Raw genomic sequence first — 72089 nt, 5'->3', positions numbered from 1 at the left:
TATCAGATTACCGGGATGTATTTGAAGAGCCCAAATCTGGTGCCCTACCTCCTCATAGGGATTGCGACTGTGCTATTAATTTGATTCCTGGTAGTAAGTTTCCTAAGGGCCGTCTGTTTAATTTATCTGTGCCAGAGCACGCCGCTATGCGGAGTTGTATGAAGGAATCCTTGGAGAAGGGTCATATTCGTCCATCGTCGTCACCATTGGGAGCAGGGTTCTTTTTTGTGGCCAAGAAGGATGGTTCTTTGAGACCTTGTATTGATTACCGCCTTCTTAATAAGATCACAGTCAAATTTCAGTATCCTTTGCCACTGCTGTCTGATTTATTTGCTCGGATTAAGGGGGCTAGTTGGTTCACCAAGATAGATCTTCGAGGGGCGTATAATCTTGTGCGAATTAAACAGGGTGATGAATGGAAAACAGCATTTAATACGCCCGAGGGCCATTTTGAGTACCTGGTTATGCCATTCGGGCTTTCTAATGCTCCATCTGTGTTTCAGTCCTTTATGCATGACATCTTCCGAGAGTACCTGGATAGATTTATGATTGTATATTTGGATGACATTTTGGTCCTTTCGGATGATTGGGAGTCTCATGTGAAGCAGGTCAGAATGGTGTTCCAGGTCCTTCGTGCGAATTCCTTGTTTGTGAAGGGGTCAAAGTGTCTCTTTGGAGTTCAGAAGGTTTCATTTTTGGGTTTCATTTTTTCCCCTTCTATTATCGAGATGGACCCTGTTAAAGTTCAGGCCATTTGCGATTGGACTCAGCGGACATCTGTGAAGAGCTTGCAGAAGTTCCTGGGCTTTGCTAATTTTTATCGTCGCTTCTTCGCTAACTTTTCCAGTATTGCTAAACCGTTGACTGATTTGACCAAGAAAGGTGCTGATGTGGTCAATTGGTCCTCTGCGGCTGTAGCGGCTTTTCAGGAGTTGAAGCGTCGTTTTGCTTCTGCCCCTGTGTTGTGCCAGCCAGATGTTTCGCTCCCTTTTCAGGTGGAGGTTGATGCTTCTGAAATTGGAGCAGGGGCTGTTTTGTCACAAAGAAGTTCTGATGGCTCGGTGATGAAACCCTGTGCCTTCTTTTCTAGAAAATTTTTGCCTGCTGAGCGCAATTATGATGTGGGCAATCGGGAGTTGTTGGCCATGAAGTGGGCATTCGAGGAGTGGCGACATTGGCTTGAAGGAGCTAAACATCGCGTGGTGGTCTTGACGGATCACAAGAATTTGACTTATCTTGAGTCTGCCAAACGGTTGAATAGTAGACAGGCTCGATGGTCGCTCTTTTTCTCCCGTTTTGATTTTGTGGTTTCATACCTTCCGGGATCTAAGAATGTGAAGGCTGATGCCCTGTCAAGGAGTTTTGTGCCTGACTCTCCGGGTGTTCCGGAGCCGGCGGGTATTCTTAAAGAAGGGGTAATTTTGTCTGCCATTTCCCCTGATTTGTGGCGTGTGCTGCAAAAGTTTCAGGCTGATAGACCTGACCGTTGTCCTACGGAGAAACTGTTTGTCCCTGATAGATGGACTGGTAGAGTTATCTTGGAGATTCATTGTTCAGTATTGGCTGGTCATCCTGGAATCTTTGGTACCAGAGATTTGGTGGCTAGATCTTTTTGGTGGCCTTCTTTGTCACGGGATGTGCTTTCTTTTGTGCAGTCCTGTGGGATTTGTGCTCGGGCTAAGCCCTGCTGTTCTCGTGCCAGTGGGCTGCTTTTGCCCTTGCCGATTCCAAAGAGGCCCTGGACGCATATTTCCATGGATTTTATTTCTGATCTCCCTGTTTCTCAAAAGATGTCGGTCATTTGGGTGGTTTGTGATCGCTTCTCTAAGATGGTCCATTTGGTACCATGATCTAAACTGCCTTCCTCCTCTGATTTGGTGCCATTGTTTTTCCAGCATGTGGTTCGTCTGCATGGCATTCCGGAGAACATCGTCTCGGACAGAGGTTCCCAGTTTGTTTCGAGGTTTTGGCGGTCCTTTTGCGCTAAGATGGGCATTGATTTGTCTTTTTCTTCGGCTTTCCATCCTCAGACTAATGGCCAAACCGAACGAACTAATCAGACTTTGGAGACATATCTGAGATGCTTTGTTTCTGCTGATCAGGATGATTGGGTGTCCTTCTTGCCTTTGGCTGAGTTCGCCCTTAATAATCGGGCCAGCTCGGCTACTTTAGTTTCTCCTTTTTTCTGCAATTCTGGTTTCCATCCTCGTTTCTCTTCAGGGCAGGTTGAGCCTTCGGACTGTCCTGGTGTGGATGCGGTGGTGGACAGGTTGCAGCAGATTTGGACTCATGTGGTGGACAATTTGACATTGTCCCAGGAGAAGCTCAACGTTTCGCTAACCGCCGGCGTTGTGTTGGTCCCTGACTTCGTGTTGGGGATTTGGTTTGGTTGTCATCTCGTCACGTTCCTATGAAGGTTTCCTCTCCTAAGTTTAAGCCTCGTTTCATTGGACCATATAAGATTTCTGAGGTTCTTAATCCTGTGTCATTTCGTTTGGACCTTCCAGCTTTTTTTGCCATCCATAATGTGTTCCATAGGTCGTTGTTGCGGAGATACGTGGCGCCTATGGTTCCCTCCGTTGATCGTCCTGCCCCGGTGTTGGTCGAGGGGGAGTTGGAGTATGTGGTGGAGAAGATTTTGGATTCTCGTGTTTCGAGACGGAAACTCCAGTACCTGGTCAAGTGGAAGGGTTATGGTCAAGAAGATAATTCCTGGGTTTTTGCCTCTGATGTTCATGCTGCCGATCTTGTTCGTGCCTTTCATTTGGCTCATCCTGATCTGCCTGGGGGCTCTGGTGAGGGTTCGATGACCCATCCTCAAGGGGGGGTACTGTTGTGAATTCTGTTGTCGAACTCCCTCCTGTGGTCGTGAATGGTACTTCGGCGAGTTCTGTCTATGGGCTCCCTCTGGTGGCTATGAGTGAAGCTGCTGCTTCTGAGGTTCCTTACACAGGTGACATGATTTATCCTTTGGTTGGCTTCTCTATTTAACTCCACTCAGATCGTTACTCCATGCCAGCTGTCAATGTTTTAGTATTGGTTCAGTTCGCTCCTGGATCTGCCTGGTGACCTGTCTTCTCCTGCAGAAGCTAAGTTCCTTATTGTTATTTTTGCTCATTGTTTCTTTGTCCAGCTGGTTATCCTGATTTTGTCTTGCTAGCTGGAAGCTCTGGAATGCAGAGTGCCCCCCCCGCACCGTGAGTCGGTGCCGAGGTCTTTTTTGCACACTCTGCGTGGTCTTTTGTAGGTTTTTGTGCTGACCGCAAAGTTTCCTTTCCTATAATCTGTCTATTTAGATAGTCTGGCCTCTCTTTGCTGAAACCTATTTCATTTCTGCGTTTGTGACTTTCATCTTTTCTCACAGTCATTATATGTGGGGGGCTGCGTATTCCTTTGGGGAATTTCTCTGAGGCAAGGTAGGCTTTAATTTCTATCTCTAGGGCTAGCTAGCTCTGAGGGTGTGACAATGCGCCTAGGGAGCGTCAGGAGCGCTCCACGGCTATTTTTAGTGTGTGATAGGATTAGGGCTTGCGGTCAGCAGAGCTCCCACATCCCAGAGCTCGTCCTGTATGAGTTTCACTATCAGGTCGGGTGCTCCTAACCACCAGGTCATAACAGGTGGGTGCACTCTTGGGCGACGACACTAGCACGGGGTCCCTCATAGTACAATCAAGTGTCTCTGACAGTGGTGGTGCACAACCAACGTCAGACACAACTTCGTATTATGAGGGGCCCTGTGCCAGTACCGCCGCCCACAAGAGAGTGTTCCCCCCAGCTCTACCACTTGCAATACTTACCTCTCCCTGCTCCACCACTGTGTAGTCTGTGCTGCTAAATCCTTCAATGGCACTGCCAATACAAAATTGTTGAAATGATAGATGATAGTAAAAATATACAGGGTCCCTGGCCTCCATTTAGACCAGTTAATACTTTACGCCTACTACCACTGTCTGCTACTCAGCAGAGGAGCCGACCTCTGTACCTAGCTATGCCACATGTTTATTTATGATCAATTTTTTGGCAGACATTTAGCCCACTTTATTATTTGGGCCTACTAGCTGTGTCTGCCACTCATTACAGTTTTCCTCCACTGAACAAAGCAATGCCGCCTGTTTAGTCATGTTACCAATTTTGAACTGCATTTAGCCTACTTTATTATTTGGGCCTACTAACTGTGTCTGCCACTCATTACAGTTTTCCTCTACTAAACAAAGCAATGCCGCCTGTTTAGACGTGTTACCAATTTTGAACTGCATTTAGCCTACTTTACTATTTGGGCCTACTAACTGTGCCTGCCACTCATTACAGTTTTCCTCCACTGAACAAAGCAATGCTGCCTGTTTAGTCCTGTTACCAATTTTGAACTGCATATAGCCTACTTTATTATTTGGGCCTACTAACTGTGTCTGCCACTCATTACAGTTTTCCTCCACTTAACAAAGCAATGCCGCCTGTTTAGTCCTGTTACCAATTTTGAATAATAACAATAATTTACATCATGCAGTAATTGATAGTAGCTGTAAATAAATACAGGTCTGTACTATAAAGCTTGTTGTAACTCTTTGTTGAACAAAATGTGTTTTCAAACTTACATACATTTTGTAAAACTAATTTACTGCATTGTAAAATAACAAGCAAAAAAATTATCATTACTGGCTGAGTTATCCGATGCTCATCCATCTTTAATGCTTATGGTGTTTATGTACAGGCAAAAGGCATGTAACAGTCAGTGGCTACACCTTTCATATGGCATTTTACAGGCTTCATGGCTTCCATTAATGGTTCAAAATGTTCTCAAGTAGAGTTTAGAGACTTTTACTTTTTTCGGATCGAGTCAGGTTTCGCGAAAAGTCGGGTCGGGTGAAATCGGCCGATTATTTTGAAAAGTCGGGGGCCGACCGAAACACGAAACCCAATGCAAGTCAATGGGGAATCAAAGTCGGCAGTGAGTGGAGGACAGGAAAACACCTACAGTGCCCATTTTAATGCCAAAAACATCAATTCGTATTACTGAAGCTTGTCAATCTTAATTTACTTTAAGTATGTCATTTGGCTAAAGTTGTCGGGGGGTAGGGCTGGCTCAAGATTTTCGTGGGCCCAGGAAACACGGAATACGTCATGGCGGTGGAGCAGGGAGAGGTAAGTATTTCAACTTTGCAAGTGCTGTGATCCTGAGCAAGCAGGGGGGGCCCACTCTTTGGCACTTGGCACTGGCACAGGGCCCCTCATAGTACGGTGGTGTGTTTGATGCGGGTGGCGCCTCCCACTGCCAGAGACACTTTTGTGTACTATGAGGGGCCCTGTGCCAGTGACGTTGCCAACGAGTATGCCCCCCACCTGATGAAGGAACCTGCACTTTCATTTGCACCTTCCTCTTTGTCTCCATGTAAGGTGGTGTAGTATGCGGGAAGGGGAACCTGACTTTCAGCCGGGTCAGATTCTGGCTGTGTAGAGTGCAAGGGGAATGTAGTGGTCTGGGTCAATGTACCAGCAGACTCATCTATCACTGGCTGGGCAATGGGCAGGATGAGGAGGAAACACAGACATAGGCCAAAATAATAAAGTAGGCTAAATGCAGTTCAAAATTGGTAACAGGACTAAACAGGCGGCATAGCTTTGTTCAGTGGAGGACAACTGTAATGAGTGGCACAGACACAGTTAGTAGGCCGAAAATAAAAAAGTAGGCTAAAAGCAGTTCAAAATTGGTAACAGGACTAAACAGGCGGCATTGCTTTGTTCAGTGGAGGACAACTGTAACGAGTGGCGCTGACACAGTTAGTAGGCCCAAAATAAAAAAGTAGGCTAAATGCAGTTCAAAATTGGAAACAGGACTAAACAGGCGGCCTAGCTTTGTTCAGTGGAGGACAACAGTAATGAATGGCGCAGACACAGTTAGTAGGCCATAAATAAAAAAGTAGGCTAAATGCAGTTCAAAATTGGTAACAGGACTAAACAGGCGGCCTAGCTTTGTTCAGTGGAGGACAACTGTAATGAGTGGCGCAGACACAGTTAATAAGCCCAAATAGAACAGTAGGCTAAATGCAGTTCAAAATTGGTAAGAGGAGAACACAGGCGGCATAGCTTTGATCAGCGGAGGAGAACAACTGTTATGAGAGGCTCACACAGTTACTAGGCCCAAGTAAGTAAGTAGGCTAAATGCAGTTCAAAATTGGTAATAGTACACAGGCGGCATAGCTTTGTTCAGTGGAGGAGGACAACTGTTATGAGAAGCTCACACAGTTAATAGACCCAAGTAAGTAAGTAGGCTAAATGCAGTTCAAAATTGGTAAGAGGAGTACACAGGCGGCATAGCTTTGTTCAGCGGAGGAGGACAACTGTTATGAGAGGCTCACACAGACTTAGTAGGCCTAAAATAAAAAAGTAGGCTGAATGCAGTTGAAAATTGGTAACAGGAATACACAGGCGGCATAGCTTTGTTCAGCGGAGGAGGACAACTGTTATGAGAGGCTCACACAGACTTAGTAGGCCAAAAATAGAAAAGTAGGCTAAATGCAGTTCAAAATTGGTAACAGGAGTACACAGGTGGCATAGCTTTGTTCAGCAGAGGAGGACAACTGTTATGAGAGGCTCACACAGTTACTAGGCCCAAGTAAGTAAGTAGGCTGAATGCAGTTCAAAATTGGTAAGAGGAGTACACAGGCGGCATAGCTTTGTTCAGCGGAGGAGGACAACTGTTATGAGAGGCTCACATAGACTTAGTAGACCTAAAATAAAAAAGTAGGCTAAATGAGGTTCAAAATTGGTAAGAGGAGTACACAGGTGGCATAGCTTTGTTCAGCGGAGGAGGACAACTGTTATGAGAGGCTCACACAGACTTAGTAGGCCTAAAATAAAAAAGTAGGCTAAATGCAGTTCAAAATTGTTAAGAGGAGTACACAGGCAGCATTGCTTTGTTCAGTGGAGGAAAACTGTAATGAGTGGCAGGCACAGTTAGTTGGCCCAAATAATAAAGTAGGCTAAATGCAGTTCAAAATTGGTAACAGGACTAAACAGGTGGCATTGCTTTGTTCAGTGGAGGAACACTGTAAAGAGTGGCAGACACAGTTAGTAGGCCCAAGTAGTAAAGTGGGCTAAATGTCTGCCAAAAAATTGTTCATAAATAAACAGGTGGCATAGCTAGGTACAGGGGTGGGCTCCTCTGCTGAGTAGCAGACAGTGGTAGTAGGCGTAAAGTATTAACTGGTCTAAATGGAGGCCAGGGCTCCTATATATTTTTACTATCATCTATCATTTCAACAAATTTGGATTGGCAGTGCCATTGAAGGATTTAACAGCACAGACTACACAGTGGTGGAGCAAGGAGAGGTAAGTTTTGCAAGTGGTAGAGCACTGTTCGAGCTGGGGGGATCTCTCTCTCATGGGCGGCGGTACTGGCACAGGGCCCCTCATATTACGATGGTGTGTCTGACGTTGGTTGTGCACCACCACCATCAGAAACACTTCATTGTACTATGAGGGACCCTGTGCCAGTGCCGTCAACCAAGAGTGGGCACACCAACCTGTCCAGGCAGGCCTATGGTGGACATTCAGCAGCTGCAAATGGATGAATTGGAGCAGTCAGTAAGAGGAGGCCAAAAGCAAGACATTTTTAAGGCAAGCTACGTGTCAGCAGGGGAAGGTGGGGCAAAATAATTTGAAATCCATGATTGGTTCATTTTAATGAAGGTTTGATTGTCAACATTTTGGGTAGCCAGATATGTCCTTTTTTCGGTCAGTATTGAACCAGCAGCACTGAAGACTCTTTCTGATAGCACACTAGCAGCTGGGCAAGCAAGCTCCTGTAATGCATATTTTGCCAATTCAGGTCAGGGAGAACATCGATAAGGGTGGAAAAATAGTTGGTAACCATACTGGACAAATACTGTCTCCTGTCACTTTGAATTGATGCAGCAGTACCTGTCGTGTCTGCGGTCATTGCGAAATCACTCCACAACCTGGTCATAAAACCCCTCTGTCCAACACCACTTCGGAGTTGTGCACCTCTAACACATTTGCCATGTTGCCCCCTACAGCTTGTGTGAGAACCATCACCGCCTCTGTGTGCTGGGAATGCCTGAACCAAATGGTCTGCAAGAGTTGTTTGTTTGGTAGCCAATATTTGCTCAAGGTTCTCATGTGGCATGATATTTTGTAATTTTCCTTTGTATCGTGGATCCAGGAGGCAGGCCAACCAGTAATAATCATCGGTCATCATTTGGATAATGCGGGGAAACCTTTTTAGGATACGCAAGGCATACTCTGCCATGTGGGCCAATGTTCCAGGTGTCAATTCACTGCTTACGCTGGGTTGAGGAGCACTTTCTTGCAAATCAACATCACTTGTGGCCCACAAAAACACTGTACCTGACCTTGCAACGCCACCAGTTTCTATTGGCCCCTGAGAAGCATCCTCCTATATTCATCCCCATCATCCTCCTCCTCCTCCTCCTCTTCATCCGCCACCTTGTCCAGGAGAGTTCCCTGACCAGACAATGGCTGATTGTCATCAAGGCTTCCCTCCTCCTCGGCTGCAGATGCCTGCTCCTTGATGTGCGTCAAACTTTGAATCAGCAGACGCATTTGTGGGATGCCCATGCTTATGATGGCATCATCTGCACTTACCAGCCATGTGCATTCCTCAAAACACTGAAGGACTTGACAGAGGTCTTGGAGCTTCAACCACTGCACACCAGACAACTCCATTTTTGCCATCCAAGTGCCTGCCCGTGTATGTGTATCCTCCCACAAACAAATGACAGCACGCCTCTGTTCGCACAGCCTCTGAACCATGTGCAGTGTGGAGTTCCACCTTGTTGCAACGTTGATAATTAGGCGGTGCTGGGGAAGATTCAGCAATTGCTGATGGTTCTGCATATGGCTTGAGTGTACGGGCGACCGGTCTATGTGCAAGCAAAGTCTTCGCACCTTCAGGAGCAGGGCTGGTAACTCCGGATAACTTTTCAGGAAGCACTGCACCACCAGGTTCAAGGTGTGAGCCAGGCAAGGAATGTGTTTCAATTCTGAAAGGGCTATGGCAGCCATAAAATTCCTTCCATTATCACTGACTACCTTGCCTGCCTCAAGATGTACACTGCCCAGCCATGACTGAGTTTCTTGCTGCAAGTACTTGGCCAGTACTTCTGCGGTGTGTCTGTTGTCGCCCAAACACTTCATTTGTAGCACAGCCTGCTGATGCTTACCATTAGCTGTTCCATAATGGGACATATTGTGTGCAACACTGGCAGCTGCAGATGGAGTGGTCGTGCGACTGCGCTCTGTGGAGAGCTTTCACTTCTGGAGGAGGAGGGGGAGGAGGGGGAGGAGGGGTGGCGAACGCCTACAGCAAACTGTTTCCTAGTCCGTGGGCTAGGCAGAACTGTCCCACTAAGCCCGTCCCATGTGGACCCTGCATCCACCACATTAACCCAGTGCGCCATGATGGACATGTAACGTCCCTAGCCATGCCTACTGGTCCATGCATCTGTTGTGAGGTGCACCTTTCCACTGACTGATTGCCTCAGTGCATGGACATTGCGGTCTTTGACATGCTGGTGGAGGGCTGGGATGGCTTTTCTCGCAAAGAAGTGTTGACTGGGTAGGTCATAGCGTGGTACTGTATAGGCCATCAGGGCTTTGAAAGCTTCGCTTTCAACCAACTGGTAGGGCATCATCTCTAACAAGATTAGTCAAGCAATGTGGGCGTTCAAACCCTGTGTACGCAGGTGACAGGATGAGTACTTTCTTTTCCTAACGAGAGTCTCTTGTAGTTTGAGCTGGACTGGAGAGCTGCATATGGTGGAACTAGTGGGGGTGGTGGTGGACATGGCAGAGTGAGAGAGGGTTGGTGATGGTATTCTTGATGTTGGCCTACCTACAAGGTTTCCTACCAATAACCTTGTGATTCCCTGACTGCTTTGGCCTTGCGACGATACCTCCACATTTGCTGCTGGTGGTGTCCTAAGTGGTGGGCTTCCTTTTGAGGGAAGCAATGTAGCGTTGCTGACTACCTTCATTCTGAGCAGGTGCAACAACGGTACTGGACATTTGGTAGTTAGTCCAGGCTTGCAAGTGCATGCTGGTGAAATGTCTATGCATGCACATTGTATTTAAATTTAGGAGATTCTTCCCTCTGCTAAAGGTCTTTGAGCACTTCTTACAGATATCTTTGCACTGATTAGTCGGATCTTGGTTAAAAAATTCCCTCACTGCACTCTTCCTACTATGGATTGCCTTTTCAGGCATAGCACGCTGTGCTACTTTCACCGGATGGCCACGCTGTCCTAAAACTGTTTTTGGTTTCGACAAACATTTTTGGCCAGATACGGGCCTGCCATATGACAGCTGTTGCGATGTAGATGGCTGCTGCGGATCACCCTCCTCCTCTTCTGAGCTACTGGCAGCGGCACCCTCTTCCCCCAATGGCTGCCAATCTGGGTCAACAACTGGGTCATCTATCTCCTCTTCAATGTCATGTGCACCGTCCTCTGTGTCTCCGTGTAAGGTGCTATAGCGTTCATGACGGGGCACCATAGTTTCATCAGGGTCAGATTCTGGCTCAGTACACTGCGAGGGCAGTGTAGTGATCTGAGTCAATGGAACAGCATAACAATCTAGCTGTGGCTGTGCATTTGTGCAATCCATGTCCGATTCATCTTGTAATGGGCTTTTAACAATTTCCCTCTCTAACCCAGGCACGGTATGCGTAGGAAAGCTCTATGGAGTAAACTGTAGTTTCGCCTGCCGCATCCTTCACTTTTGGTTTGGGTGAAGGACACAAGGAAGCGACTTGTTCCTGACCGGGAGCATCCACTGACGACTCGCTGCTTTTAGATTTCGAACCTTCTGAAGAGCAGGCGAAAGAGCTAGAGGCTGAGTCAGCAAGGAAAACTTTTTCCTTCTGCTTCGGCTTTAAAACGTGTTTTCCTACTCCAAGATAAGGGAGCCTTCGAGGCCTTGTGTAGCCAGATGATGACGCTGGTTCAACACCTCGAGCCTTAGGTGCTATTTTGCTTTTACAACTACCACCAGATGCTCCACCACCACCACCATCAGTACCAGCTGGCAATGACCGCCCACAGCCTCTTCCATCAGACTTCCTCATTTTTGGAAAAATCTAAACAAAATAACAACCGTTATATGGTACTGTGAAACAAGGTAAAAGGTGTTTATAAACTTGTGGAGAATTTAAATCTCTTTTTTTTGGGAGGGGGAGACTGCAACAAAACTCAGGCGTAGAGTATTACACTACACAATGTAAATGGCAGAAAGTGGCTGGAAGATGTACGACAAACTAACACAACTGTGACGTAGATCCACTTAGTGCCAATTTAAATCTCCTTTTTTTGGGGGGGAGACTGCACCAAAACTCAGGCCCAGTGTATAACACTACACAATGTAAGTGGCAGAACATGGCTGAAAGATATACGACAAACTAACAGAACTGTGACGTAGATCCACTTAGTGCCAATTTAAATCTCCTTTTTTTTGGGGGGAGACTGCACCAAAACTCAGGCCCAGTGTACTACACTACACAATGTAAGTGGCAGAACATGGCTGAAAGATATACGACAAACTAACAGAACTGTGACGTAGATCCACTTAGTGCCAATTTAAATCTCCCTTTTTTGGGGGGGAGACTGCACCAAAACTCAGGCCCAGTGTATTACACTACACAATGTAAGTGGCAGAACGTGGCTGGGAGATGTACAACAAACTAACACAACTGTGACGTAGATCCACTTAGTGCCAATTTAAACCTCCCTTTTTTGTGGGGAGACTGCACCAAAACTCAGGCCCAGTGTATTACACTACACAATGTAAGTGGCAGAACATGGCAGGAAGATGTACGACAAACTAACAAAACTGTGACGTAGATCCACATAGTGCCAATTTAAATCTCCCTTTTTTGGGGGGAGACTGCAACAAAACTCAGGCCCAGTGTATTACACTACACAATGTAAGTGGCAGAACGTGGCTGGCTGATATACGACAAACTAACAGAACTCATGTAGATCCACTTAGTGCCAATTTAAATCTCCCTTTTTTTTTGGGGGGAGACTGCACCAAAACTCAGGCCCAGTGTATTGCACTACACAATGTAAGTTTCAGAACGTGGCTGGAAGATGTACGACAAACTAACATAACTGTGACATGGATCCACTTAGTGCCAATTAAAATCTCCCTTTTTGGGAGGGGAGAGACTGCACCAAAACTCAGGCCCAGTGTATTACACTACACAATGTAAGTGGCAGAACATGGCTGGAGGATGTACGACAAACTAACACAACAGTGACTTAGATCCACTTAGTGCCAATTAAAATCTCCCTTTTTTGGGGGGAGACTGCACCAAAACTCAGGCCCAGTGTATTACACTACACAATGTAAGTGGCAGAACATGGCAGGAAGATGTACGACAAACTAACAAAACTGTGACGTAGATCCACTTAGTGCCAATTTAAATCTCCCTTTTTTTGGGGGGGGAGACTGCACCAAAACTCAGGCCCAGTGTATTGCACTACACAATGTAAGTTTCAGAACGTGGCTGGAAGATGTACGACAAACTAACATAACTGTGACATGGATCCACTTAGTGCCAATTAAAATCTCCCTTTTTGGGAGGGGAGAGACTGCACCAAAACTCAGGCCCAGTGTATTACACTACACAATGTAAGTGGCAGAACATGGCTGGAGGATGTACGACAAACTAACACAACAGTGACTTAGATCCACTTAGTGCCAATTAAAATCTCCCTTTTTTGGGGGGAGACTGCACCAAAACTCAGGCCCAGTGTATTACACTACACAATGTAAGTGGCAGAACGTGGCTGGAAGATGTACGACAGACTAACAGGACTGTGACGTAGATCCACTTAGTGCCAATTAAATTCTACCTTTTTTTGGGGGGGAGACTGCACCAAAACTCAGGCCCAGTGTATTACACTACACAATGTAAGTGGCAGAACGTGGCTGCCTGATATACGACAAACTAACAGAACTGGCGTAGATCCACTTAGTGCCAATTTAAATCTCCCTTTTTTTGGGGGGGAGACTGCACCAAAACTCAGGCCCAGTGTATTACACTACACAATATAAGTGGCAGAACGTGGCTGGAAGATGTACGACAGACTAACACAACTGTGACGTAGATCCACTTAGTGCCAATTAAATTCTCCCTTTTTTTGGGGGGGAGACTGCACCAAAATTCAGGCCCAGTGTATTACACTACACAATGTAAGTTGCAGAACGTGGCTGCCTGAAATACGACAAACTAACAGAACTGGCGTAGATCCACTTAGTGCCAATTTAAATCTCCCTTTTTTTGGGGGGGAGACTGCACCAAAACTCAGGCCCAGTGTATTACACTACACAATATAAGTGGCAGAACGTGGCCGGAAGATGTACGACAAACTAACAGAACTGACATAGATCCACTTAGTGCCAATTTCAATCTCTCTTTTTGGGGGGGAGACTGCAACAAAACTGAGGCCCAGTGTATTACACTACACATTGTAAGTGGCAGAACGTGGCTGGAAGATATATAAAAAAAATACTAGGACTGTAGTACAATTTCAATCTCCCTACAATGATCTCAGGATAAGTATGGCAGCAATAAAAAGGACTGCTGCACACAAAAGTGTGGACAAATAAACAAGAGAACTGTGAAGAAAGGAGCAACAGGATTTTTGCTTTTAAAAAAGCAGTTGTTTTGCACAGCGGCGTACAAACAGCAATGCAGCTATCAAGGAGCCTTATAAGGCAGCCTAATAAGCTACAGAGCTGATGCACAAAAATATAAACTCCACTGTCCCTGCAAAGAAAAGGTGGTGTTGGACAGTGGAAATTGCTACAGCACAAGCAGTTTCGGGGTTAATCTTTCCTCCCTAACTATATCCCTTCTTCTGATGAAGCTGCAGCAACCTCTCCTTATGCTAAGATCGGCAGAAGTAAGATGGCAGTCGGTGTGCACGCCCTATTATAGCCCCTGTGACGCCGCAGAAAGCAAGCCAATCACTGTAATGCCCTTCTCTAAGATGGTGGGGACCGAGACCTATGTCATCATGCTGCCCACACTCTGCATCCTCCTTCATTGGATGAGAAATGGCGCTGAAAACGTCATACTTTGGCACGAAGATCGCCGACCTCATGGCTGATCCCACACTAGGATCGGGTCGGGTTTCACGAAACCTGACTTTGCCGAAAGTTGGCGACTTTTGAATTTGTGCAATCCGTTTCGCTCAACCCTAGTCAACACTACAGCCCGCTACAGCCCACTAAACAAAGACAGGTGGGTAGCAGGGGAGAGACAACATTGGAGTGGCTAATACTTCAATTGGTAAATAATGCCTGATTTATTGTTTAAAAAATTACTTACATTTGCAACATTTTTTTGAGAACTGACAACCCTCTGCATTATTGCCTAAATGATATTTCTTTACAATGGCATTTGATTAGGCAACCCGTCTAATAAAAACCAACAAAGCAATCACTGGGTTGATATTTTGGAAGCAATGGGTGCTTGAGGAACTAGTAAAGCAAAATATATGTGAATTCACTAGAGTCGGTGCAGATCAGTTTACAGGTCCTGATTCATCAATCTCATCACTAATTTGTAACAAGAGATAAACTCAAACCTAAAAGTACGGGTTTTGTAACAGACAGTTAGCATTCAGTGCTAAAGACCGAACACAGACTCCTCCCACAAGTCTGTTGCAAAGTTCGGAGTTCCGGAGAAACAGAGAAAGAGATTTCAAGTTCGGGTACAGTTCTCATGCCAGAACCGAACTTTGCAGTAAAAGTCAGGTCGGTACCAGAACCCAAACATCCATGGGTCCGATCATCCCTATTTGTAACCACTGGATTGGAGCCAAGAGACATGACTCCTACTGCCCAGAATCTATTGCTCTTCTTTTCATTAGCCGGCAGAGTGCACCATCATGGTTGCAGAATTATGCAAATGTGACGTTTCTTCAACCTAGCTAATTAAAATGAATCAATTCATATAATTTTTAACCTTTTTCTGACATCAGGGGTAATAGTACACCGATGTCCCTATCTTTGATGTGGGCTCCAGAGGTGAGACCACATCTTTCCTGGGACATGTTATTTGGTTTGAACAGCTGAATTCTGCCTGGAACAGCCTGTTACATGTCGCTGTCAAACTCTGACAGGGCAATTAACAAGCGCTTCCGGCATTCATGTCGGAAATCCACCCACCTATGACGCCCGTCACGTGATCTCCTGGAGACCTCTATGGTTGTCACTGCGGCTTGCCTTGAGCACCGACCAGTGCGAGTGACTAATTCAGCTACATATAGACGATCACCTATATGTAGCTGAGTTGATCGGGTTAAGGCAGCTTCTAGTCTCCCATGAAGACTATTGAAGCATGCCAAAAGTAAAAAAGTGTTTAAAAATATAAAAGAAATAAGAAAACATAAAAGTTCAAATCACCCCCCTTTTGCCTCATTTAACCCCTTTCTGACATCGGACGTACTATCCCGTTGAGGTGGGGTGGGCCCCTATGACCACGGACGGGATAGTATGTCCAGCGCGATCGGCGGCGCTCACGGGGGGAGCGCGGCCGATCGCGGCCGGGTGTCAGCTGCCTATCGCAGCTGACATCCGGCACTATGTGCCAGGAGCGGTCACGGACCGCTCCCGGCGGCACACTGCAATCAAACATGATCGCGATGTGCCGGCGGTGCAGGGAAGCATCGCGCAGGGAGGGGGCTCCCTGCGGGCTTCCCTGAGCCCCTCGCAGCAATGCGATGTGATCGCGTTGCTGAGAGGGTCTTACCTCCCTCCCTGCTTGTTCCAGGCCCGGATCCAAGATGGCCGCGGATCCGGGTCCTGCAGGGAGGGAGGTGGCTTCACAGAGCCTGCTCAGAGCAGGCACTGTGAAGCAGCCTGCACTGCTCTCAGATCGGTGATCTGACAGTGTGCTGTGCACACTGTCAGATCACTGATCTGTGATGTCCCCCTGGGACAATGTAAAAAAGTAAAACAAAAATTTTTCAAAATGTGTAAAAAAAAAAATATATATTCCTAAATAATGAAAAAAAAAAATATTATTCCCCTAAATACATTTCTTTATCTAAATAAAAAAAAAAAACAATAAAAGTACACATATTTAGTATCGCTGCGTCCGTAACGGCCCGACCTATAAAACTGGCCCACTAGTTAACCCCTTCAGTAAACACCGTAAGAAAAAAAAAAAAAAACGAGGCAAAAAACAACGCTATATTATCATACCGCCGAACAAAAAGTGGAATAACACGCGATCAAAAAGACAGCTATAAATAACCATGATACCGCTGAAAGCGTCATCTTGTCCCGCAAAAAACGAGCCGCCATACAGCATCATCAGCAAAAAAAAAAAAAGTTATAGTCCTGAGAATAAAGCGATGCAAAAATAATTATTTTTTCTATAAAATAGTTTTTATCGTATAAAAGCGCCAAAACATAAAAAAATGATATAAATGAGGTGTCGCTGTAATCGTACTGACCCGAAGAATAAAACTGATTTATCAATTTTACCAAACACGGAACGGTATAAACGCCTCCCCCAAAAGAAATTCATGAATAGCTGGTTTTTGGTCATTCTGCCTCACAAAAATCGTAATAAAAAGCGATCAAAAAATGTAACATGCCCGAAAATGTTACCAATAAAAACGTCAACTCGTCCCGCAAAAAACAAGACCTAACATGACTTTGTGAACCAAAATATGAAAAATTATAGCTCTCAAAATATGGTAACGCAAAAAATATTTTTTGCAATAAAAAGCGTCTTTCAGTGTGTGACGGCTGCCAATCATAAAAATCCACTAAAAAACCCGCTATAAAAGTAAATCAAACCCCCCTTCATCACCCCCTTAGTTAGGGAAAAATTAAAAAAATGTATTTATTTCCATTTTTCCATTAGGGCTAGGGTTAGGGTTAGGGTTAGGGCTAGGGTTAGGGCTAGGGTTAGAGTTAGGGCTAGGGTTAGGGCTAGGGTTAGGGTTAGGGCTAGGGTTAGGGCTAGGGTTAGGGCTAGGGTTAGGGCTAGGGTTAGGGATAGGGTTATGGCTAGGGTTAGGGCTAGGGTTAGGGCTAGGGTTAAGGCTACAGTTAGGGTTGGGGCTAAAGTTACGGTTAGGGTTTAGATTACATTTACAGTTGGGAATAGGGTTGGGATTAGGGTTAGGGGTGTGTCAGGGTTAGAGGTGTGGTTAGGGTTACTGTTGGGATTAGAGTTAGGGGTGTGTTTGGATTAGGGTTTCAGATATAATTGGGGGGTTTCCACTTTTTAGGCACATCAGGGGCTCTCCAAATGCGACATGGCGTCCGATCTCAATTCCAGCCAATTCTGCGTTGAAAAAGTAAAACAGTGCATCTTCCCTTCCGAGCTCTTCCGTGTGCCCAAACAGGGGTTTACCCCAACATATGGGGTATCAGTGTACTCAGGACAAATAGGACAACAACTTTTGGGGTCCAATTTCTCCTGTTACCCTTGGGAAAATACAAAACTGGGGGCTAAAAAATAATTTTTGTGGGAAAAAAAAAGATTTTTTATTTTCACGGCTCTGCGTTATAAACTGTAGTGAAACACTTGGGGGTTCAAAGTTCTCACAACACATCTAGATAAGTTCCATGGGGGGTCTAGTTTCCAATATGGGGTCACTTGTGGGGGATTTCTACTGATTAGGTACATTAGGGGGCCTGCAGACCATTCCATCTAAGTCTGCATTCCAAATGGCACTCCTTCCCTTCCGAGCCCTCCCATGCGCCCAAACGGTGGTTCCCCCCAACATATGGGGTATCAGCGTACTCAGGACAAATTGGACAACAACTTTTGGGGTCAAATTTCTCCTCTTACCCTCGGGAAAATACAAAACTGGGGGGCTAAAAATTTTTGGGGGAAAGATTTTTTTTTTTAATTTTCACGGCTCTGCGTTACAAACTGTAGTGAAACACTTGGGGGTTCAAAACTCTCACAACACATCTAGATGAGTTCCTCAGGGGGTCTAGTTTCCAAAATGGTGTCACTTGTGGGGGGTTTCTACTGTTTCGGTACATTAGGGGCTCTGCAAATGCAATGTGACACCTGCAGACCATTCCATCTAAGTCTGCATTCCAAATGGAGCTCTTTCCCTTCCGAGCCCTCCCATGCGCCCAAACAGTGGTTCCCCCCCACATATGGGGTATCAGCGCACTCAGGACAAATTGGACAACAAATTTTGGGGTCCAATTTCTCCTGTTACCCTCGGGAAAATACAAAACTAGGGGCTAAAAAATAATTTTCTGGGAAAAAATTTTTGTTTTATTTTTACGGCTCTCCATTATAAACTTCTGTGAAGCCCTTGGTGGGTCAAAGCGCTCACGACACATGTAGATAAGTTCCTTAGGGGGTCTACTTTCCAAAATGGTGTCACTTATGGGGGGTTTCTACTGTATAGGTACATTAGCGGCTCTGCAAACGCAATGTGACACCTGCAGACCATTCCATCTAAGTCTGCATTCAAATGGCACTCCTTCCCTTCCGAACCCTCCCATGCGCCCAAACAGTGGTTCCCTCCACATATGGTGTATCATCGCACTCAGGACAAATTGGGCAACAAATTTTGGGGTCCACTTTCTCCTGTTACCCTCGGGAAAATACAAAACTGGGGGCTAAAAAATAATTTTTTGTGGGAAAATTTTTTTGTTTTATTTTTACGGCTCTGCATTATAAACTTCTGTGAAGCACTTGGTGGGTCAAAGTGCTCACCACACCTCTAGATAAGTTCCTTAGGGGGTCTACTTTCCAAAATGGTGTCACTTGTGGGGGGTTTCAATGTTTAGGCACATCATTGGCTCTCCAAACGCAACATGGCATCCCATCTCAATTCCTGTCAATTTTGCATTGAAAAGTCAAACGGCGCTCCTTCCCTTCCGAGCTCTCCCATCCGCCCAAACAGTGGTTTACCCGCACATATGGGGTATCAGCGTACTCAGGACAAATTGTACAACAACTTTTGGGGTCCAATTTCTTCTCTTACCCTTGGGAAAATAAAAAATTGGGGGCGAAAAGATAATTTTTGTGAAAATATATGATTTTTTATTTTTACGGTTCTACATTATAAACTTCTGTGAAGCACTTGGTGGGTCAAAGTGCTCACCACACCTCTAGATAAGTTCCTTAGGGGGGCTACTTTCCAAAATGGTGTCACGTATGGGGGGTTTCAATGTTTAGGCACATCAGTGGCTCTCCAAACGCAACATGGCATCCCATCTCAATTCCTGTCAATTTTGCATTGAAAAGTCAAACGGCGCTCATTCCCTTCCGAGCTCTCCCATCCGCCCAAACAGTGGTTTACCCGCACATATGGGGTATCAGCGTACTCAGGACAAATTGTACAACAACTTTTGGGGTCCAATTTCTTCTCTTACCCTTGGGAAAATAAAAAATTGGGGGCGAAAAGATAATTTTTGTGAAAAAATATGATTTTTTATTTTTACGGTTCTACATTATAAACTTCTGTGAAGCACTTGGTGGGTCAAAGTGCTCACCACACCTCTAGATAAGTTCCTTAGGGGGTCTACTTTCCAAAATGGTGTCACTTGTGGGGGGTTTCAATGTTTAGGCACATCAGGGGCTCTCCAAACGAAACATGGCGTCCCATCTCAATTCCAGTCAATTTTGCATTGAAAAGTCAAATGGCGCTCCTTCGCTTCCGAGCTCTGCCATGCGCCCAAACAGTGGTTTACCCCTACATGTGGGGTATTGTCGTACTCAGGACAAATTGTACAACAATGTTTGGGGTCCATTTTCTCCTGTTACCCTTGGTAAAATAAAACAAATTGGAGCTGAATTACATTTTTTGTGAAAAAAAGTTAAATGTTCATTTTTATTTAAACATTCAAAAAATTCCTGTGAAGCACCAGAAGGGTTAATAAACTTCTTGAATATGGTTTTGAGTACCTTGAGGGGTGTAGTTTTTAGAATGGTGTCACACTTGGGTATTTTCTATCATATAGACCCCTCAAAATGACTTCAAATGAGATGTGGTCCCTAAAAAAAAATGGTGTTGTAGAAATGCGAAATTGCTGGTCAACTTTTAACCCTTATAACTCCCTAACAAAAAAAAATTTTGTTTCCAAAATTGTGCTGATGTAAAGTAGACATGTGGGAAATGTTGCTTATTAAGTATTTTGTGTGACATATCTCTGTGATTTAATTGCATAAAAATTCAAATTTGGAAAATTGCGAAATTTTCATAATTTTCGCCAAATTTCCATTTTTTTCACAAATAAACGCAGGTACTATCAAATAATTTTTACCATTGTCATGAAGTACAATATGTCACGAGAAAACAATGTCAGAATCACTGGGATCCGTTGAAGCGTTCCAGAGTTATAACCTCACAAAGGGACAGTGGTCAGAATTGTAAAAATTGGCCCGGTCATTAACGTGCAAACCACCCTTGGGGGTAAAGGGGTTAAAATAAAACAATTAAAACAAAATCAAACACACACATATTTGGAATCGAAAATCACCCTATCAATTAAAAAAAGTATTAATCTAATCACTAAGCGGCGTATCGAGAAAAAAGGTAAAAATGTTATAATTAGGTTTTTTGGTCGCCGCAACATTGCATTAAAACGCCATAATTGGCGATCAAAAGATCATATCTGCACCAAAATGGTATAATTAAAAATGTCAGCTCTTTGTGCAAAATATAAGCCCTCACCTAAATTGAGATTACGAAAAATGGAGATGCTATGGGTATCGGAATATGGTGCAATTTTTTTAAAAAATTTTTGCAAAGGTTTTTTCACCACTTAGATAGAAAGGAACCTAGACATCTTTGGTGTCTATGAATTCGTAATGACCTGGAGAATCATAATAGTAGGTCAGTTTTAGCATTTAGTGAACCTATTAAAAAACCCAAACAAAAAACAAGTTTGGGATTGCACTTTTTTTGCAATTTCAACGCACTTGGAATTTTTTTCCTGTTTTCTAGTATGTGCATGGTAAAACCAATGGTGTGATTCAAAAGTTCAGCTTGTCCCACAAAAAACAAGCCATCACATGGCCATTTTGACCAAAAAATAAAAAATTTACGGCTCCATTAAGAAGGGGAGCAAAAAATGAAAATGCAAAACGAAAAATACCTCTAGTCGTTAAGGGGTTAAAATCGTCATAAATTTCTAAATAAACAATGTGATATATTAGCAAATATTTTTATCATTTATCATTTAATTTACCTTATTTCTGTATGTAAACTGTAAACTCTTAAATATCTGATTTGATTCATATTTCTTAAATGAAGATCAGCTAATATCTCATCACTTTACAAAAACAAAGGGGTTCTGGTTTGCATCTTATACTCAGTGCAGTAAGGACACAGTGTATTTAAGGCAATATTAGTCATAAACCAAAAGCATGGAAACGTGCTTGACATTTTAGCATCTCCCAGAGCAAATTTTAAATGGGTCGTGGAATAGATTATTAAGGTCACTTAGGATAGCCTCATTCAAGCCCCTATGACCTTTCAGAAAGATTAATTCTTTATCCTAGATCTTTTATTTTTTCATTTCATAGCTACATTTCTACGGCTTTATTTTTAGATCCATCCCTGCAGTTTGACTTTTCATTTCATTTTTTTTTAGAACTTTTGATTTGTGGTATAAATTATTATTTACAAAAATTTAAAATGCTCAATGCTGAAATAATCACACTGCTATTAACTGTTTAGTGTTCGTTTGAAAATATATTCACATTTGATAGAATACTAGCGTTCTTTTCATCTAATGCCAAAACTGAAAACATTTTCTCTTCCACTGTAAAATATATCAGCTTTGCAGGTGCAGCCAGTTTCAGATGGCTGATTCTAATTGGTTCTGGTTGGAATCCAGTCATGCAGTTCAGTTAGAGGCCGATATATTCGAAATGACATGAAATATGGAGCATTGTTAAAGTTTACATTTTAGTAAATGCAGCATCTGTATAACTGGCAGTAATGTAGTAGAACACTTAATCTAATTGCAATATAAAAGCAAACATAAGCAACTATATACCACTATTCATAATGGGTACACAAAGGAGTTTGTAAAATGCGGCACGCAGCGTTCCACCAACATATGCTGCCCGTGGCTTATCGCAACCTTTTCCCCTGATCAACCCCATTTGGACTGAAAATATGGGGGAAAAGTGTTGTGATGGGGTACTTGCTCCTCTGAGATAAGAGTGACCCTTCACCTGTGCTTTTTAACATCCACTGTGCTGCTAGGGCCATGCATACACATACCATTTATGCTGTTGCTGCATGACCATTTTTGCCTATCTGTAAAAAACCCTTTTTCTAACTGAGAGATAGGCTTAGTGTTGTCACCAGCACAACTTTTTTGTCCTTGATCTGGAACATTATTCTAAGCATTTTTTGTCTATATGACACTGAAATATTTACCAGTTGATCAGTACTATCTTTCTTCTGTAACATTGAGCCATATCCCTGCACGACTCATTGCTGACTAGGCACTTTAAGCACTTTATGTTGGTGTTGGTGGTGGCTTTGCTAAGAAGTCACTTCTGACTTTCAGGGAGGATCAGTTTACGTGGAGCGGGGACGCCATTTCGCTACCAAGGATGCCAACCTCTGCTGTAAGGAAAGGATAAATATAGGGTCACTTTCTATCTTCTCTAGTCTCTTCTTTGTGTGTTATTTATTAGCACCAAAATTCATGTGCTATTTTTTGTTTGTTTTGGGTAACCCAGCAGTCAATTTCTCTGGGATTACCCATATCAGACCCTCTACAAACACCTTTTAATTAAAAATAAGAAGATTTTTTGGTAGTTTTAGAAATATTAATAAAAGTTATTTTTTCAGGGGTTCCTTTTCTTTTTAGGCCAAGCAAGTCTCTTCTGCTTGTTGCCTGTCCTTAGCAGTGGTTTCCTAGCAGCTATTTTACCATGAAGGCCTGCTGCACAAAGCCTTCTCTTAACAGTTGTTGTAGAGATGTGTCTGCTGTTAGGACGCTGTGTGGCATTGACCTGATCTCTAATCTGAGCTGCTGTTAACCTGCGATTTCTGAGGCTGGTGACTTTGATAAACGTATCCTCAGAAGCAGAGGTGACTCTTGGTCTTCCTCATGTTAACCAGTTTCTTTGTAGCGCTTGATGGCTTTTACCACTGCACTTGGGGAAACTTTCAAAGTTTTCCCAATTTTTCAGACTGACCTTAATTTCTTAAAGTAACGATGGCCACTCATTTTTCTTTACTTAGCTGCTTTTTTCTTGCCATAATACAAATTCTAACAGTCTATTCAGTAGGACTATCAGCTGTGTATCCACCAGACATCTGCACAACACAACTGATGGTCCCAACCCCATTTATAAGGCAAGAAATCCCACTTATTAAACTTGACAGGGCACACTTGTGAAGTGAAAACCATTCCCAGTGACTACCTTTTAGGGTATGTGCACACACTGCAGATTTTGCTGCGGATCCACAGCGTTTCCGCAGCTGCAAATCCACAGTGGATTCCCAGGAGTTCACAGTACTATGTTAACCTATGGGAAACGAAATCCGCAGTGCACATGCTGTGGAAAAAAACACGTGGAAACGCAGCGGTTTACATTCCGCAGCATGTCAATTCTTTGTGCGGATTCCACTGCCGTTTTACACCTGCTCCAATAGAAAACTGCAGGTGTAAAGCCGCAGTGGAATTCGCAGTTGAAACCGAGATAAATCTGCAGGAAAAACCGCTGCGATTTTGCAATGCGGTTTTTCCAAATCCGCTGCGGAAAATCCGCAGTCCTCCAGAATACGTGTGCACATACCCTTGAAGCTCATCAAGAGAATGCCAAGAGTGCGCAAAGCAGTCATCAAAGCAAAAGGTGGCTACTTTGAAGAACTTTGAATATAAGACATATTTTCAGTTGTTTCACACCTTTTTGTTAAGTATATAATTCCACATGTGTTAATTCATAGTTTTGATGCCTTCAGTGTCAATGTACAATTTTTATAGTCATGAAAATACAGAAAAATCTTTAAATGAGAAGGTGTGTTCAAACTTTTGGTCTGCACTGTATATATATTCACTGTCACACACATACATACAGATAAATGCACTGGGACATATATGTACTAGCTATTGAACCCGTTCTACGCCCGGGTGGCGAGCATTTATATTGGTATATGGTCTCCATCCTGTCTTGTGCTGCTCCATCCTGCGTCCCCATCCTGTCATGTGCTGCACCCATCCTGCGTCCCCATCCTGTCATGTGCTGCACCCATCCTGCATCCCCATCCTGTCATGTGCTGCTCCATCCTGCATCCCCATCCTGTCATGTGCTGCACCCATACTGCGTCCCCATCCTGTCATGTGCTGCACCCATCCTGCGTCCCCATCCTGTCATGTGCTGCACCCATCCTGCGTCCCCATCCTGTCATGTGCTGCACCCATCCTGCGTCCCCATCCTGTCATTTGCTGCTCCCATCCTGCGCCCACGTTCTGTCATGTGCTGCTCCCATCCTGCGCCCCGTTCTGTCATGTGCTGCTCCCATCCTGCACCCCCGTTCTGTCATGCGCTGCCCTATTCTGTCATGTGCTGCTCCCATCCTGCGCCACCGTTCTTTAATTTGCTGCTCCCATCCATATGCCCCATACGCTTCTCCATAAAGGTTTATGGCCCCCATAAAATGCTCCATAGTATATGCCCCGTACACTGCTCCATAAAGGTTGATGGCCCCCATAAGATGCTCCATAGTATATGCCCCCGTACACTGCTCCATAAAGGTTTATGGCCCCGATAAGATTCTCCATAGTGTATGCCCCGTATGCTGTTCCATAAAGGTTTATGGCCCCCATAAGATGCTCCATGGTATATGCCCCTGTACACAGCTCCATTATGGTTTATGGCCCCCATAAGATGCTCCATAGTATATGCCCCGTACACTGCTCCATTATGGTTTATGGCCCCCATAAGATGCTCCATAGTATATGCCCCGTACACTGCTCCATTATGGTTTATGGCCCCCATAAGATGCTCCATAGTGTATGCCCCATACGCTGTTCCATAAAGGTTTATGGCCCCCACAAGATGCTCCATGGTATATGCCCCCGTACACTGCTCCATTATGGTTTATGGCCCCATAAAATGCTCCATTGTATATGCCCCCATACACTGCTCCATTATGGTTTATGGCCCCCATAAGATGCTCCATAGTGTATGCCCCATACGCTGTTCCATAAAGGTTTATGGCCCCCATAAGGTGCTCCATACTATATGCCCCGTACACTGCTCCATTATGGTTTATGGCCCCATAAGATGCTCCATACTCTATGCCCCCGTACACTGCTCCATAAAGGTTTATGGCCTCATAAGATGCTCCATACTCTATGCCCCCGTACACTGCTCCATTATGGTTGATGGCCCCCTTAACATGCTCCATTCTATATGCCCCCGTACACTGCTCCATTATGGTTGATGCCCCCTTTAACATGCTCCATTCTATATGCCCCCGTACACTGCTCCATTATGGTTGATGGCCCCCTTAACATGCTCCATTCTATATGCCCCCGTACACTGCTCCATTATGGTTGATGGCCCCATTAACATGCTCCATTCTATATGCCCCCGTATGCTGCTGCAATATTTATATAAAAAAAAAACATGCTCACCTATCGTCGCTGGGCGCCGAGTGCTGGGGGGCCTGAGCAGGCGGGGACACCGGCGCGCTGTGGGGGTCAGGTGCCGGTATCGCCGCCAGCTCAGGCCCCCCAGCACTTACTATATTCACCTGGCCCCGTTCCACCGCTGCGCGCCACCATCTTCCCGGTCCTCTGGCTGTGACTGGTCAGTCAGAGGGCGGTGCCGGCGCGCTTTAAGCCCGTCATCGCGCCCTCTGAACTGAAGGTCACAGGCCGAGGACCGGGAAGATGGTGGCGCGCAGCGGTGGAACGGAGGACAGGTGAATATAGCCAATACTCACCCTCCTGGCGGTCCCTGCTTCTCTGTTGGAGATCGCGGTGTGCGTTCAGTGTTAACGCATACCGCGATCTCCCGGGAGCGCCACTCTGTGAGGCCCAGACTGCGCCGGCGCTTGCGCTTGCGCAGTCTATAAAGGCTTCGGACAGAGTGACGCTCCCAGCGTTATATTATAGATATATATATATATAAATATATATATACACATAAATAAACATATATTCACACACACTCACAAACATGCAAAGACACAATCACACACGTTGATCGAGAGAGCGGTGATGTAAATTCTATGCCTCCCTCTCATCTCATTCTCACCTCTGTGAACATTCTACCTGCCATCTTTTGGAGAGTGAGTAACCGTAGTTTCGTTCTTTTGTAGCACCTACCAATCCTCTATATTTTGTACATAGGCTTACAGAATTTTTTCCTATATAATTTTGCATGAGTATTAAAATGAGAGAGCAGTTCATTGTTCCATTTGATTCCATTTAACAAAATATATTAAAAAATTAATCTAAATTGTATTTGATTGAAATGTTTCACTGTAAATCACCAACATATGGTGACACACTAAGTGCCAATGGCATTACAATATGGTAGGTAATGAATGCATATATCACAGCTGAAAATTTGCCTACATTTAATATAAAAAAAATAACTACAAAGGGGGTAATTTCAAGAGTGGACACTGACTTTCCTGAGGAAATAACTAGGCTCTCTGGCTGAATTGATGGCATATAAAACATGTTACCTAGGTTTTTTACCAGTTATTTCCTTTCAGAAGAATCTCAAGAAGAAATGACTGGAGAAAGTTGATATTTGCAATAGATGAGAGTCATGATCTCATAGATTGTGGAATTAATTAGGTATTACTGCATAACTGAATGTGAGACAAACATCTAATATGCAAATTTCCTCTTCAGAGAAAAAGAGGACTTGAACTCTATAGCGCCATCTGTTGGAAGTAGCGATCATACAAGTCACAATCAACCCTTTAACAAGTCTTGCAATATGACATAGGAAAATAGCCTAATCAGTATCTCAATTCGCAGACTGTTGGCATTCATCAGTGTGAAGCATGAGAACTGATTTGGCTAGGTGAGAGGCTCTGGACTGAGATCTAAGGGGTAAGGTTTCTCCTTATGGAGAGTGACATACCAGCTCTGGCTTGTCAAGGCAAAGAGGCTTATACGCTGTGCAATGCTCCTTTGGGAATTTTATTATGTAAATTGCCTCTTCAGAGAAAAAGAGGTCTTGAATTCTATAACGCCACCTGTTGGAAGTAGCGATCCTACAAGTAACAATCAACCCTTTAACGAGTCTTGCAATACATCCTCTTTCTCTCTGAAGAGGCAATTTGCATATTAAATTTCCCAGAGAAGCATTGCATGGTGAATAAGCCTCCTTACCTTGACCAGCCAGAGCTGATATGTCACTCTCCACAAGGAAAAAACCTTACCCCTTAGACAAACATCTAGTCAGTCAACTGAGCAGGTGAAGTTGATCATATGCTGATGGAAATTCGCTGTTTCTAGTCTATAAAAGCCAAGGTATCCACAGCTTATTTAAACTCTTACAGAGCCTGCACACTGCGAAGAATCTTCTGATGGCAATCTACAAAAAAACTCTTGCAAGATGGCCACAAGTTTGAAGACCCTCCAAAATCTTAAACTCCTTTCACCTCTCACCTCTCTAACACTCACATCTCTGGCTGTCCCGCTGCTTGTTGCCCGCAGTATAGTACCCATATATCCATCACATTGCCTGTTTAACCCTGTGTTTATTTTAGTCTTGGGCTTATGGCGGCGAGTAGGCCACGGTGTAAGCACAGCGAGCTTTAGGGCCTGCTCATGACCAGAAGTCCCAGCTTAGAGAGAACACTTGGCTGGAAATCCAACATGACAGAAGTACGGGGACAGGGTAGTGGGCAGGGGTATGTTACCTTTTTCTTTTCAACTCTTACCTTCCCTCTACTATTCAGCAAGATGGCTGTCAAAGCTGGATTTGAATTTGAGCAGAGCAAATTAGTCTATATTTTCCAGAATTTGGATTTTGAAAAAATTCAAGTACCATTCAATTAAACTTGCATAAATTTGTTTATCTCAATTTACTCAACTCCAGACAATCAGTAGAAATGTTTGAACCTATTCTATTTTTTTTAAAAAATCATCTTTTGCAATATTAATCTCATATACAACATTCTCTTCTAGAAATAAAAAAGTCAACTATACTTATTATATGTCTCTAACTTTTGATGCAATAGATACTACTATGTGTGCCTCCAATATTTGTCCAAGTACGTGTTTAAAAGTGGTCTTTGAAAAAAGCCAGCTTGACACGACAAACCTTGATCGAATAAAATAATAAAATAAGCCAAACTTGTTTTATGGTTAATCTCCTGCGGAGCCTACAAAGAAAGGATCTGCAAAACAGTTTACAATAAAAACTGAAACAAATTCCGGCCATTTGGAAAGTTCTTCAGCATATGTAAGTTTTTAAAAATAAGACTTATGAGAAGTAATTGAAGCACATTGCGCAACATAGATACGAATGTGTGATTTGTAAAGAAATCTTGGCTTTTCTTCAGTCTGTGCAAAAACATAGTACATGTGTTAACAATTAAGATATGTGTTTTATTTTTAACTAGGGACTGACACTAAAATTAATTCTATTTTTTAAATGTATGCTTCAGCATATACACAGCTTATAACATCTTAAAAACACACAAAAGATCAGAACACCACACAAAAAAAATCACTATTTTACAAACAATTCCAACTAGAGAGATTCAGAAGCCGGAACTTTACTTGATTTTATGCTACAATTTACTTTATTTTAATGTCCTATATGTCATATAACAGGTATTGTTACAAAAACAATGTCATTATTTAATAAAATTTTACTGCATGTTTATTGATTAAAATCTCTTTTGCTATAATACTAAGAGAATTAATTAAGTTAATGGGATTCTCTGGGGAGTGATATATTTTCCAAATTAAGTTAAAAAAATAGAAATACACTACCACTGATCTACAAATCTTGTTCTGATGCTGTTTGGTCCCTCACTGGTTTCTACTTCCTGCTGTAATGATCGACAAATGACCACTGCAACTCAAGGGTGGACATGCCATTAGTGCAACATGTGCAGCTGCACAGGTTCCTAAAAGGTAAGTGGTTCCATGTTTACCTCCAAAGCAAGCTGAATTGTGCATTATGATGAGCTATTGGACTGCAAAGAACCTATATGTCGTTTTTGCACAGGGGCCTTCGTCTGTCTTTTTCCGCTACTGCTGCAGCCAATCATTGGTCAGAACAGTGACCTACTTTAATAAGCAATTGGCTGTACTGTTGTAGAGTGTTATGTGACCGAAGTCGCGGAGGGGAGCGCTGTTGCATACCACTCTATGCTGCTGCACACAGGACATTCCAGGCATTCAGGCAACTTAAAACCTTTGGATCTGCAAACGGCAGGAGATTGATAATATCCACTATACCAGTTAAATTGTTTTGATGAATGTCCAGATGTGGACCAAAAACGTTCAAACCTTTTGCTTTATGGATGCACAATAAATAATTTGTTTTTTTCAAGCCACAATACTATTTGAGTGCCAAGTTATTTTCTATTTTTGGACGGTTTGGGGCTGGACGTCCTACTTGAGCACCTCCCATCTTATATTGTATCATTGCCGTGTTTTCGCTACTTCAACAAGTTAGACGGCCATTTCTTGGAAGGTTTGCAGTTGTGTAATACTAATTCCATTTTTGTATAATGGATTGAACAGTGATCTACGAGATGTTCAGAGTTTGAGCTATTTTTTATAACCAAACACTGCTTTACTCTTTTCCACATCTTTATCCCTAACAAATCTGATGGGTTCCTTGGTTGTAATTATGATGTTTGATCCCTAATGTTCTCAAATAAAATTCTGAGGCCTTTACAGAACAGCTGTAGTTATATTGAAAATAAATAACACAGAGATGGATTCAGTCTACTGTTCATGTGACATCTGGAGGCAATTGGTCACTAAAGATTTTATTTAGGTATATCAGACTACAGGGGGCTAAATACAACTGCATGTCACTACTTTCAGGTTTTTATCTTTAAAAAAAATTAGAAATCCATGTACTGTTTCCTTTACACATCAGAATTGTATTACCAAATATTATATTATAAATATAACATCCATAAAAATACCAAAAGACTGAAAAAATGTCTAGGGTCAAGGTGGGTAAGACATCTTAGATATAGACTCCAAATGAGACCCTTAACCCATTTACCCCCAGGGTGGTTTGCACGTTAATGACCGGGCCAATTTTTACATTTCTGACCACTTTCCCTTTATGAGGTTATAGCTCTGAAATGCTTCAACAGATTGTTTTCTCAAGACATATTGTACTTCATGATAGTGGTAAAATTTCTTTGATATTACCTGCGTTTATTTGTGAAAAAAATGGAAATTTGGCGAAAATTTCAAAAATTTTGCAATTTTCCAACTTTGAATTTTTATGCCCTTAAATCACAGAAATATGTCACACAAAATACTTAATAAGTAACATTTCCCACATGTCTAATTTACATCAGCACAATTTTGAAAACATTTATGTTTGTTAGGGAGTTATACGGGTTAAAAGTTGACCAGCAATTTCTCATTTTTACAACACCATTTTTTGGGGGGACCACATCACATTTGAAGTCATTTTGAGGGATCAAAATGATAGAAAATACCCAAGTGTGACACCATTCTAAATAATGCACCCCTCAAGGTGCTCAAAACCACATTCAAGAAATTTTTTAACCATTCAGGTGTTTCACAGGAATTTTTGGAATGTTTAAAAAAAAAAGAACATTTAATTTTTTTTTTCACAAAAAATTTACTTCAGCTCCAATTTGATTTATTTTACCAAGGGTAACAGGAGAAAATGGACCCCAAAAGTTGTTGTACAATTTGTCCTGAGTACCCAGATACCCCATATGTTTGGGCACAAGGCAGAGCTCGGAAGGAAAGAAGCGCCATTTGACTTTTCAATGCAAAATTGACTGGAATTGAGATGGGACGCCTTGTTGCGTTTGGAGAGCCACTAATGTGCCTAAACATTGAAACCCCCCACAAGTGACACTATTTTGGAAAGTAGACCCCCTAAGCAACTTATCTAGAGGTGTGGTGAGCACTTTGACCCACCAAGTGCCTCACAGAAGTTTATAATGTAGAGCCGTAAAAATAAAAAGTAATATTTTTTCAAAAAAATGAACTTTTTGCCCCAATTTTTTATTTTCCCAAGGGTACCAGAAGAAATTGTACCCCAAATGTTGTTGTGCAATTTGTCCTAAGTACTCTGATTCCCCATATGTGGGAGTAAACCACTGTTTCGCTGCATGGCAGAGCTTGGAAGGGAAGGAGCGCCGTTTGACTTTTCAATGCAAAATTGGCTGGAATTGAGATGGGACGCCTTGTTGCGTTTGGAGAGCCACTAATAAGTCAAAGCATTGAAACCCCCCACAAGTGACACCATTTTGGAAAGTAGACCTCCTAAGGAACTTATCTAGAGGTGTGGTGAGCACTTTGACCCACCAAGTGCTTAACAGAAGATTATAATGTAGAGCCGTAAAAATAAAAAGTAATATTTTTTCACAAAAATGAACTTTTTGCCCCAATTTTTTATTTTCCCAAGGGTACCAGAAGAAATTGTACCCCAAACGTTGTTGTGCAATTTGTCCTGAGTACGCTGATTCGCCATATGTGGGAGTAAACCACTGTTTGGCTGCATGGAAGAGCTCGGAAGGGAAGGAGCGCCGTTTGACTTTTCAATGCAAAATTGGCTGGAATTGATATGGGACACCATGGTGCGTTGGGGAGCCCCTGATGTGCCTAATCATTGAAACCCCCCACAAGTGACAACATTTTGGAAAGTAGACCCCCTAAGGAACTTATCTAGATGTGTGGTGAGCACTTTGAACCACCAAGTGCTTCACAGAAGATTATAATGTAGAGCCGTAAAAATAAAAAATATTTTTTCACAAAAATGAACTTTTCGCCCCCAATTTTTTATTTTCCCAAGGGTACCTGATAAAAAATTGTACACCGAAAGTTGTTGTGCATTTTTGCAAAATTGGCTGGAATTGAGATGGGATGCCATGTTGCATTTGGAGAGCCCCTGATGTGCCTAAACATTGAAACCCCCCACAAGTGACACCATTTTGGAAAGTAGATGCTCTATGGATCTTATCTAGATGTGTTTAGGCACATCAGGGCTCTCCAAACACGACATGGCATCCGATCTCAATTTCAACCAATTCTGTGTTGAAAAAGTAAAACAGTGCTCCTTCCATTTAGAGCTCTCCCGTGCGCCCAAACAGGGGTTTACCCCAACATATGGGGTATCAGCATACTCAGCACAAATTGGACAACAATTTCTGGGGAAAAAAACGGGAGAAGCCAGCGCAGCCTAAGGTTAAGATGCAATACATAAAGTGCAAATGCACATATTAATTTCTAACTGTATTTTCAAAATGAGAGATTTAGCAAACAAAGAATTGATCAATTGTTTGCTAAATGTCTCATTTTGAAAATACAGTTAGAAATTAATATGTGCATTTGCGCTTTATGTATTGCGTCTTAACCTTAGGCTGCGCTGGCTTCTCCCCTTTTTGCTCAACAATTTCTGGGGTCCAATTTCTCTTGTTACCCTAAATAATAATAAATAAAACAAAAATTTGGGGGCTAAAAAAACATTTTTGTGGGACAAAAATGATTTTTTATTTTCACGGCTCTGCATTATAATCTGTAGTGAAATACTTTGGGGTTCAAAGTTCTCACAACACATCTAGATAAGTTCCTTGGGGGTCTAGGTTCCAATATGGGGTCACTTGTGGGGGGTTTCTACTTTTTAGGTACATCAGGGGCTTTGCAAATGCAATGTGACGCCTGCAGACCAATCCATCTAAGTCTGCATTCCAAATGGCGCTCCAAATGGCGCTCCTTCCCTTCCGAGCTCTGCCATGTGCCCAAACTGTGGTTCCTCCTACATATGGGGTATCAGCGTACTCATGACAAATGGACAAAAACTTTTGGGGACCAATTTCTCCAGTTACCCTTGGGAAAATACAAAACTGGGTGTTAAAGATATTTTTTGTGGAAAAAAAATGATTTTTTACTTTCACAGCTCTGCGTTATTAACTGCAGTGAAACACTTGGGGGTTAAAAGTTCTCACAACACATTTAGATAAGTTCCATGGAGGGTCTAGTTTCCAATATGGGGTCGCTTGTGGGGGTTTCTACTGTTTAGGTACATTAGGGGCTCTGCAAACGCAATGTGACGCCTGTAGACCATTCCATCTAAGGAAGATGAGGAAAAGGCGTGTACTCCAGCTCCTAAAATCTTGAATTCTTTATTGGTACATATAAATATAACATGATAAGAATCCTTGCAAAAAAATGGATGCAGTCATGAGGATAGACAATGCGTTTCGATCTATGCGATCTTAATCATGTCTAACTGCATTGCATAGTGCATACATAGTGCTGATGAGCCTATCACTTTAGGCTTCACAATCACATGACTAGAAAGTCACAGGTCCTAATATATATCAGACTAATACATATATAAATCAATCTAAAATAAACTAAATGAATAAAAAACTTTTTCAACAATAGTGATATAATATTTAGTTTTTCTTGTGTAATCCCAAAGGTGGTCTTGTTTGTAAGGTGTATATCCAGTATGCCTCCCTGGATAGAAGGAGTCTTTTGATATCACCGTCACGATTAGAACACTTCACTAGTTCTATACCCTGAACACAGACATCACTGCAGTGTTACCTCCATGGCTGGTAGCAAAATGTTTAGCAACCATAGATACATTTCTAATACTGCCATTAAAATTACTTGTATCTCTGATGTGTTCCGAGATTCTAGTTTTTAATTTTCTGGTAGTACATCACACATATGAAACTGTACATTGTGAGCAATTGATTTTATATACCACATTTTTAGAACGGCAATTTAAGAAGTCTCTAATTTTGTAACTTTTGGAATTATCATAACTAGTGAATGTATTGCCTAATTGGCTTAAGGCACACGTACTGCATGCAGTGGTACCACATTTATAGAAGTCTTTGCATTCCAACCATGTATTGGATCTCAATTTGGGTATATATTGACTTGGAGAGATTATATCCCCTATGGTTGGAGCTTTTCCAGCTACTATATGTATGCCGTCATTTAGTATATTTGATAAAGCATCATCCTGTTCCAAAATTGGTAACCGCTTTTGTATAATAGATTTAATCTCATTAAAATGGGAACTGTACTGAAGGAAAACATAAGGTTTATTTTGTTTAGCTGTCCTGTTAATTTTAGACCTGAGATTAGGTCTCAATATATTTTCTCTATCTTTTTTGCCTACCAAATTTCGGACTCTTTTCAAGCACCATTTAGGATAATTACGTTTATCAAGCCATATTTCCAAATGATCAAACTCACTTTTTCTGTCCCTTACTTCACTGCAGTTTCTCTTAAGTCTGGTAAACTCTTCCACCGGTATAGACCTAATTGTATGGGAGGGGTGACTGCTCTTGGCGTGTAAGACCATATTTCAACTCATAGGTTTAACGTGCATTTTACTGCGAATAAATTTGCCGCACTTCCCCTCCAATTCCAAATCGAGAAACTATATACACTCTCTGTTATATCTATGAGTGAACCTGATACCAAAATCATTGCCATTAATATATTCCATAAATTCCGGTATGGCAGACACATGGCCCCCCCAAATAATGAGGGTGTTGTCGATGTATCTGCCATATCAGAACAAACAATCAAGAAATGGGTTATCAACAGAATAAATGTGCACAGACTCCCAATATGCCATAGTCAAATTTGCAAGCGATGGGGAGTACTTACCTCCCATAGGGACGCTACTCCTCTGTCTATAGATGATTTTGCTGAACGAGAAGACATTGTGCTTAAGTAAGAAAAATGTCACTTGCAAGATATATTGTATCAAACGCTGTGAATAGAGATTATAATCATTAAGATGAAACTCCAGAGCTTTCATGGCAACATCATGCGGTATATATGTATAAAGTGAAATTACATTGCAGCAAAGCCACGAAAAACCTTCATGCCATGTTTTTCTGGAGAAGGTCTTCAATACCTCTCTAGAATCCTTGATGTAACCTGGCGTCCTTTTTACTAATGGTTGCAATAGTGAGTCCAACCACTCGCACATATGTTCAATCATAGATCCAACGCCTGAGACTATAGGTCTAATGGGTGGTATACCAGTGCCCTTGTGGATTTTGGGAAGTCCATATAATATGGGCAGTGTGGGAAAAGGCACATATAAATACTCTGCTTGTTTTTTATGTAAAACACCCAGACTTAAACCCTCTTCTATCATACTACTGATCTTTAAATTGTATTCCTTAGTAGGATTACTCTTCAATTTTTCATATGTGCTATGATCTGCAAGATGTTCTTCCACTTTGGTAATATAGTCCACCTAATTTAAAATGACTATCATTCCACCTTTATCACTTCTTTTAATCACCACATTTTTCATGTTTTTTTAGTTCTTGGAGGGCTTTTTTCTGATTAAATGTTAAATTTGATCTTTTAGTTAATTTTTTTTAGCACATTCTTCTTTTAATTTTCTTAGATCTTTTTATATCATTTCTTAGAAGTCCCCCATATAATCCACTCTGGTCTGTACCGGGTAGAAGTAAGGATTTTTCACTTTAAAACTCTCTGATTGGTTCTTCTTTTCTATATCTGTTGAAGTTGATTCATTTTTCTGGTATGGCAGATACATCGACGACACCCTAATTATTTGGGGGGCGATGTGTCTGCCATACCGGAATTTATGGAATATATTAATGGCAATGATTTTGGTATCAGGTTCACTCATAGACATAACAGAGAGTGTATATCGTTTCTCGATTAGGAATTGGAGGGGAAGTGTGGCAAATTTATTTGCAGTAAAATACACGTTAAACCTATGAGTGGAAATATGGTCTTAAACGCCAAGAGCAGTCACCCCTCCCATAGAATTAGGCCTATACCGGTGGGAGAGTTTACCAGACTTAGGAGAAACTGCAGTGAAGTAAAGGACAGAGAAAGGGAGTTTGATAATTTGGAAATATGGCTTGATAAATGTAATTATCCTAAATGGTGCTTGAAAAGAACGCGAAATTTGGTAGGCAAAAAATGATAGAGAAAATCTATTGAGACCTAATCTCAGGTCTAAAATTAACAGGACAGCTAAACAAAATAAACCTTATGTTTACCTTGTTTACATGGTTGGAATGCAAAGGCTTCTATAAATGTGGTACCACTGCATGCAGTATGTGTGCCTTAAGCCAATTAGGCAATACATTCACTAATTATGATAATTCCAAAAAATACAAAATTAGAGACTTCATTGTGAATGTAAAGTTTCATATGTGGGATGTACTACTAGAAAATTAAAAACTAGACACTTGTAACACATCAGAGATACAAGTAATTTTAATGGCACTAATAGAAATGTATCTATGGTTGCTAAACATTTTGCTACCAGCCATGGAGGTAACACTGCAGTGATGTCTGTTCAGGGTATAGAACTAGTGAAGTGTTCAAATCGTGGTGGTGATATCAAAAGATGCCTCCTAACCAGGGAGGCATACTGGATATACACCTTACAAACAAGATCACTTTTTGGATTAAACAAGAAAAACAAAATATTATATCACTATTGTTGAAAAAGTATTTTATTCATTTAGTTTATTTTAGATTGATTTATATATGTATTAGTCAGATATATATTAGGACCTGTGACTTTTTATTCATGTGATTGTGAAACCTAAAGTGATAGGCTCATCAGCACTATGTATACCGGCAATGTTCATATGCTGTTAGACATGATTAAGATCCATAGATCGAAACGCGTTATCTATCCTCATGACTGCATCCATTTTTTTGCAAGGATTCTTATCACGTTATATTTATATGTGCCAATAAAGAATTCAAGATTTTAGGAGCTGGAGTACACGTCTTTTCCTCATCTTCTTTAGATGGAATGGTCTACAGGCGTCACATTGCGTTTGCAGAGCCCCTAATGTACCTAAACAGTAGAAACCCCCACAAGTGACCCCATATTGGAAACTAGACCCTCCATGGAACTTATCTAAATGTGTTGTGAGAATTTTGAACCCCCAAGTGTTTCACTGCAGTTAATAACGCAGAGCCGTAAAAATAAAAAATCATTTTTTTACACAAAAATTATCTTTAACACCCAGTTTTGTATTTTCCCAAGGGTAACAGGAGAAATTGGTCCCCAAAAGTTGTCCAATTTGTCCTGAGTACGCTGATACCCCATATGTAGCAGGAACCACAGTTTGGGTGCATCGCAGAGCTCGGAAGGGAAGGAGCGCCATTTGGAATGCAGACTTAGATGGATTCGTCTGCAGGCGTCACATTGCATTTGCAAAGCCCCTGATGTACCTATAAAGTAAAAAAACCCACAAGTGACCCCATATTGGAACCTATACCCCCAAGGAAGTTATCTAGATGTGTTGTGAGAACTTTGAACCCCAAAGTATTTCACTACAGTTATAATGCAGAGCGGTGAAAATAAAAAATCATTTTTGTCCCACAAAAATGTTTTTTAACCCCCAAATTTTTATTTCCCCAAGGGTAACAAGAGAAATTGGACTCTAGAAATGGTTGTCCAATTAATCCTGAGTACGCTGATACCCAATATGTTGGGGTAAACCCTTGTTTGGGCGCACAGGAGAGCTCAGAAGGGAAGGAGCACTGTTTTACTTTTTCAACACAGAATTGGCTGAAATTGAGATCGGATGCCATGTCGTGTTTGGAAAGCCCTGATGTGCCTAAACAGTGGAAACCCCAAATTCTAACTGATATCCTAACCCAAACACACCCCTAATCCCAACCACACCCCTAACGCAACCCTAACCACACCCCTAACTCCAACACACCCCTAACCCTAATCCCAACCATAACCCTAACCACACCTATAACCCTGACACACCCCTAACCCTAATCCCAACTGTAAATGTAATCCAAACCCTAACCCTAGCCCCATCCCTAACCCTAGCCCCAACCCTAACCCTAGCCCTAACCCCAACTCTAACCCTAGCCCTAACCCTAGCCCCAACCCTAGCCCTAATCTTATCCCGAACCCTAGCCCCAACCCTAACCCCAACCCTAACCCTAGCCCTAATCCTAACCTTAACACTAGCCCTAACCCTACCCCTAACCCTAATCCTAATGGGAAAATGGAAATAAACACTTTTTTAAATTTTTTTATTTTTCCCTAACTAAGGGGGTGATGAAGGGGGGTTTGATTTACTTTTATAGCATTTTTTTAGCGGATTTTTATGATTGGCAGCTGTCGCACACTAAAAGATGCATTTTATTGCAAAAAATATTTTTTTGCATTACCACATTTTGAGAGCTACAATTTTTCCATATTTTGGTCCACAGAGTCATGTGCGGTTATGTTTTCTGTGGGATGAGTTGACGTTTTTATTGGTAACATTTTCGGGCACGTGACATTTTTTGATCGCTTTTTATTCCAATTTTTGTGAGGCAGTATGACCAAAAACCAGCTATTCATGAATTTCTTTTTTTTTTTTGGGGGGGGGGTGTTTATACCGTTCCACGTTTGATAAAATGGATGAAGCAGTTTTATTGTTTGGGTTAGTACGATTACAGCGATACCTCATTTAGATTATTTTTTTATGTTTTGGCGCTTTTATATGATAAAAACTATTTTATTTATTTTATAGAAAGAAGAATTATTTTTGCATCGCTTTATTCTGAGGACTATAACTTTTTTATTTTTTCACTGATGATGCATTACGGCGGCTCATTTTTTGTGGGACAAGATGGCATTTTCAGCGGTACCATGGTTATTTATAGCTGTCTTTTTGATCGCGTGCTATTCCACTTTTAGTTTGATAGTATGATAATAAAGGGTTGTTTTTTGCCTCGTTTTTTTTTTTCACGGTGTTCACTGAAGGGGTTAACTAGTGGGATAGTTTTATAGGTCGGGTCTATACGGATGTGGCGATACTAAATGTGTGTACTTTTATTGTTTTTTATTTAGATAAAGGAATGTATTTATGGGAACAATATATATATTTTTTCTTTATTTAGGAATTTTTTTTTTTACACATCTGAATATTTTTTTTTCTACTTTATAACATTGCTCTGGTGGGTGGGGGGGCATCATGTTATAAGGTCAGATCGCTGATCTGACACTTTGCAGAGCACTCTGTCAGATCAGTGATCTGACATGCAGGGCTGCAGGCTTACCAGCGCTTGCTCTGAACAGGTGCTGGTAAGCCACCTCCCTGCAGGACCTGGATGCAGCCCCGCTGCCATTTTGGATCCGGGCCTGCAGGGAGAAAACGCTCGGTACAAGGTGAGCACATTGCCTTGTACTGAGGGTCTCAGGGAAGCTCGCAGGGAGCCCTCTCCCGGCGCGATGCTTCCCTATGCCCCCGGAACGCTGCGCACATGTTTGATCGCAGTGTGCCGGGGGTTAATGTGCCAGGGGCGGTGCGTGACCACTCCAGGCACATAGTGCCGGATGTCAGTTGCGATAGTCAGCTGACATCCGGCCACGATCGGCCGCGCTCACCTGAGAGCGCAGTCGATCGCTATGACGTACTATCCCATGGGCATAAGGGCCCACCCCACCTCGACGGGATAGTACGTCTGATGTCAGAAAGGGGTTAAATAAATGCATAGCCAGAAATGACCCTTTTACAAAATGAGAACAATTACTGATTTGACTCCCCCTCTCAAAGAAAAAAATAGAGACCCAGAAAAGACCTCTAAATAACTATACATTTTAGTCCAAGGAGTCTAAATACAGCTCCCATCCCCTAAATAAATTCAGATTCAAAAGAAACCTCCTAAGCAAATATAGATTAAAGACCTTATATCACAGCAGCAGTGGTCTCCTAAGGAGGAGACTGAAGAATCGAGAAGGTGACTATTTAGATTCAGAGCTTGAGGAACATGTGTGTTCTTTTTGGACTGTGTTAGGTCTCTCAAACATTTTTAAGAGTCTCCTGAACATTCTTATATTGTAGGAAATCATAGTTATGTATGATTCTGGTGTCAGGAAGCAAAATCACAAGTAAGACGGAGCTATAATAATAAAGACTGGGTTCCAAATTGTACAAATAAACAAAAGAATTACAAAATGATTCTTTTTCTCATCGATCAAGTATGGTTGCCATAGAATATGCCATATTGCTGTTCATCGCTCTCCAGCTTCTTGTTATATTCAAATAGAGCTTCAAGTTATTTAAAAGTTAATGATTTGTTACATGTCAATATATCGTATGGGTTTGATTTTGATTTGATCAATTGCCTTAGCTACATTAATTGCAAGTATAAATGAAAGCATACAGATGCAAATGGATTAAGTGACCTATTCACACTACAAATGTTTTTTCTTTTCTTGATCTCCATAAGCAGAAAAACACAGCTGCTCTTAACTGTGCAATTCAATTTGATTTTTAATCTACTGTGAAATTATTTCTTTCTCTTAAATGCAAAGTGTATAAAGCAAAGCAGGAATGTAGACTGTGTGAATATAATATTTGCACAGAATATTTGACAGTACGTTCCTGCACAGAAATGTGTACTATTCTAATTATATGCTCATGCCTTTACATAAAACATTATATCTTGGCAAAGTATGAACAAAGCTTATAATTGAAGAGGAGAGCAAGGCTGCAGCAAGGACAAACAAATCAAACAAAAAAAAGCCAGAAGGTTACCTGTGCTGAATATTGCCATCTTCATAGATGGATATTATCTGACAATGCTAGTAAGTACAGACAATTTTTCAATTTACTGCTTATTAAAAATTTCAACATTTCTTGAGATTTTAACACTTTCCTTTTTTTTCAGCTGGCTGTATTGGAGACCAACCACCACTGAACATATTGTTAAGGATCGGCGGAACGCACCAAGTATAGATATATGAAACTAGGACGCGAGCAAGAAGTTAGCGAACTCAACCCCTACACAGGATTGAAGTCTGATTAGACACTTGCTGGCACACCACCGCAACTGGGTGTGTAAGGAAACTTATAAAATAGAATCTATAGGCACGAGAGTGCGTGCGGTGCCGCACTGACGGACACCACTAACCACCCAGGCTTGGGTAAGGAAAGCGCAGAGGAAGCGCACGGCGCCATACTGGCGGGCACAGCAACAGGACGCTGTGATATGTGTTACATGCAGATGGCTAGTCGGGCGCTAGATAGCTACCATCATCTGCGAGCAGTCAACAACTCTAGGGAGGGATACTTAGGAGCTTTCATCCATCGACATACATCCATCTACACACACACATAATATCAAGACAATACTAGCGCATGGCCGTGCGGTCATGCGCAGTTTATATAGCTGCAGCACAAGAAACAGCTACAGAAGTTTTGCCCTTTCAGGACCTGCCAAAAGGACCAATGGGATGTGCTGCAGTACCTGAGCATGGGACCCTCGATCTCCAACGGGAGATCTTGCCCTGGGCATGCTCAGTGTATGCAAATAAGGACTTAGTCCCAGAGAAGCCCGCTCGCCGCAGATCAGTGCAGGGTACAACAGGAGAGCCAGAAAAGGCAGCAGTAACCCTTTGCACAGAATCAGTCCCAGCAAGACGCTGGGAGCGACGCCTCCGCTGAGCAAAGCCCACTGCGGCCGAAGCAGAATGGGAGACCGCAGCAGACACGGATCGAGATTCCCCCTGTGCAGCAGAGGAAACTCGACTCCTAACATCACCCCCCCCCCCTAGGGCCCCCCCTCCTTGGGCCTCGCTATGTTCGAAGGCAGCAATAAGCTGCGGAGCCCGAATGTGCTCAGCAGGCTCCCAGGACCTATCCTCAGGACCGTAACCCTTCCAGTCCACCCAAAAAATTTTTTTGCCACGTACCACCTTGCACCCCAAGATAGCGTTCACCTCGAAATCATCCGTAGACGAACCCGATGTCTCGGCAGATGACTCAGAAAACCGGGACATATATACTGGCTTAAGGAGGGACACATGAAAGGTGTCGGTGATACCAAGGCGTGGAGGTATAGCCAGATGGTAGACCACAGGATTAACCTGTTCGAGGACCTTGAAGGGGCCCAAGTAGCGAGGAGCAAACTTAGTGGACTCAACTCGCAGCCTGATGTTACGGGCGGAGAGCCACACCAAGTCGCCAGGAGCAAAGGTCGGAGCGGGGCGCCGATGAGCATCGGCGGAGGACCTCATTCTCTCCTTAGAGGCCCGAATGGCATCCTGAGTGCCGTCCCAAATATCCCGTGCCTCCACAGCCCAGTCTGCCACCCTGGAGTCTGCGGAAGACACGGGCATAGGCACAGGTACCCGTGGATGCTGACCATAGTTGAGAGGGAATGGGGTTTGTCCAGTGGAGTCGGCTACAGCATTGTTCAGCGCAAACTCTGCCCATGATAGCAAGGATGCCCAGTCATCCTGCCTGGCTGAAACAAAATGTCGCAGGTATGTGACCAAGGTCTGGTTGGCCCTCTCTACCAACCCATTCGTCTCGGGATGATAAGCGGAAGAGAGATTCAACTCGACACTGAGAAGACGACAAAGCTCTCTCCAGAACCGAGACGCAAACTGGGGACCCCGGTCACTGACAATTTTGTCAGGCATACCATGTAGGCGGAAGATGTGTTTAATGAACAACGCTGCCAAGGCCCGTGCAGAAGGTAACTGTGGTAGCAGCACCAAATGCACCATTTTTGAGAAATGATCGGTGATGACCCAAATGATGGTACAGCCGCGAGACTTGGGAAAACCCACGACAAAGTCCATCCCGACCATCTCCCAGGGTCTATCTGCCACCGGCAAGGGATAGAGCAACCCAGCTGGCCTTTGACGCGGAGATTTATTTTTGGCGCAGGAAACACACGCCAGAATATAATCCCTGACATCCCAGACCATATGCGGCCACCAGTACGTCCTCGCCAGTAGCTCAGATGTCCTTTTTGTCCCAAAGTGTCCACCCACCCTGGACGAATGAGCCCAAGAGAGAACATCCGGTCGCAAATTAATGGGCACAAAAGTCTTGCCCGGAGGCACAGACTCTAGCGAAACCGGCGCGACGGTTCTCAGGCTCTCAGAAGGGACAATAAGCCGAGGCTCCTCTTCCTCCTCCTCAGTTGACATAAGGGAGCGAGAGAGAGCGTCGGCACGAATATTCTTCTCCCCGGCGAGATAATGCAGAGTAAAATGGAACCGGGAGAAAAATAAGGACCATCTGGCCTGACGAGAATTCAGCCGCTGGGCTGTGTGTAAATACACCAAATTTTTGTGGTCCGTGAAAACCTGGAAGGGAAACCGTGCACCTTCCAGAAGATGTCTCCACTCTGAAAAGGCCAACTTCATTGCTAGCAACTCCCTATCCCCGATAGAGTAATTTCTCTCCGCTGATGTGAAGGTCTTAGGATACGTTCAGACTAGCGTTGCGCGCCGCTGCGTCGGCGACGCAACGCACGACGCACACAAAAACGCGGCAAAACGCACGCAAAAACGCTGCATTTTGCGACGCGTGCGTCGTTTTTTGCCGAAAATCGGACGCAAGAAAAATGCAACTTGTTGCGTTTTCTTGGTCCGACGCTAGCGGCAAAAAAGATGCAAGTGTTGCAAAACGCAACACACAAAAACGCATGCGTCCCCCATGTTAAACATAGGGGCGCATGACGCGTGCGTCGCCGCTGCATCGCCCGACGCTAAGGCAACGCACACTAGCAGAACGCTAGTGTGAACGTAGCCTTAGAGAAGAAGAAGCATGGATGCTTCCGACCTTGAGCGTCCTTTTGATAGAGGACTGCTCCAGCACCAACGGATGAGGCATCCACCTCCATTAGGAATGGCTTATCCACATCGGGGCGATGTAAGATGGGAGCGCTAGCAAAATGAGACTCCTCCGGGCACTCCGGTTTCCTCCCACATTCCAAAGACATACTGATAGGGAATTTAGATTGTGAGCCCCATCGGGGACAGTGATGATAATGTGTGCAAACTGTAAAGCGCTGCGGAATATGTTAGCGCTATATAAAAATAAAGATTATTATTATTATTATTATTATTAACAGAAGTGAAGGCGTTGGAGACCTCTTCCGACCACAATTTGGGATTCGCTCCCTTCTTGGTGAGGGCCACCAAGGGAGCTACCAGAGTTGAGAAGTGGGGAATGAACTGGCGGTAATAATTAATGAACCCCATAAAGCGCTGCACCGCCTTAAGAGAATGGGGCTCTTGCCAGTCCATCACAGCCTGTAGTTTGGCAGGATCCATAGCCAATCCCTGGGCGGAGATGATATAGCCCAGGAACGGTAAAGACTCCTGCTCAAACATACACTTCTCCAACTTTGCATAGAGAGAGTTTGCCCGTAAGAGGTCGAAGACTCTGCCAACATCTCTCCGGTGGGAGTCAATATCTGGAGAAAAGATGAGAATATCATCCAGATAGACTACAACCGAGGTGGAAAGCATATCCCGGAAGATGTCATTGACAAAGTCTTGGAAAACGGCTGGGGCATTACAGAGCCCGAAGGGCATCACCAGATACTCATAATGCCCATCTCTGGTGTTAAACGCCGTTTTTCATTCGTCCCCCTCACGGATGCGAATCAGGTTGTAAGCACCCCACAGATCTAATTTAGTAAACACTCTAGCTCCCCGAAGCCTATAAAAGAGCTCGGATATCAAGGGCAAAGGATACTTGTTCTTAACAGTGATAGCGTTAAGGCCCCTGTAGTCTATGCATGGACGTAGTTCCCCATTCTTCTTCTGCACGAAGAAGAACCCTGCCCCAGCAGGTGACACTGACTTCCTGATGAACCCTCTTGCCAGATTCTCTTGAATGTACTGAGACATGGCCTCCGTCTCCGGGAGAGATAATGGATAAACTCGACCCCGGGGAGGCTCTGCACCAGGCAAGAGATCGATAGGACAGTCATAAGGGCGATGGGGCGGAAGGGTCTCCGCCGCCTTTTTGGAGAACACGTCTGCATAAGACCAGTATTGCTTGGGGAGGGAGGAAAGATCTGCGGGTACCTCAGTAGTAGCAACCTGAACACACTCTCGGTAACACCTACCCCCACATGATTCACCCCATCCCAGAATTCTGCCTGAGGACCACTCGATGTGAGGAGAGTGGAACTGTAACTAAGGTATCCCCAACAGGACCTCATCAATCCCCTCGGGAATGATGAGCAGAGATATAATCTCCTGATGGGATGGTGACATGGACAGAGTAAAAGTGATGGTCTGATGTGTTATCTGTGCGGGGAGTGTTGACCCATTCACCACTCGTACCGTTACTGGTTGAGATAGCATAACCAGGGGTATTGCGTGACGCTGGGCGAAGGCAGAAGACATGAAATTGCCTTCCGCCCCAGAATCCACGCAGAGCTCTACCGAGTGGGAGGATGAGCCAAAAGTTATTGTCCCCTTAAAGGACAATTTGTAGGCAAACGTCGCCGTGTCTAGTGCACCTCTACCTACTACCACTAGACGCTGACGTTTCCTCGACCGCTGGTGACATCTGGTGGCAAGATGTCCTGACTGTTGGCAAACATGGCAAACCTGGAGTGCACGAGCGGTCTGGGACTTAACTCCCGCTCGAGACACTACCTTAGGTTCATGGGACTCAGGAGCCTGGACTGGAGATTCTAAAGGTTTAGCGAAGGTGGGAGCCAGCCGAAACCTCTGCCTACACTGGGCTCGCTCTAACCTCCGCTCGTGAAAACGGAGGTCAATACGAGTAGACACTGTTATTAATTCTTCCAGTGTGGCGGAATCTCCCTAGTGGCCAGGGCGTCCTTAACGTGGTCAGCCAGCCCCCTCCAAAATATAGGAATAAGAGGTTTATCCGACCACTCCAGCTCAGATGCTAGAGTGCGGAAGCGGATGGCAAAATGGCTGACCAAGGACGAGCCCTGAGTCAATGCCAACAGTTGGAGCGCCGTATCATGGGTGACACGAGGTCCTAAAAAGACCTGTTTCAGAGTGCTCAGGAATAACGGAGCACGCTGCACCACATGATCGCCATGCTCCCACAGCGGCGTAGCCCACTGCAACGCCCTGTCTGACAGTAAAGATACGATAAAGCCCACCTCAGCCCGCTCTGTAGGGAAACGAGAGGCCAGAAGCTCAAGATGTATTGAGCACTGACTCACGAAACCCCTACAGGACTTACTGTCACCAGAAAATTTCTCTGGTAGCGGGAGGCGAGATAGCGTCGGTACAGGGGCGGCAGTGGACAAGGTAGCTGCAGCCACACTTGCAGCCTGAACAGCGGAACGCACCAAGTATAGATAATATGAAATTAGGTGTGTTCGCGGTCCGAGGTCCACCGTGCAGGTAAAAGACCCTGCTGCTAGTAAGACGGACTATATGGCGGTACTAAGTATACACACATGGGTTAACTTCACCCTGCGTGAAGGAAGCGATCCTGTTGCGTCACAGGACCACAGTACCGCACATAGAGCGCGAGCAAGAAGTCAGCGAACTCAACCCCTACACAGGATTGAAGTCCGATTAGACACTTGCTGGCACAACACCGCAACTGGGTGTGTAAGGAAACTTATAAAATAGAATCTATAGGCACAAGAGTGCGTGCGGTGCCGCACTGACGGACACCACTAACCACCCAGGCTTGGGTAAGGAAAGCACACGGCGCCGTACTGGCAGGCACAGCAACAGGACGCTGTGATGTGTGTTACATGCAGATGGCTAGTCGGGCGCTAGATAGCTACCATCATCCGCGAGCAGTCAACAACTCTAGGGAGGGATACTTAGGAGCTTTCATCCATCGACATACATCCATCTACACACACACATAATATCAAGACAATACTAGCGCATGGCCGTGCGGTCATGCGCAGTTTATATAGCTGCAGCACAGGAAACAGCTACAGAAGTTTTGCCCTTTCAGGACCTGCCAAAAGGACCAATGGGATGTGCTGCAGTACCTGAGCATGTGACCCTCGATCTCCAACGGGAGATCTTGCCCTGGGCATGCTCAGTGTGTGCAAATAAGGACTTAGTCCCAGAGAAGCCCGCTCGCCGCAGATCAGTGCAGGGTACAACAGGAGAGCCAGAAAAGGCAGCAGTAACCCTTTGCACAGAATCAGTCCCAGCAAGATGCTGGGAGCGACGCCTCCGCTGAGCAGAGCCCACTGCGGCCGAAGCAGAATGGGAGACCGCAGCAGACACGGATCGAGATTCCCCCTGTGCAGCAGAGGAAACTCGACTCCTAACACATATGTAGTACTTTCAAGTTTTTTTTTTTTTTAATATCTGCAGTAATTAGCACTGGTTTGAAATTGGCCAAGATTGTGGAGTATGCTGTTATCTCTTAACAGTAGCTACCTTCAGTGCAGATCTTTCCATCTAGACACCAGTGGTGGTTGGTCTCCTAGTTAACAAGTTGCAATAAATGTTTTAAAAAAGAGAAAAATAGTGTATTGTAGCCCCATTCTACTGTCTGGGTCAGTGCTCACTGACCGGGGACAGGAGTTGCATAAATTTCCTTACACACCGAGATCACAAGCTCAGCTCATGATTTGCTTGGCTGGCTCATTATCACATGTGCACTGCACACCGCACAGATGATGTCATGCAAGATTGATGAAACAAACGCTCCGCCAAGCAACCCGGAAGCTCATGAAATTCACCTAACTTATGTCCATAGCCAAAGAGCACTTAACCGAGACCACAGACCTGACTTGCATAAAGCCATGTGCTCATCTCTAAAGAAAAGTATTAATATCCCAAAGATGACGAGAAATTTTAATAAGCAGTAAACTGCAAAAGTGCTTTCTCTTACAACCACCATGTGATATTATCCATCTATAAAGATGGGAATAACACTTTAATTTCAGATGATGCAGCATTAGACAGCATTAGATGTTAGAATTTCACTTAGAAAATTCTGCATTGACAATTTTTCAAGTTCTAATACAGACTAGAAGAGGCTTTTAAGAAAAACATTCATAAGCTACTGATAAAAATCTATAGGGAGTGTAGGATGCTTCAGTATTCTGAGCTCTGTTTTAGTTTGTATTTGTAGACATGTTACTTAGTTGTCATTTTCATAAAAAATACTTTACTTACACAAACCTGCTCTTGTCTGGGGAATATTTGTCTCAAACCAATAAAAAACAGAACAGATTTTCTTTTAAGCAAAATCTTAAGTTATAAATAAATTTATGTTTTAAAATGACTAAAACTTGAATTCTACAGCATAAGGGTTACAGTAATACAAAGATAATATACTGACAAGAAGTCAGAATTTTTTTCTATATTTTATATTGTAAGAACAGAAACTGTTGTTGAAACTGAGAGTGGAACTTAAAGGGCAAAGGAGCTATTATCCATGGTACCATTTACACCTTAATGTTCCTAGCCATCTGGTATATTTCCAGAGATATGACAGAGCTCTACCGCACCTTGGAATTTACCCATTACCAGTGCTGCTTATGATCAAACAATAAGAGGACATTCTTAAGATAGAAAACATTAAAGTAGTACATTACATTTCTGGATGAAGTTGCAACTTGGGTCAATCAAGAGTCAGGGAAAGAATACACAATCCAAATAGATTCAACATTGAAATGAGTAACTACTATTGGAAATTGCAAATGCAAATAAAACTGAAAAAATAATAAAATACATTCAATTCTTATGTTTAGGATTGTGCCATCTCATAAATTCTCCATTTAAAGAACTTGCTATCTTGTTTCTTGTTATCCCATAAGTCCACTGATCATCAGTTTGTTTCCTGTATGACCATTTCCTCTATGTCAAGGGACCTATCTTTTGGGCACTGCATTACGCCACTCTGTCACCACATCCTGTCTCTCAGGTGTAAAGTTTTCACATTTTCTATATTTTTAATGTGCCTCTCATAATTACATAGTACAAGAACTATCACACTTTCACAAAAAAAACTTCAGTTACAGAACATACTTTAAGTCCTTACCAGAATCACACAAACACACACATAAACACCAAACACATGCACACATACGTGCATGCACAATTACACATACACACAAGCAAACTCATATGCACGGCACCCACATTCAACAGCTTTGCACTCAAACCCTGCCTACAACAAGGTTTCCAACTACACAACCATTTTCCCTCTGTCTACTGAACATTCTACAGTCCAAAACAATATAGACTGTTCCTCCAGGCCACATATCAGGCCAACATGAAAAATCAGATATCCACTATAGTCCCTTTTCAGGTCACATGGGATCTCTCAATCTCATTATAAAGACTAAATACAGTTTCCCCATGTTGGTTCTCAATTGGATGATAATTTGCACTGCCCTTAGCTGATTTACAGAGTTAAACAAGTGGACTGACTATGTCACTCAGTCAGTACAGATTAAGAGTAACACTTGCTAGCCCATATTCTTCACATAACAATGCTATCAGTTCCTGATCATTGCTACTCAACTACTAGTTCACTGTCCACCCTGAGACTCGGTCACCAGGTCTCACTTAACAAGTATCATGATTCCACCACTCACTGTACCACCCAGTGAGTGACAGCTCAGGTTCCCTGTAGAATCAGGGTTGTGGTGAGTTGTCAGTATTGTGAGTGGCAGCTCAGTCATCCGATTAGGGGCAGGGATGTGATGAGAGGTCAACACTTAGAATTACAGCTCTACCTTACAAACTAAATCAGGATCTTGCTGAATTGTCATTGTTGTGAGTGACAGTCTAGCCACCAATCATGGCAGAAGTGTGCTGAGTTTCTTCAAGATGTTTCTTGTTCTTTGTCATTACCTGGCTATTTAGCTGGCTGCTAGTGTCTAATTATTAACAGTTGTAGCTTCAGCTCAGTGGTGTGTGTATGCCTTGTTTTCAAGAACTCTGTTTCTGATGTTTTGCTACCCAACCTTGGAGCTTTCCTTTGACCATCTGTTTGCCTTACCCCTTTGTTTTGTTATGCTACAATCCTGGAATACTGACCTTGCACTGTGACATGACTATAACTTTGTCTTACCCTTCTGTTTATGATGAGCTCTCTTGTTATCTGACCCCAGACCTCTTTACTACCCTGTCTCATGGCTTGTCCATAAGTAGTGACTCAGCATCACATTTGTGGCTCATCATAACAACAAGGCTGCTGAATTGTCTAATGGTTCAAGCCCACACTTTCTCTTCCTCCAGTTCTTCGAAGCCTTTCCATTGCTTCTCCCCATTCAATTACCAATCTAGGAAAGAAAATTTCCAGTAATTTGCCAATACACTGCAGAGCAATCAGTTGACACTCCCAGTTGCCACTGTCTTTGCCTATAAATTGCTAAGGACAGTGATACTACAGTCTAGCACCTCAAGCAATAAACAAAACATTCTACCCAATGACACCAACTTTCTTCAGTTTATCATTTCCCTTTACCTCTATCCTATTAAGAAGTTGACACAAAACATGAGCGCCATCACACCATAGCTTCCTAGCTGGTCGGAAGCTCTACCTGGACCTAGCTAAGATATTATATCTAGTCTATTATTATCCCTCAAATCCTCTAATTTTTTTCTCCTGTCACAGCAATATCAACATACAACAGTACAGCATAAAGTGTTGGCAATCTTGAAATTGTTCCAGAAAATTAAGTATTTCTCCTAGAAAATTATTGTAGTTACACATGTTTTCTTATGCACATGCTTATTTCCTCTGTGATTATTGATACAACACAAAAACACTGTGAAAAATGGCAAACTAGACATAATTTCTCACAAACCCCCAAAAGGGCCAGACAAAATTGTTACCACCATCAATTTCTTATAGGTTTGCACACCCTTTGGAATAAATAACTATAATCAATCACCATCAATAAGCTTCTTACACCTATCGACTGGAATTTTTGACCATCTTCTTTTGCAAACTGCTCCAGGTCTCTCATATTTGAAGGGTGTCTTCTCAACACAGCAATTTTAAGATCTCTCCACTGGTGTTCAGTGGGATTTAGATCTGAACTTATTGCTGGCCATTTCAGAAATGTCCAACACTTTGTTTACATCCATTTCTTGAAGTATATTTGGGGTCATTGTCCAGCTGGAAGACTCATGACCTAAGATGCAAACATAGCTTTCTGACCATGGGCACTACATTGCGACCAAAAATCCTTGTGGAATGATGTGCTCTATCTTGGTCTCATCTGTCCACAAGATACTTTACCAGAAGGATTTTGACTTATTCACTACACATTGGCAAACTGCAGTCTATGTTTTTTATGTCTCTGTCAGCCGTGGGGTCCTCCTGGGTTTCCTGCCATAGTGTTTCATTTAATTAAAATGTCAACAGATAGTTTGCGCTGACACTGATGCACTCTTAGCCTGCAGAACTGCTTTAATTTTTTTGGAACTTTTCTAATTTGTAACCTTTCATCAATTTTTCTCTGTTGTCCACGTCCAGAGAGATTATTTAAAGTGCCTTCGATTGTAAACTTCTTCATTATATTGCGCACTATGGATAGAGGAACATCAGGATCTCTGGAGATAGATTTGTAACATTAAAATTGTTGATATTTTTCAAAAATTTTGGTTCTCAAGTCCTCAGACAGTTCTTTTCTCTTTCGGTTCTCCATGCTAAGTGTGGCACACACAGACACACAATGCAAAGATTAAGTCAACTTCTCCTTTTTATTATCTGGTTTCAGGTATGATTTTTGCCACAGGTGAGTTTGAACGAGCAGCACATTTTTGAAACAAAGTTGTTTACCCACAATTTTGGAAAGGTGCCAACAATTTTGCCCAGCCCATTTTTGTTTTTTTTAATGAAATTATTTCCCATTTGCCTTTTTTCCTATGTCTTTTTGTGTTCTTCCAAGGCACACAAATTAAATAAATGTGTATAAGTAAACAGTGTAATTGCAATACTTTTCTGGGAGAAATACTTCATTTTCTGGAACAATTTAAAGGGTGCAAAAACTTTCAGCCATGACTGTATAGAATGATGTATACAGTACAGACAGAAAAAAAAGGTCTAAGCAGTATTTTAACAAATGACAGTCTATAAAATGAATTACAGTAAAAAGGATTACATAGCAGTTCATATTTTGCAAGAAGTAGGGGTTCATATTTCAGCCTTCTCGAAAGGTATCTAGAGAAATAACTTCAGAACCATCTGTTACTAGGTCTACTAAAAATCTACGAAGTTACATATTTGTACTTACTATAGAAGCATCTACCCCTTATAGAACAAAATAAGGTGGGGATGGTAATGAATTTGCAAATTCAAGAACAGTATTTTGAAAATCAGATTTCCTAATCTGTTTCGATGACACTATGGATGTAAAAGAAGAAAGAAAAAATTACAACACTAATATGAGGCATTTTCATTTAACACTTGGCTGACTATTTCAACAATGTGGGGGGTGTAGTGTATGTGATGGATTAACAAGGAAGATACAACTGCATTTCAGACAGAAGCGTCAATACCACACTGACACTTGTCAATCACCAGTGTAGCTTCAGGGTAACAATTATCATGTGATTTTCAGAGATGGCATTAGCTTTCTTTGTTCTAATGTTTTTGTATTTTTACATCACTTTCCAGATGATTTGACACTGCTACCAATATCTACATAAGTTGCAAAGTCCTTATGACAATCATCATAAAAATTTGCAAGCTATAAGCAATTATTATGCTAAGTAATTTAATATATTTTTATATATTTTATTTATAAAATTATTAAGTTACATTTAATAAAAGCATAAAAAATATTTTCAGAAAAATCTATTGCTGTTGGAAAAGGAAGCTAGATAATCAAATTCAAATATTAAAATTACATATAAGAATGTGACAATTTTAACAAACACTTAAAAATTGCACAAACAGCAGAATAATCAAGGTGTAGATTGCAAGTACATTACATTTTTAGACACATTTAATGTACTTCATTCTTAGCAGATTTCAAGTAAAGATTTCAGGGATTGAACCATCTAATCCATAAATCTGAATGGATGTTTCAGCAGCATGTGTTTGAATTTATGCAAGCCCTTTTTCGATGAATGGGACAGTCACATAAATTTCTACTGCAAATATGCCAGGAGTGAATTTACCCTAAGGGTAAATATTATCCACTTTTTCAGGAAAATACTAAGCTTGAAGCTTCAGGTATGTCCTTCAAACTTGAGGTCCTAAACATTCATTCATGAAAACTGACTCACAACAGAGAGCAAAGGAGATAGACCGGACTGTGGGTACCTGCATGCCAGGTTTGGAACTGAAAGGGCTGCATCCTCTGTTTACGGGGTGAAGCTTTAGACAGGCAGATCTTCCCCTGCTGCCAGAGGGAAGGAGGAGAGAGATGGAGCTTCCTGCTGACAGGAGGGGGCGGGGAGAGCTGAAAGAGCACATGCAGCAGCGTGAGATAAAAGAGAAAAAGCACGCAAAGCAAGTCACTCAGGCGCCAGCCCAGAGCATTGAGGAGGGTAGGGTAGGGAGCAGCACACAGAACGGTGAGCGGTGCACTCTGCTTCCCTCATCAGAGAGTATCTACGTGGCAATGGGCCATATAGAAGGAACCCCCAGCTCCTGCAGAGCAGAGCCGTACAGAGCAGAGCCATGCCTGCAGAGCAGAGCCAAGCCAGGTGCTGCAGCAACCAGAGAGAGGAGTGCTCCATCCGGGGAGCATCAGAGCCACACAGAACAGCGACCGCTGTCGCCCCAGTCAACAGCGGTGACCAAAGAGAGAGAGACGGGCAATGTGTGCCCTTCAACCGTTATAAAGCCAGGTGCAAGATGTTTCAGGATCGTGAGTACCGAGCGTGTGCTGCCTGAAAGAGATTGGGAGCATGACCATTATTTACATCTCGACTGTACTAGTGAATGTCGGCCAAGTGACTTGACTTTGCCAGCATATGTTAGCAGAGCCGTGCAGGGCTCGTACTGGACTGTGGCCCTCACCATTAAGTAGCCACTACAGTATATGGACTAAGGGCAGTGGAAGGTACTGGAGACTGATCACTGTCACCAGAAGATGGGTTATTGTTGTTTGCTGAAACCCATCAGTAAAGACACCGCGCCAGCTGTTGCCAGCGCTATTGAGTTTGCCACCAGGATCCAAGACCACACTGAATCCATGTTGCATTGATGGCTGTTGGTGCCATTATCTACTCCGGAACCATTCCTGTCAGGAAGACGCCTGATGGACAAGTGACTTTATTGAGAATTGCTTTCCTTGTTTCACCTGCATTTTACCGCACATTTTCCCTATTCTACCTACATTTTACCTCATGTTTTCCCTATCTCACTGCGTGGAGTAAGACCCTGTTTATTAAAATCTGTTAACCCTTGATCTGTCTCCTGTCGGTCACTGCATCCCGCAACCTGCTTACACAATAAACTAGTAAGTGAGTTTTACTATGCGTTCAGGCACCAGCTTAGAGGCTTCATTGGGGCTTACTTTCGAACCCCCTGCAAAACATAATTCGGGTGTATGTGCTGACGGGACTATAGACTATAATGATGCCGACAGAGTGAACCTGCACTTGGTTGTGCATCATTTTTGGGTGTGTAAGCTGCCCACTAGAGACAGACACTCAGGTGCAGTTATAATGTTTGTGTGTCCACTTTGAGTAGTCGTGCATGTCCGAAAACGATGCAAGCAGAACGCACATTCGCTCTATCGGCAACATTATAGTCTATGACCCAGTCAGCGCAAATGCCCAAATCCTGTTTAGCAGGGGGTTGGAACATAAGCCCCAATGGGACTTATGATTATTACCCCCCTCATCTATTTCAAAATTGGGTTGTCACCAAGGAAAAACAGCAGTATGCAGAATAAGTAGTTGCATAGAATGTGATGTTGTGTCACAAATTATGGCAAGTTTTATATTTAATATTTTTTGTTTACCACAAGTGCTACATTTTATGATTAGTTATAAAAAGTACAGCAGGGGAAAATTAAATGAATGACTAACCATTAGAGATAATCAAACATATAGGACCTTGAATCAGCAGCCACATTGACTACTGACCATATTCTTATGAACTTCCTTCTAGCTTCCGGATTTCCAGCACCTGTTCTGATTAGTAGGTTCGGTGTAATATCATTGTTGTGGCTCTATGAATGCATGCCTTCTAATCACAATATTCACTGGAAAAGCCAGCAGGTAGAACGAGGTTTGCAGAGCTCTAATCCAGCATTCATGGACTTCTGAAATATGCACAGGACAAGGTCCTGCAAATCTTTTTGATTACAGAATGTCTACTGTCTAGGCGCAAGGACTAGGAGATACTAACTTAGCATGGATAAAGAAATTGTTAGGGGACATAAAATAAAGTTATTTTGAATGGAATATTACATAATGGGCTGAGGTCAGAAGTGGGGTAGCACAAGGATCTGGGTAAGACCCATTTAATTTACTCCTGTTTATCAATGATCTTGTGGATGGGATTAGGAGTAAAGTGTTAAGGTACCGTTACACTAAGCGACGCTGCAGCGATATAAACAACGAGCCGATCGCTGCAGCGTCGCTGTTTAGGTCGCTAGGAGACGTCAAATACGGCAACACCAGAACGATGTAGGAGCGATCCAGTGACGTACTTATCGTTCTCGCCAGTTGTTAGCTCCATGTTAAAACATTGCTGGCATCATTGCTTTTGCTGTCAAACATGATGAATCACGCCGACCTGACGACCAAATAAAGTTCCGGACTTCTAGCTACGACCAGCGATGTCACAGCGGGATCCTGATTGCTGCTGCGTGTCAAACACAACGAGATCACTATCCAGGATGCTGCAACATCACGGATCGTTGTCGTTCTCGTTGTAAAGTTGCTCAGTGTGAAGGGACCTTTTAAAGTCTTTGCTGATGATGACACAAAATTTTGTAGGATAATAGCAACTTTCAGTAGATAGGCTATATATTAATGCAAAATATTCAATTTTTATTAGCAACAATCATATAGAAAATAATGCAATCCAGAGGCTGGCAAGCTACACTATGAGGAAGACACTGGCTAGGTATACATTATTTTTCTTTGTGAATGTTGTTAACAAAATTGAATATTTTGGATTATTCTCTGGTCTGTTTTTGGTTCAAATATAAGTCTTTGCTGAGTTCTCAGTCCAAACAATAGCTCTGTAGTATCTGAGGGCAAGATTATGTATATAATAATTCAGAATGATCTAGATAAGATGTCTGGATGGGTAAACACTTGGCAAATGAAGTTTCATGTTGTTAAATGTAAAATAATGCATTAGGTCACTATAATTATGTATAATGCTGCATATATTTTTAATGGAATGCCTGAAGTTAAGGTTTGATTGACAGTGTCTGGGATGGACGGGTGAAAGGGCACATCTCCAGAGAAAACTCTAAAGAATCGCCCAGTTGAAATGTAAGTCGAGATTTCACATACTGAGCTGCAAAAGAAACAAATGTAAAACAATTGTGAATATATTTGCAACAGAGTGAAAAAGTCCAAAAATGAAAAAGTGCGGTAGAATTAGGGGAGCTCAGGGACTTTTACATCCTATGTCTCATTCCAGAGCTGAGATGTCAAGACCTATGGGCTGGACACAGATCTATGTGGGAACTTGCCGACAAAGCTTATTTTAAATGAAAGGGGGTGTTACCAGAGTGAGACATAAAATGACTGATAGCCTGGTCTCATTATCGCACATAGCTCTGCAGTAATATCAGAACTAACACAGTACAGCAGAAGTGAACTTTTTCATATTACAAAAACATTATCAGCTACAGTTGTTCTCTTATAGTGCTCTTATGTCAGCCCGTGTGGGGTAAGTGCAGTATAGTAAAGCTGACAGCTCTGTGAGAGGACAACTGCAAATTTGTTTGTTGTAATTGTAATGAGACAAGGTTCATCTCTGCTGCAGTGTGCTAATTATAATCAATCAGATCTCTGCAGAATAACTGCAAGCACTCAGAGAGGACAAGTGCAGTTGAAAATGTTTGCAATGTGACAAAGTTGACTTCTGCTGTACTTTGCTAATTCTGGTATGCTGAGTGTAATTATGAGAGAAAGGTGTCAGCCATTACTTGTTTTACATGCAGATCTGTGTATGGGCCATAGTCCTGAACAGCTCATTTATAGAAATGAAAAATGTGGACTTCTCTTGATTGACCTGCATGCCCATGTAAGTGGCTTAGGAGAGTATACTCCTATGACAGATTCCCTTTATTATCTAGATTAAACAGTCATTGTGTAATAGATATTCAAGAAAATACACCAGCCTTACTCGGTCTAAGATATCTACTGTATTGAATAATAAATAACATTTATATTGTGAATTCTGCTGTGTCTGACAGATCCAATTCAATTATCTGTCTATTTATAGTCAGAAAAACAAAGTTTCAATGATACTTTCTGCATAAAAATGGATCATGTAATATTTAGAAAAGTAGGTATAATAACTAGGGAAGGAATTGAATTTCATACTCCTCTAACTGGCCTGCATTAGCCTTGCTGGCATAAATCATAGACAATTCTACCAAACTCTCCATACATCTCTAAAACTTTTCAAGAATTTTTACAAGGGGATCTAACTATTGACAAAATTTAGAGTGAATAGAAACTACATGTTCATCTGGTCTACAGCCCAGTAATTATAAAATGTTTGTTTTCTCATAACTACACAAAAACATTAGTGCATTAGAGATCAACAAGGTAAGTGTCCATATGCTCCAGCTTCTTAAGTCTGTTTGAAGAAGTACCACAAATCTTCTGACTACTCTTCGGTATCAGTTACAGCACCCCGGGCCTGCATTCTATATGGAAATCAATTAGTGAACATATTGTTCTAGGCTATATTTTTCCAATATTCTTGGAACTCACAACTTACAAATGTGTTTAAAAAGCTATTGAATCACTTTATAATTTCTTCTTAAAAAGGTCAAAAAGGTTACCGCAAAACAAATAATGTTAAAAAGGTAGAGTGCCTGAAGTATAAGGTTGGACTTCTCCTCACAATATGAATGACAGCCTTCTGTTTAAACCTTTGAAAATCCTTTAATTATTGTGATTACGGTACACTTAACCCAGAAAGCTACCATCTTGACTTTGTTTTTAATAGATATCCCTAAAAATTTTGTTAAGACTGCCTGTGGTTCGAAAATTGAAATAGGAGACTTAAAGTATTATAGCTAATTTTTCCCTAATTATACAAAATACTTTTTTAATGATCAAGTAAGGACCAATGTCTGTCTAATGATTGAAAAGAACTATTCAATATGAAATTGCCCTGTTTGAACAAGTTGACAGTGATTTTGTTTGGTTTCACTGTGTCAATAATGTTTATATGATTAAGCAAAATTAAAAAAACATCCATAAATTATATGCAAACTCCATAAGTAAAGGTGCTTGCACAGCACTACGCTTGCCGCACTTCACATAGCAAGTACACATCTGTCTAAATAATATCTTCTGCTCTCTTAGCTATTTCCAAGCGGTGAATCTGATAAAGGTGTTTTTGGGTGAAATATCAAGTTTTACACTTTGGATTGTATGGCATAAATAAATATTACAAACTTTGCATCCAATGGAGTTCCAGACTCTTTGCAATATGTACGTTGAGGAACCGTATGAGCAGCAAAGTTCTATGAGTGCCATATTCCCAAATCTACAGTTAAAGTCTATTAACAAATCAAATATTTAAATAGCTGAGATAAATTTAATTTAATTTAAAAGAGCTTGTCTCACTGACGAAGGTCTCACTGACAAAGTCATCAATAAGTGTCGTTACAACAACTACCCTCACTAATTTGCCCCTGGACATACACACTATAGGCCGAATGATGCTTTCAGCCAGGCAATTGTCCGACAATCATCTCAGCCAACTCTCCCATACACAGGAGCACTTGTTTGGCCTAATGTTCCTGTGTTTTCTATGAGAAACCTGCAAATTGGCACATTGGCTGGCAGTGTCAGGGAGAACAATGTAAGCGACAGTCCAAAGTATGAAAACTGTTGGCTGAACCCATCCATTTTGAAAATAATTGCAAATGATCTGAGTGCTTTAAAGGGGTTGTGTGATTCATTATTAAACTTCTCAAAATAATCTATTTTATGCAAAACACAGAGAGTTTGAACATTAGCTTACATCGTCCGCTTAAAGGACACGTTTGATATTCTATTTAGTTTAGCTATACAAATGTAATTTTTAATTTTACAGTGGACATATATACAGTACATAACATAGGTAATACCAACTCCTAAATGACCAGACCTAATTTGTCCTTCATGTACATGCATTTTTTTTATTTTCTCATTGTCACATTCCATTTTTTATTTTACTGTAGATGCAACTCTATAATGGATTATTTTTTTGTTGTGTTTGTCAGTGGCATCATTTGGGGTTACATTCAATCTGATACCTAACATTTATTAACTCATTTTTTGAAAAATATTGAAAAAACCCATCAATGCTGTAGCACAAAGAAAATGTTAATTTTTGTCTTTGTGTCACAATATTCTGCATCACAAGTTTTACTTTTTTCCAGAAATGTAGCTGTATGAGGGCTTATTTTGTACATGACAAGGTGTAGTTTTTACTGTTACTATCTTGGGGCTCATGTGAGTCACCCCCAGGGCAGTGGGGTACTTGGTACCGAGTCCAGTCACAAGGGGGGATGTCACGGTGGCTGCGACCCGATCAGTGGCCCTGGGCCTCAATGTTAAAGGGGAAAATGTTCAGAGTTTGTCATTATGCCACCTGTGGAGTTCAGTCAGTAGTAGGACCCACGCTGCATTAAAGGGGTCTTCTGGGGGATGTTGCGGCAGCACAGATATTACACTTCCCACAGGTGAAGTGGGGTCCCCAGGGATCATATAGTGTGTGGCAGAGATGATGGTATGCCGATGAATAAATCGAGGAGACAGTTGTAAGTCTTTACCTGGTTTACTGCAGGTTGCTGGCCACAGTCCAGGGAACCAGGCATTGATGATGGTGGTCTGGCCTGCTCAGAGGCAGTAGAGGGTTCCCTTCTCTGGTAGAAGTCCATGAGTCTTTCCAACTAGCACCATTAAAGGTGAGGTCCCTGTTGCCTGAAGCTTCCAACAGGGTCCTCCAGTTTCCCCCTGTCCTGGGACAAGTACCTGCACGACGGGCAGCTTGAGCCTTTTTACAATGACTCTAACATGCCCCGGGCTCCTCAGGTGCTGCTGCTCCTCAGGTGTGGTGTGGGCAGGTAAAGTGTAGTGTCATGCCCTCCAGTTCTGCTCTGTGTCCTAGAGTCCCACAAAAGCCTCGGGCTCCCGGTTCCTGGCTACTGCGCTTCAGCTCTGAGGGTGCCCTGCCACAGTTCCCCTCTGAGCTCTGTTTCTCTCCTGTGGTCCTTCCCTTCCTGCTACTCCACATTCAACCCCTCAGGTCTTCCTCCTTCCAGAGGCTGCAGCTCCCTTGTGGCTGCCAGGCCTCTCTGTCTGCACTCAGTTCCAGACTTCTTTCTACTTCTGTGTCTCTCCCAGACTAAACTGTTCTGCTTAGTCTCCCAGGACCAACTTACTAGCTCCTCTTCCAGGTCAGGATCTTTATCCAGGGAAGCTCCCCTGAATTCGGGTGCTCCTGGCCTGGCTTCACAATGTGTTGCATATGTGTGCCTTACCCGGTGAAGAGAACTCCATTGCCTCTGAGTATGACATTACCTTCCCCGAAGGAAAAGCAACATCACTGCAGCAATCGGTCAACTGGGGTGCTGCACATGCAATAATACTAAATCACCTTTTAGCATTTTAAACGCCAGTCACTATTCAATAAAATTAACTTGACACAGTTTTCGGACATTGATGCAATTATGAGAATGCCTTATTTATTTTGTAGTTTTTATTGTCTCCTACTTTTGCTTAAAAACAATAAAAAAAAACTTTTTTAAAAGGACTGTACAAGGGCTTCAATTTTACTTTTATTTTAATATGGGATTGAACAAAAAAAACACAAGTCTCCAATTGTTTTGTGTATTTTTTTGGCATTTCCCACATGGGATTAGTATAATAGTTTTACAGAATTAATTAATACAATTATAATCATATGTACCCTTGTGCATCACCATAACCATTTTTTTGCATAATGAACTGCAGTTTTTATTGGTACCATTTTGGAATCCATCCACCATAGTTTCTTTATTTTATAATATGTGAGGCGGAATGGACAAAAATGGCAATTTTGTCACAGGTTTTTGAAGTTTTTTTCTTTTTCAATGTTTATATCGTTTAGGTCCTTTTCAACATGGTGATTTCAAATATGGGCATATTTTTGGCCATTTGGCTTTTATTAGATTATAAAACTTTTCATTTTAAACATGTACCTTTTGGCTTTGTTGTTTTCATTTATTTTTGTAATACTTATTATTCGCAAATGGACTTGAACATGGAATCCTTTGATCTTATTGATAATGCCCTGCATTACTTCACTAGTGCATGGTATTATCAACCCTGACAGGGTTAAGTACACAGTCAGCCTAACAGAACCTTGTGAGAGGCACAACCTATTAGGCTTTAATCTATAGCAGATTCAAAGACCATTAAACACCATTGTCATCAAGCAATTCCAATGCAGGGCACCGACGCAGTGACAGAGGGAGTGATCTTCCTCCATAACACTCTTTAAATACAGTGGCCATTAGTAGCCATAAAATTTAAAGAGTTAAATTAGTGCTGAAACAGTGACAGTGCTCAATGCTCTATTACATAACTGCTAACAGTCCTGGCATTACAATCAAAAGGTTAATAATCACTGGCTTTTCATGTTCCAATGGAAAATTATGTCAAATAGGATGTGACAAACCAGTTTCAATGTTTTTATTTTATATGTATATTATTTATATATTTTTTGCATCTTGTTTCAATCTAAAACCACTACCTCAGAATTGGGCCCATTCCTACTTAAAATCCATTAAAACATTTTTGACAAAACACCCTCAATTAAGTGTTTGTGTCTTGATTCTCTTCTATTTTTTTATGAGACAAGTCAAACAAATGATCAGCCACATTGGCCACTGTCTACCAAGTGCGCAAAGTTCCAGTTCTCCAGTGAATAGCCAAGGACTCAGATATGAAATGTTACAATTCACAAATGGAAAGCAAAAAATAAAGAATTGGCGTCCCTTGCCTTTTGTTTTTCAAATTCACTAGTTCGTAGAACCATTTGGATTCCATGAGCATCAGTATTAAGTTTGTGAAAATCTTCTTCGGATGGTAAGTTGATCACTTCCAGCAATCTTTAAAGTGGTTAAAGCAGCCAAAAGACTGCCATGTTTAATGGAACTACCATCATTTCTGTGACAGATTTTCATATCTATCATATGTTAATTTTTCATCATTTATGCATATAGGCTATTTTGCGCGGGGAAGACCACCCTACAAAAATGTTAGATGCAGAGATTTCACTGCAAATATAAGGAATAATAGCCCTCATGCTGAAAAATCACACTTATTAAAGAATAATCTAATATGAGAATGAAAGGAAGATAGAAAAGGGTGATAAAAGCAAAAGAAGAGACTATATAAACAGTGAGGTAGAAATGGGCTGAGGCAATATCTGTACAATGACCATAAAACTAGAGGTGCCTCCTAGAAATTTTTGGTTCTCATTGTTGCTACCTTTGTCATCCAGTGCCTGTAGCACATGTGCTCTCAGCCACTGAAGCTGTCCAATGAGCAGTTTGAGAGATAACTTATATGTGTACTAAGTCCTCATTGATTAATATTTGAGAAAAATTGGGAGAATAAGATAGCCAACCCAGTTTGGTTGACATTACTAGACCATTAACTAATTAAACTATCATAGCAGTGAATAGTGAGAAGCTCAATTAAAGCACCACTCCAGAAATTTTTTTTATTCACCACTCCATCGGTGCTACAGTACTAATGTAAGATCCCAAACCCTACTATTAAACGTATCATCCACTATCTGAGCTCTTCCCGATGCCAGTACAGCCCTGCTCCACCAACTTGTGTTCGCAACTTCTGACTGACTGGAATGCAACAACCATAAGAAATCAATGTACATATGTGAGAGGCTCATTCTGGCTCTTATAGACTTATATTGAATTGTGACTAATACTAACACTGGAGAGATCCAACGGGTCACAAACTATTATAGAACAAACAGAGCAGCGCCATTAGCAGAAGAAGATGTTGGCTGGTAGGTATGAAACTGAGGTCAGGGAAGTTAGATTAGATTAATGACACCACTCCTGACGTAAAATAAGAAAAATGCTGGAGTGGTGCTTTAAATCAGCTGATAGACTAATGAAAAGGTATAAGTGCAACATAAATTAAATTGATTAGCAATAAAAGTAAACATACTGTAGTTAGTAAATGATGACCTGACAGCTGGATGCACGAGGCAATGTAGTTCAATGATATAATGACCGATGAGAGAAATAACTACATGCAAGGACTACATGCATAACTACATGTCAGAAAAGCCAATGGACCGTGCAACTTATGTATTGCTCAATGCATTACTACATGAAAAAGATCAGAGCTGTTTAACAATAGCCATTGAATTTTTTTAGATCTTTTAACTATTTTTATCCAAAAGAATGGGATTTCACTGCTGTCATTTTTTTTCCATCTGACATAATACTTTCTCTAAATATATTTTAGAAATAATTTTACATATTTTGCACACAGCCAACCACCTAGCAGCAAATGTTCCACACTCATTTTCTTCCAATTTTCAATGAGTTAAGACAAAACACATTTGTTAACGAAAATCTGCCTTTGTATTCATAGTAAGTCAAATACAATTGCTGTGAACAGTATGGATGGAAAACATGGGCCACAGTATAATCACATCCCGATGTGTTTTGTAAAAGCTGTAAACAAAGTGTGCATGATTTTATTTCATTTTGTGCACTTTTAACCCCTATAGTAAATTCTAATAATCACTCCGAAAGATATTCCAAATAATGATGCAAAGCGTAGCAAATGATTCCTTCCATGATGATCTAATTATATTTCATTTATTTTACCCACTTCTGAACCTATTAAGTTAGTCAGTGTTGTCCATCTACAAGACCCTGAGGCAACACCAAAATACAATAATATTTGTTAAGAGGCAGAAGTAAGACCTCCAACATTGCTATTTCTTCTTGGCTATAGGAGCGTTCTGACTGCAATGGTAAATCCTATGTCTATAAATGCTTTACTGACATGCTTACTACTAATCAAAAGATTGTGTGTAGTTCTTTAATACGGGTTTTTACAATACTAAAGATTAATCACAACCAGAGGTTCATTCTTCCAGTAGCTCCTAATGGTATTTGGATTGTTTTTGAAAAATTTATTGCAGCTATTGTTATTCACCATAGGTTGATTTTAATTCATGTCTGGCTTTCGTTAACTGTGATTTAATGTTTATTGAGCCCAACACAAACATCTACATTTTGTAAATATAAACATTTCCATAAAGGTATGTGCTTTTATTTGTATAGTACAGATCTAAACTCATTTTGAGTGTAATACAAAGGATATGGACAATGCCAAAAGTTCCCAAACTCTATCTGTTGTATAGTAACATTTCTAAACACTGACTCATGGTTATCTTTGCACACTGCTTCTCCTATAGGACATTCTAAAACAAAGTACAAACGCAAGCATTTTATTAGTTCATAAAAGTATGCCTTTTAGTAGTTGAAAAAAAAAGTTTTTAAACTTAAGGGAACATTAACCCCTTAAAGCCACATGATGGGTATAGTACATCATGAGCGGGTGTCAGTTTCCGCATTATGACTTGCTATACCTGTTATGGATTTAAACTGTGGCTGTGTGAAAACACACAGTAAGCAGTGAGGAATCAACCACACTCACAAAGAGATCTTGAAATTTTAATAATGATTTAAATTAAACAAAAGAATTCCCAGTGGTGCTCGGTAGTGGGACATAAAGCAACAGGCAGTGTTGGGTATTTCTCGCACTGTCACTGCATCCTTGTAGGCAAAGAGGAGAGGTAAACAGCACAGGATGTGCTCTATTCCTGGTATATCAGACACACATGGGAAGATCTCCCCCAATGGGCATAAAAACCTCAGCAGTCCTTAACTTCTCCTGAATGATACCTAAAATCAAAAGTCCGATTGGACCATCCCTGACGAAGGAGACCGCGATCTCTGAAATGTATAGGAATTGGTCCTAACAGCGCATTGTACCCCTGCCAGTCACCTGACAACTGACTTCACACAAGGTCCTGTCAGCTGGATGCGGCATCACAGACCTTGATCACAAGCTCTCCAAGCTCGTGCACCACTGGGAAGGAGGCTGAGGGAGCGCTTGTCCCTGGCCGGGACAGCGCTCCTGAAGATATTTGGTTCCTGAGTTGCTGCTTTGACTTTTACTTCTACCATCATTTGTATAAAGGGGGACTCCAGGAGGAATAAAAACCCCATGCTGTGGACTTCAACATCGCCAATAAAGAGGTAAATACAGCATTGCCTGCGATCTGCAGTTTAACTGGAAATAGATGTGCATGAACAGTTGGATAAAGACATTTATATGAACTAATTGGACTTTAGATATTATTCATACGAATGACTTTTTAGGTAACTGGATGTTAGGAGTTGAGTTCCCGCCTGTGCACAGGGGGAATCTCAAACCATGTCCGCTGCGGTCTCCCCTTCTCTTCCAGCCGTAGTGGAGCCTGCTCAGCAGAGACATCGGTCCCAGCATCTGGCTCAAGCTGATACTGTGCGCTTGGTTACTGCTGCCTTTCCAGGCTCTGCCTTTGTAGCCAGTACTGATCAGCAGCGAGCAGGCGTTTCAGGGACTATGTCCTGCTTTTGCCATACTGAGCATGCCCACAGGCTCAGGTCCTGTAGCACCTCCTATTGGACCACTAGGAAGGTCCTTGAGTGCTATAGCTATAAAAGTTTTGCATGGTCGCAAGGCCAAGCGCTAGTATAAATCAGTATTTATGTGTGTGTGGATGTATGCATGTTCTGGTGACAGCTCCAAATCATTCCCATCCCTAGAGTTGTTGAATGCTTGTGAGTGTTGTAGCTGTCTAGCGCCAGATAGTGCCATCTAGCACCAGGCACAAAATATACTGTGTCTATCCTGCAGTGACCGCCGGTGCGGTACTGTACGCACTCTGTGCGGCTTTCTTTAGCGTCTCCTGACAATCCGTCAGTGTAGGGTGGGAACTCCCATTTGATCCCAGCATCTGACTCAGGGTGTCCTCAGGCACGGGCTCAAAAGCCAACGAGGCTCAGAGCAGGATCAACCACTAGCATAGTGGGGGTGAGTTGCAGGGATCCAACTAGTATAAACTTGCTGCGCTCTGTGAATGGTAACATGGCACAGTGTTATCTTTAATCGCGGCGACTCTGTGAAGCAACAGAGTTTGCTCCTATACAGACTGGGTGATGGAATCCGTATCTATTCTGGCTTAGTACCACCATATAGTGCCGCCATTTATTAGCAGCAGGTTCCACTCCTGCACTGTGGACCCCGGGCTGCGAGCGCACCTATACTATCTTTATATTTACTCGGTGCATTCTGCCAGCCCTTACAGTAACATAGTAACATAGTAACATAGTAACATAGTTAGTAAGGCCGAAAAAAGACATTTGTCCATCCAGTTCAGCCTATATTCCATTATAATAAATCCCCAGATCTACGTCCTTCTACAGAACCTAATTGTATGATACAATATTATTCTGCTCCAGGAAGACATCCAGGCCTCTCTTGAACCCCTCGACTGAGTTCGCCATCACCACCTCCTCAGGCAAGCAATTCCAGTAACAGTGGGTTACTTAATCTTATTTTAATATACTGTACATCTAATAGGTATGTTCTTCCTTTTTTATTGTTACAGATGGTATGTATAGGCGCAAACTATATGAGTTTCTATATGTTTAATTTTTGACAACTTTGTGGTGTTGCCCTGTTTGCAGCCAAATACGTAAAATACCTTTCTAGTTGCACTTGTGCCCACCTATATATTCAAATTTTGCATTTAGTTAATCCACTCTTTTGGGAGGCAGCACTGCTTTTTGATCATCTTGATCATGACTGACCTGTGGACAGATAGAAGAGATAGGATTCAAACTATCCATAGGTTTTTTCATTTAGCTCACCAACAAGCTCCCAGTAAACATAATAATGCTAATATTGAGAGGATATTAGACTCATTAAAAACACTGGAACAATGCCTTTTGAAGGAGATGAGAGACTTATGGGAGGTGGCTACATTGGAGCGCTATCTAGCCCATAATTATGTTCCAAAGGGGCTCCAGGTATATAAGCGTCTCTCTGGTGACTTGGCTGATTCAAGTACTATTGCTGAATGGGATGTAATGTTCAAGGATTTTTCTAAACGTACGGTCCTATTTATTATTGAAAAAAGGAAGAAACAACTATTAGAAAGTAATACACAGATCTCTAGATTGTTTAATGAAATTAAACCATATCAGTCACACCCAGATATTGTGCATCTGTCCGCCAATATTCAAAAAAGAATCCATCAAAATGAAAAAGAGATTATTACCGATTATACTGGAGAGTCATATTGAGAACTCACCTATTAGGGAGTCACAACTTGAAATTATTGATGAAACTACAGGAAGCCCTGCCTCTGTAGCTCTCTCTGATGATAGATTTTCCATTCAGCCTGTTGCGTAGGAGGAACATTTTTTCCCTGATCGTTATACCACAAATAATGAAGTGGTAAATGAGATCAATACCATCACTGAGACGCCAAATGATCAAGAGAATTTTTTATCACCAATAATCACTACTTCAACTAATGTACAAAATAGATTCCAATGTCTTAGAAAATTAGATGAAGCCCCATCAACCAGTAATTCTAATGTGAATAATTTAGCACCAAAACCAAATATAACCACAGAAAGAAGAAAACAAGTCCACAAAAGAAAAAAGTTCTGTTTTTTTGGACTGTCTCAAAAAGAAACACAGGAGGGGCTGTATCGGAGGAAAACTCGCCAAAAAAAAGAGAAAAAGCAGAAAGAACTAAATAATGAGGAACAGCAAAGAATTTTTAATCTTAGTAATCATGAATTAAGTCAAAATGAGATTAATCTCCTTATTAAAGGACTGAAAGTTTGCCCCGGCTGCCAAGTTTAATAAATTTCAGGCATTCATCGGAATTAAATTATTCATGAGAAGGTTGGCCATTAAAAAACATTTTCAAAAAAAGAATGCAGCTATATCCAACTATGTAGAAAATGAGGTCCAACACTATACACATACCACTTTACGCAATAAATCTAATTTCAATCCTCTCAACGAACACTCCGAGTCCTTTGAGGCTTTTCAGAAAAATGTAATCAAAGATGTTCAGAAAATTAGTGATAAAAATGTTTGAATTTCAGATATTCAGATATAACTTAAGCTTTAATGAATGAAAAGCTATAAAACAACTACAGGAAAACAAAGATTTTGTAATTTTAAGTGATTTAGTGATTTTAAGTGATTTTAAATACATCTGATTATCAGAAAGAAGCAATGCTGCTTCTTAACGATGGACAAACATATAGAAAATTGAAAAATGATGCATTGTTAGATTATATTAAAGAAATGCAGTCATTAATAAAAAGGGACTTAGTGCTGGTATACTGAATGAACAAGAATTTGAATTAATTAACACCCCATACCCCAGGATTGCCATTTTTTATTACTTACCAAAAGTACATAAAAATTTATCGAATCGCCAGGCCGATTGTTAGGGCTAGCGGAATGCACCAAGTAAATATAGATGTTTTATTGTTATAGATGCTTTCGCAGCCCGGGGTCCACCGTGCAGGAGAACCTGCTGCTAGCAAACAGTGGCACTATATGGCGGTATGAACTAGCTCTGTTATTTCACAGAGTAGCCGTGAAAGCAAAGCACTGCACCCTGTTAGACTTCACAGAGGCACAGGCTAACTACCCAACTGAGAGCAGTCAGTGGTCATGCATGCACACAAAACTCCTTGCCGGAGGTGCCAGCATTCTAGGGGCTTATTTCAGCCAAGTCCCTGAATACACACAAACACAATCTCCTCACCTGAGGTGCCAGCATTCTAGGGGCTTATTTTAGCCGGGTCCTTGAACACAATCTTACATGACCACACTGGCGCAAAGCACATAACTTAGAAAGATACTAGCGCATGGCCGTGCGGCCATGCGAGCTTTAAATAGTTGCAGCAAGTACATGACCTTCCTAGAAGGACCAATGAGAGGCTGCCACAGAGCCTGAGCACCTACAGGACCTTCCTGAAGGACCAATGGATTTAGCTGCAGTATCTGAACATGTGACCCTCGATCTCCACTGAGAGATCTTACTCTGGGCATGCTCAGAACGAGAAAAGCAGGACTTTGTCCTAGAAGCATCTGCTCGTTGCTGCACAATACTGAGTTCAATGGCAGGAGCAGGAACAGCAGCAGTAACTCTTTGTACAGAGTCAGACTGAGCAAGACGCTGGGACTGACGTCTCCGCTGAGCAGGCTCCACTGCGGCAGGAGAAGAATGGGAGACCGCAGCGGAGATTGCCTGAGATTCCTCCTGTGCAGAGGCGGGAACTCGACCCCTAACACTGACAAATAATTTCCGGCATACAATGCCTTACAGCAAACATGCCCAAATATGTGGATACTACCTACAAAGTAAAGTGCCCCTACTACCATCATATTTGAAGGACAGTGCACATGTTCTACAGATTTTGAGCAAAATTCAATGGTAAGAACACTACATCCTAAGTACATCCTAGATATAACATCTTTTTACATGGTTATTCAGCATACAAAAATCTGTGAAGCAGCCATGCATTTCTTAAATAAATCAGGATCCCTTCCCAATGAACAAATACTGTTTATTATAGATTACATTCAATTTATTCTAACCCATAATTATTTTCAATTTGAGGAGAACTACAACTCCAAGCAGTGGGGTACTGCTATGGGCACCAGGTTCGCGCCCAGCTACGCTAACCCCTACGTGGGCAGATGGGAGCAGTTCGCCATATATGAAGGTGGCGAGCTGTGTGAGAACCTGGTCCTCTGGCACAGGTTTATTGATGACATCATTTTTATATGGTCAGGAGGCCCAGCATCCCTGGCAAATTTTTTAGTTGATATAAATAAAAACACGTATTTTTAAAATTTTACTGCAGTTACTAGTACTGAGATGATTAATTTCCTGGACTTGAAAATTATCGTACAAGATGTTATTATTCACATGTGTACTTATTTTAACCCCTTCATGACCCAGCCTATTTTGACCTTAATGACTTGGCCATTTTTTGCAATTCTGACCAGTGTCCCTTTATGAGGTAATAACTCAGGAACGCATCAAAAGATCCTAGCAATTCTGAGATTGTTTTTTCGTGACATATTGGGCTTCATGATAGTGGTAAATTTAGGTCGATAATTTTTGCGTTTATTTCTAAAAAAAAATCAGAAATTTGTAGAAAATTGTAAAAATTTCGCAATTTTCAAATTTTGAATTTTTATTCTGTTAAGCCTTTCCTGACCTATGATGCATACGCTGCATCATGAAAGTTGGTGCCAATCCGACCTGTGACGCAGTGTATGCGTCATGACGGGATCGCGTTCCTGCAGGTCAGGTGAAAGGGTTAACTGAAATTTCATCCAACCTGCAGGCACAGGGGACTTGTACTTTAGCCCAGGAGGTTGGCTCAGCCTCCATTTGGCTACAATCGCCCTGGTGACAACTTTGTCACCACCCCCCAGATCTGATTGGAGCTAGCGTCCATGTGATGCTATCTCTCCATTCAGATGTGGAGGGACAGAGAAAACAATGGCTGCCTCGCTGTCCAGCTTCATGCCTTCCAAGGAAGCTGTAGAGCGAGGTGCCTGCATACTGCCCTGCCATATACCGCGATCACCGCTGCTGCCTCTGCAGTCACCGCTGCCGCTGCAATCACCGCCGCCGCCAGGTACTCCCCTCTGCTTCTCTTCCCCCCTTGCCTTGCGATTCCACGCCCCCGACCTTTGCTCCCTCCCCCTGACCCTGGAGATCACCCGTTCCCCCCTGCCCTGCAGATATCCCCCTGCTGCTGCCGGCTCCATTTCCTCCTTCTGCTGCATCGCACCTGACAGCCCCCGCCCCAGTGATCCCCCAGATCTCCCCCCAGATCTTTCCCACTGATTGCCCCCCTGATCTTCCCCACTGATCACCTTCCTGATCTTCCCCACTGATCACCCCCTGATCTTCCCCTTGATCTTCCCCACTGATCGTTCCCCTGATCTTCCCCACTGATCGCCCCCCTGATTGCCCCCTGATCTTCCCCACTGATTGCCCCCTGATCTTCCCCACTGATCGCCCCGTGATCTTCCCCACTGATTGCCCAAATGATCGCCCCCTGATCTTCCCCACTGATCACCCCCTGATCTTCTCCCAAGATCGCCCCCCTGATCTTCCCCACTGCTCGCCCCATGATCTTCCCCACTGATTGCCCCCCTGATCGCCCCCTGATCTTCCCCCCTGATCACCCACTGGTCTTCCCCACTGATCTTGCCCACTGATTGCCCCCCTGATCTTCCCAACTGATCGCCCCCCTGATCTTCCCCACTGATCGCCCCCCTGATCTTCCCCACTGATCACCCCGTGATCTTCCCTACTGATCGCCCCCCTGATCACCCCTGATCTTCCCCACTGATCACCCCCTGATCTTCCCCACTGATCGCCCCCCTGATTGCCCCCTGATCTTCCCCACTGATTGCCCCCCTGATCTTCCCCCCTGATCTTCCCCACTGATCGCCCCGTGATCTTCCCCACTGATTGCCCAAATGATCGCCCCCTGATCTTCCCCACTGATCGCCCCCTGATCTTCTCCCATGATCGCCCCCCTGATCTTCCCCACTGCTCGCCCCATGATCTTCCCCACTGATTGCCCCCCTGATCTTCCCCACTGATCGCTCCCCTGATCGCCCCCTGATCTTCCCCCCTGATCACCCACTGGTCTTCCCCACTGATCTTCCCCACTGATCGCCCCCCTGATCTTCCCCACTGATCACCCCGTGATCTTCCCCACTGATCGCCCCCCTGATCACCCCTGATCTTCCCCACTGATCACCCCCTGATCTTTCCCACTGATCGCCCCCCTGATCTTCCCCCCTGATCTTCCCCACTGAT

Source organism: Ranitomeya imitator, chromosome 3 (genome assembly GCF_032444005.1).
Source record: "Ranitomeya imitator isolate aRanImi1 chromosome 3, aRanImi1.pri, whole genome shotgun sequence".
NCBI lineage: Eukaryota > Metazoa > Chordata > Amphibia > Anura > Dendrobatidae > Ranitomeya > Ranitomeya imitator.
The sequence above is the reverse complement of the archived record's forward strand: the minus strand, read 5'-3'. Positions refer to the sequence as shown.